This window comes from Homarus americanus, unplaced genomic scaffold, assembly GCF_018991925.1.
Source record: "Homarus americanus isolate GMGI-L3 unplaced genomic scaffold, GMGI_Hamer_2.0 scaffold50564, whole genome shotgun sequence".
Classification (NCBI taxonomy): Eukaryota; Metazoa; Arthropoda; class Malacostraca; order Decapoda; family Nephropidae; genus Homarus; species Homarus americanus.
In genome coordinates this window covers 3,394,996-3,467,084 of record NW_024715014.1, presented here as the reverse complement: position 1 = coordinate 3,467,084, position 72,089 = coordinate 3,394,996, and the positions used below count along the sequence as shown (strand labels likewise).

The 72,089-nt window shown below is 39.7% G+C and overlaps 1 protein-coding gene across 7 annotated transcripts; it reads right to left on the bottom strand.

Moving 5' to 3' along the window:
* Positions 1-34,153: 34,153 nt before the first annotated feature.
* LOC121853190 (protein tramtrack, beta isoform-like) lies at positions 34,154-70,661 on the bottom strand. 7 transcript variants are annotated; one of them, XM_042347209.1, is made up of 6 exons: positions 70,605-70,622; positions 47,460-47,496; positions 42,862-43,088; positions 42,431-42,625; positions 39,663-40,332; positions 34,154-34,655 (listed from the first exon to the last, which is right to left on the bottom strand). In XM_042347209.1, the coding sequence occupies exons 3-6, from the start codon at positions 43,042-43,044 to the stop codon at positions 34,243-34,245; spliced, it is 1,461 nt and encodes a 486-aa protein (XP_042203143.1). In that variant the 5' UTR covers positions 43,045-43,088; positions 47,460-47,496; positions 70,605-70,622; the 3' UTR covers positions 34,154-34,242. The 7 variants fall into 7 exon arrangements, with proteins under 7 accessions (XP_042203143.1, XP_042203128.1, XP_042203135.1 ...); XM_042347194.1 differs by lacking the exon at positions 70,605-70,622 and adding an exon at positions 52,032-52,115; XM_042347201.1 differs by lacking the exon at positions 70,605-70,622 and adding an exon at positions 51,723-51,851.
* Between the last annotated feature and the right edge of the window lie 1,428 nt (positions 70,662-72,089).

Genomic DNA, 72,089 nt, shown 5'->3' with positions numbered 1-72,089 from the left:
AACACCAGAGAGTTGGTCCACCACCATTATAACACCAGCACAAGGGAGTTGGTCCATCATTATTATAACACCAGGAGTTGGTCCATCACTATTATAACAACAGGGAGTTAGTCCACCACTATTATAACACCATGGAGTTGGTCCATCATTATTATAACACCCAGGAGAGTTGGTCCACCACCATTATAACACCAGCACAAGGGAGTTGGTCCATCACTATTATAACACCAGGGAGTTGGTCCATCACTATTATAACACCAGGAGTTGGTCCATCACTATTATAACACCAGGGGTTGGTCCACCACTATTATAACACCAGGAGAGTTGGTCCATCACTATTATAACACCAGGAGAGTTGGTCCACCACTATTATAACACCAGGGAGAATTGGTCCACCACCATTATAACACCAGGAGTTGGTCCACCACTATTATAACAACAGGAGTTGGTCCATCACTATTATAACACCATGGAGTTGGTCCACCACTATTATAACACCACGGAGTTGGTCCATCATTATTATAACACCAGGAGTTGGTCCATCACTATTATAACACCATGGAGTTGGTCCATCACTATTATAACAACAAGGAGTTGGTCCATCACTATTATAACAGCAGGGAGTTGGTCCATCACTATTATAACACCAGGAGTTGTCCACCACTATTATAACACAGGAGTTGGTCCATCATTATTATAACACCAGGGAGTGGTCCATCACTATTATAACACGAGTTGGTCCATCACTTATACCAGAGTTCCACAATTATAACCAGGGGTCACCACTATATAACACCAGTCACATAACACCGGTCTATAACACCAGGGAGTTGGTCACCACTTATAACACAGGAGTTGGTCCACCACTATTATAACACCAGGGAGTTGGTCCATCACTATTATAACACCATGGAGTTGGTCCACCACTTCACTATTATAACACCAGGGAGTTGGTCCACATATTATAACACAGGAGTTGGTCCACACTATAACAGGGAGTTGGTCCACACTATTATAACACCAGGTTGGTCCACCATTATAACACCAGGGAGTTGGTCCATCACTATTATAACACCAGGAGGTCCATCACTATTATAACACCAGGGAGTTGGTCCATCACTATTATAACACCAGGAGTTGGTCCATCACTATTATAACACCAGGGAGTTGGTCCATCACTATTATAACACAGGAAACAGGAGTTGGTCCATCACTATTATAACACCAGGGAGTTGGTCCATCACTATTATAACACCAGGAGTTGGTCCACCACTATTAAAACACCAAGGAGTTGGTCCACCACTATTATAACCCAGGGAGTTGGTCCACCACTTATAACACCAGGAGAGTTGGTCCACCACTATAACACCAGGGAGAGTTGGTCCACCACTATTATAACATCAGGAGAGTTGGTCCACCACTATTATAACACCAGGACAGTTGGTCCACCACTATTATAACACCAGGGACAGTTGGTCCACCACTATTATAACACCAGGAGTTGGTCCACCACTATTATAACCCAGGGAGAGTTAGTCCACCACTATTATAACACGAGGAGAGTTAGTCCACCGCTATTATAACTCCAGGGTAGGTCCACCACTATTATAACACAGAGAGTTGGTCCACCGCTATTATAACACCAGGAGAGTTGGTCCACCATTGTAACACCAGGGAGTTAGTCCACCGCTATTATAACACCAGGAGAGTTGGTCCACCACTATTATAACACCCAGGGAGTTGGTCCACCACTATTATAACACCAGGGGTGTTGTCCACCACTATTATAACAGGAGAGTTGGTCCACCACTATTATAACACCAGGAGAGTTAGTCCACCGCTATTATAACACCAGGGAGAGTTGGTCCATCACTATAACACCAGGAGTTGGTCCACCACTATTATAACACCAGGAGTTGGTTCACTGCTATTATAACACCAGGAGAGTTGGTCCATCATTTATAACACCAGGAGTTGGTCCACCACTATTATAACACCAGGAGAGTTGGTCCACCGCTATTATAACACCAGGAGAGTTGGTCCATCACTATTATAACACCAGGAGTTGGTCCACCACTATATCACCAGGGAGAGCTGGTCCACCGCTATTATAACACCGAGAGTTGGTCCACCACTATTATAACACCAGGAGAGTTGGTCCATCACTATTATAACACCAGGGAGTTGGTCCACCACCATTATAACACCAGGAGAGTTGGTCCACCGCTATTATAACACCAGGAGTTGGTCCATCACTATTATAACACCAGGAGAGTTGGTCCACCACTATTATAACACGAGGGAGAGTTGGTCCACCACTATTATAACACGAGGGAGAGTTGGTCCACCACTATAATACCAGGAGAGTTGGTCCACCACTATTATAACACGAGGGAGAGTTGGTCCACCGCTATTATAACACGAGGAGAGTTGGTCCATCACTATTATAACACCAGGAGTTGTCCACCACTATTATAACACCAGAGAGTTGGTCCCACTATTATAACACGAGGAGAGTTGTCCACCGCTATTATAACACGAGGGAGATGGTCCACCACTATATAACAGAGAGTTGGTCCACCACTATTATAACACGAGGAGAGTTGTCCACCACTATAATAACACCAGGGAGAGTTGGTCCACCACTATTATAACACGAGGGAGATTGGTCCACCAATTATAACACGAGGAGAGCTGTCCACCACTATAACACTAGGAGAGTTGTCCACCACTATTATAACACCAGGAGGAGTTGGTCCACCACTATTATAACAACGGAGAGTTGGTCCACCACTATTATAACACCAGGGAGAGTTGGTCACCACTATCATCAGAGGAGAGTTGGTCCACCACTATTATAACACCAGGGAGAGTTGGTCCACCACTATTATAACAACACCGAGGAGAGTTGGTCCACCACTATAATAACACCAGGAGGAGAGTTGGTCCACCACTATTATAACACCAGGGAGAGTTGGTCCACCACTATTATAACACCAGGAGAGTTGGTCCACCACTATTATAACACGAGGGAGAGTTGGTCCACCACTATAATAACACCAGGAGAGTTGGTCCACCACTATTATAACACGAGGGAGAGTTGGTCCACCACTATTATAACACGAGGGAGAGTTGGTCCACCACTATTATAACACTAGGGAGAATTGGTCCACCGCTATTATAACACGAGGGAGAGTTGGTCCACCACTATTATAACACAGGAGAGTTGGTCCACCACTATAACACCAGGTGTCCACCACTATTATAACTCCAGGGAGAGATTCCACCACTATTATAACACCAGGGAGAGTTAGTCCACCACTATTATAACACCAGGGAGAGTTGGTCCACCACTATTATAACACCAGGAGTTGGTCCACCACCCATTATAACCCAGGAGAGTTAGTCCACCACTATTATAACAACAGGGAGTTGGTCCACCACTATTATAACCCAGGGAGAGTTAGTCCACCACTATTATAACACCAGGAGAGTTAGTCCACCACTATTATAACACCAGGGAGAGTTAGTCCACCAATTATTATAACACCAGGAGAGTTAGTCCACCACTATTATAACACCAGGAGAGTTAGTCCACCACTATTATAACTCCAGGAGAGTTAGTCCACCACTATTATAACACCAGGGAGTTGGTCCACCACTATTATAACTCCAGGTATAGTCCACCACTATTATAACACCAGGAGAGTTGGTCCACCACTATTATAACTCCAGGGAGAGTTATCCACCACTATTATAACACCAGGAGTTGGTCCACCACTATTATAACCCAGGGAGAACACCACTATTATAACACCAGGGATTAGTCCACCACTGTTATAACACCAGGGAGAGTTAGTCCACCGCTATCAAAGCTTAATGGACCATGAAACACTGTAACCCTCCACACCTCCCCAGTCAAAACCAGATCATCCTCACTCAAATCAACTTCAACGCACACGTTGTTAACGTTGGTTGCAGAGAATACATCCAACATTTAACTAGACCTATAACTGACCAACCAACCAACCAATCCACCTCTCTCTCACACCACACACACACACACACACACACACACCGCATCCAGCCCATAGTGCACGAACTGATCGCTATAAGAACAGCCCAGTCCCAACCATTGTAAAATTATCAATAACATGTAATAAATCAGTGTATTCACTCCAGTAAACACTGCTCCCTACACTGCTATGTTGAAATGAACTGTAGTTTGAGCTGATCCCCATCTAAGTTATTATATGTCTTATTTGTGTACTTATGTCACTTGTATATTATTTGTAATTGTAACCCATTCCCCAAATATGTAACTGTATATTTTCAGCCTCTGGCTGCCAAGCTCTTTCAATAAACCGGTAATTTATTATTATTATTATTATTATTATTACACATCTACGCTGAACAAAAATCAACAGGAATTTGAGACTTGATAAACTACACAATTTTTGACACAAAACTCCCTAAATTCCATTACTAGGTTATAAAATACAGTACACCTTTAAACTGACGCACAGTATACCCTGAACTAGAACCATCACAAGTAGATTTCCTGAAAATCAACTGAACCCAAGTTTTTTTTTGTACGCCTAACTGTTAAAATTGTTGTGAACTTGAGTGGTACGTGAAGTTTATGGACATCTTAATGCACACAAGTATTCACCACCAAATCCACTGCACAGTAAAAAGTAATAGTATGTGAAAATTTAGTTTTATTGTAGGAGCTACTGTACTTGTATAACCACCAGCCCCTCACCCCTGAACCAAAAATGTAACGAGTCTAATCAGTATCTCCCAATGCTGACCTACCGTGAAAATAATTACGTACAGTACAGCAATAACACCCACAGAAATCTGCACCAAGTATGAAAACAGGGAGGCAAAATGTCAACATGGCTTGAGAGTACAGTACTGTACTCATCAGGACTAAACTTTCACAGCTGAAATCAATCAGCTCTTGGGGCAGTAAGTAGCGTGATGGACTTTATATCAGACAGTGGCCAGGGAACCACTTACAGAAGCCCAACACTAAGGCAATGGCTGTAGCATGAGCTCACTTTTGCTTTTGGCCACATCAGCTAAAATCACCTACCAAATTCAAACTCAAGTACAATACTGCACTACCTCTCTGGCGTCATAGGAAATAATGTGTTATATTCAATCAGAAAATTATGTAAAATGCAAGTCTTTACTGGAAAATCACACTAGTATGGATTTCAGTTCCAACGACCTCATCATTTCAAATCTCGACCTGAACCTACTATACTGGGGATCATTAGAAGCTCAAACAAGGATCTGGTTAAGGCGGACCAAAGGACATTTTCATCACACACAATGGTAGAACTCACATTACACTGAGAAATTAAAATCCAAGATTACTGAATAGAACATTTTTGTCACTGACTTACTGTGACTAAGTAAGTACAATCTAATATGAGGTATTACCAAATATGTCTACATGCCTGACAGACTAATAGGGGCTGTGTATATGCCTAACTTCTTAGTACTATATCAAGCCTTCAATGAACATTGTCAACACCACTTGAAACACCTTCATTTTCCCAAAATGTTAAGCACCCAGTACCCATTGACAGCTGCGTGGATTGGGGTGTTCAGACACAAACTACTGCACTCACCCTCAGCACAGGAGTTATGCTGCACTGTGCTCACTCATCCACCACATACCATGGGTAAAATATGTAAGTACTGTACTGTACTTGTAATCTACAACTATTTGTCTTTTTGTTTAAACAAATAGTTTTCTTAATCACATGTGACCCCTCCACACTCTAACCTTCAAACCTACATAATTTTTCCTCAACTTAAGAGGAAGCCCAACAAATTTCTGAATGAGACTCTTTACAAGAGCTCTCAGCTATTGTGAACACCAACATTTTGGAAGCAGCAGGAGACCAAGCAAACCAACAACAATCTTACTAAACTGTGATTATGAATTCTTTCAATGCAGAGCAAGATACAGGGGGTCCCTGGGTTACAACCGAGTTCTGTTCCTGAGGATGTTCTTAATTCAGAAATGTAAGTAAGTCGGAACACATACCCTATGTGCACTATATCATAGCCTGAGTCCTTTTATACATCTCGAATCACTTAATTTAAGAGAAGAGAAAAAAATTGAATGACAAAATACAGTAAAGGAAAGTAAAAATTTAATGACAAAATACAATAAAGGAAAGTAAAAATTTAAGTTTAACACATTGAAACCTTGAAATGCCTGTTCCACCCATATCACTAACAATCTTTCCATTTCAATTAACAATCCAAATTTTTTTTTTATCACAGTTGAGTGCATTGATGTAGAGCCCTTTACATGGTCAAAAATTGTGTTTTTGTCTCGAAATTGTTCCGATCATTGACAGACTGAAGCCCATCGCTTTACCGGTGTCTGAGGGTGTTTCGCCTATTTCAGAATGTTTAATTACATCAACTTTTACTTCCATTGTAATTGTTTTCCTTTTCTTGGATGCACTACCACTTGAGTCAGGCATCACCAGAACATGCAATACGCTGTTCGAGAATTTTTTATAAAGTTTAGGCGTTTTATCACTTGATTCACCTGTTTTAATTGCATTAATTCTTTAGCACCGTGAAAAATTTCCCACTATCCAGTAAACCAATTTAAACAATCCTTTACAAACCCAGAGCAACACAAATAAGGGACAGATAAACAGACACAGTATGTTAAGTGAAAGCCACAGAAGACAGTACACTACATTACTCTCCCTAACTGACGAGAATCACTCCTAACAATCTTGGGGAACGGCGTGGCTTTCCTCATCTCTTTCCACAACTTCACACCAAAACAAATGGAATGAGTCTATATGAAGCCTCTGGGAAGATTTCAAATGTTTTTAACTTTCAACATCTAGCAATGGGCCAAAATTCCCATTCATAACCCTGTCATAGCACTTTCACCTCTGTACACTGGAAATGGACACACACACACACACACACACATCCTTGACCACCGAAGGGTCAAGACGTACCTGGCGCTCCTCTCCAGGGCAGCCAGGTCAACTGTTATGTTGGCCCATACCAACTCCCTCCCCTGAACCCTCCTCCCCACCAGAATATCAACAAGTTCACGTAAAAGTTACTATTTCATTTAGGAAAAATGGAACCAGTGTTAAACACAGGTGAACAGTGGTGAACAGTGCTTAAGTCAGTGAGAACAACTCAACAGTAACAGTGGTACCCAAGTTGACCCTTCACACAATGAGGTCCCAGGTACCCAGTGATAACGGCCGTGAGACCCAACTACCAGCGTGTGTTAATCCGTCTACAATAGGAAGGCCTGGAACCACACCTCACTCATAACACCATCTGTGAGGAATTACTACACCACGTGAGGCCCTAACACCATATGTGAAGGAATTACTACACCACGTGAGGCCCATAACACCATCTGTGAGGGTTACTACACCAGTGAGGCCCCTCATAACACCATCTGTGAGAATTACTACCACGTGAGGCCCTCATAACACCATCTGTGAAATTACTACACCACATGTGAGGCCCTCATAGCACCATCTGTAGAGGAATTACTACCACGCTGAGGCCCCTCATAACACCATCTGTGAGGGAACTACACCACGTGAGGTCCCTCCTAACACCATCTGGAGGGAGTTACTACACTACGGTTTGCTGTTCAACACCTACATTAATCTGTATGTGTATGTTCCTTTACCTTTCTAATGAAGGCTTTGTTAAACCACCAATGTATGTAATAAGTATTTACGTATATTTTCAGCCCTCCGGGCTGCAGAACTTTTCAATCGTCAATTATTATTATTATTATTATTATTTACACACACACCCAACGACAACAACACCTTTAACTTTCAGTAACTCCACCCTGAATATGTTCACTGTAAATACCAGTAACTCCACCCACAAATATCAGTAACTTCACCCCTGTAGATATCAGTAACTCCACCCACTGTAGATATCAGTAACTTCCCACTGTAGATATCAGTAACTCCAATGAAATACCATATCACCCGTCATCGTACTTCACCCACGTAAATATAGTAACTCCTCTCATCCGTAAATACCCTTTTAGTATGTAACCTACCCACTGTAAATATCAGTAACTCCACACCCATTAAATATCAAACTCCCACTGTAAATATCAGTAACTCACCACTGTAAATATCAGTAACTCCACCCACTGTAAATATCATACTCCACCCACTGTAAATATCAGTAACTCCAACCATTGTAAATAGTAACTCCACCCACTGTAATTATCAGTAACTACCCACTGTAAATATCAGTAACTTCACCCTGTAAATATCAGTAACTCCACCCACTGTATGAATCAGTAACTTCACCCACTGTAAATACTAGTAACTCCACCCACTGTAGATATCAGTACCTCAACCCTGTAAACATCAGTAACTTCACCCATAAACATCATAACTCCACCCACTGTAGATAAGAGTAACTCCACCCACTGTAAATATCAGTGCCAACCACTGTAAATATCAGTAACTCCACCCACTGTAAATATCAGTAACTCCACCCTGTAGATACCAGTAACTCTACCCACTGTAAATACCAGTAACTCCACCAACATAAATATCAGTAACACTACCCACTATAGATATCAGTATCTCCACCACTGTAAAATAGCGTACCACCACCCTGTAAATATCAGTAACTCCACACTGTAGATATCAGTTACTCCACCCACTAAATATCAGTAACTCCCCACTGTAAATAAAAGTAACCACCCACTGTAAATAACTCACTCCACCCACTGTAAATAACTAACTCCACCCACTGTAAATATCAGTAACTCCACCCACTGTAAATATCAGTAAATCCACCCACTGTAAATATCAGTAAATCCACTCACTGTAAATAACAGTAACTCCACCCATTGTAAATATCAGTAACTCCACCCTGTATCAGTAAATCCGCCACTGTAAATATCAGTAACTCCACCCTGTAAATATCAGTAACTCCACCCACTGTAAATATCAGTAACTCCACCCACTGTAAATATCAGTAACTTAACCCACTGTAAATATCAGTAACTCAACCCACTGTAAATATCAGTAACTCCACCCACTGTAAATATCAGTAACTCCACCCACGTAAATATCAGTAACTCCACCTGTAAATATCAGTAACTCCACCCCTGTAAATATCAGTAACTCCACCCACTGTAAATATCAGTAACTCCACCCATTGTAAATATCAGTACTCCACCCACTGTAAATATCAGTAAATCCGCCCACTGTAAATATCAGTAACTCCACCCACTGTAAATATCAGTAACTTCAACACTGTAAATATCAGTAACTCCACCCACCGTAAATATCAGTAACTCCACCCACTGTAAATATCAGTAATTCCACCCACTGTAGATATCAGTAACTCCACCCACTGTAAATATCAGTAACTCCACCCACTGTAGATATCAGTAACTCCACCCACTGTAAATATCAGTAACTCCACCCACTGTAGATATCAGTAACTCCACCCATAAATACCAGTAACACCACCATTGTAAATATCAGTAACTCACTGTAAATATCAGTAACTCTGCAAATATCAGTAATACCCTGTAGATATCAGTAACTCACCCACTGAATATCAGTAACTCCACCCACTGTAGATATCAGTAACTCCACCCTGTAAATATCAGTAACACACCCACTGTAAATATCAGTAACTCACCCACTGTAAATATCAGTAACACCACCATTGTAAATATCAGTAACTCCACCCATAACAGATATCAGTAACTCCACCCATAAATACCAGTAACACCACCCATTGTAAATATCAGTAATTCCACCCACTGAAATCAGTAACTCCACCCTGTAAATACCAGTAACACCACCCGCAAAATATAAGTAACTCCACCCTGTAAATATCAGTAACAACCCTGTAAATATCAGTAACTCAACAACAACAAATATCAATCTCCACCTGTAAATATCAGTAACTCCACCTGTAAATATCAGTAACTCCACCCACTGTAAATATCAGTAACTCCACCTGTAAATATCAAGTCCACCACTGTAAATATCAATACTCCACCCTGTAAATATCAGTAACTCCACCCACTGTAAATATCAGTAACTCCACCCACTGTAAATATCAGTAACTTCACCCACTGTAGATATCAGTAACTTCCCACCAGATATCAGTAACTCCACCTGTGAATATCAGTAACTCCACCCACTGTAGATATCAGTAACTCACCTGTAGATATCAGTAACTCCACCCACTGTAGATATCAGTCTCCACCCTCTAGATATCAGTAACTCCCCCCTCTAGATATCAGTACTCCACCTACTGAATATCAGTAACTCCCACTGTAAATATCAGTAACTCCACCCTGTAGATATCAGTAACTCACACCCACTGTAGATATCAGTAACTCCAACCACTGTAGATGCCAGTAACTCCACCCACTGTAAATATCGGTAACTCCACCCACTGTAGATATCATAACTCCCACCTATAAATATCAGTAACTCACCTACTATAAATATCAGTAACTCCACCTACTATAAATATCAGTAACTCACACCCACTGTAGATATCAGTAACTCCACCCACTGTAGATATCAGTAACTCCCACTGTAGATATCAGTAACTCCACCCACTGTAGATATCAGTAACTCCACCCACTGTATATATCAGTAACTTCCCACCCACTGTAGATATCAGTAACTCCACCCACTGTAGATATCAGTAACTCAATTCACTGTAGATATCAGTAACTCAATTCTACTGTAGATATCAGTAACCCACCCACTGCAGATATCAGTAACTCACACCCACTGTAGATACAGTAACTCAACCACTGTAGATACCAGTAACTCCACCCACTGTAAATATCGGTAACTCACACCCACTGTAGATATCAGTAACTCCACCCACTGTAGATATCAGTAACTCCACCCACTGTAGATATCAGTAACTCACACCCACTGTAGATATCAGTAACTCCACCCTCTGTAGATATCAGTCTCCACCCACTGTAGATATCAGTAACTCCACCCACTGTAGATATCAGTAACTCCACCCACTGTAGATATCAGTAACTCACACCCACTGTAATATATCAGTAACTCACACCCACTGTAGATATCAGTAACTGCAACCACTACAGGTATTGGTATAGTTTAAATCAATGCAAATGCAGTATGTCATGAAAATAAATGTTATGATAATTTTTGTTCTATTAAAGTTGCGCTCTTTGGTGTTATGGCAAAGGCTGCTCACCTGATCGCTCCCAAGATTGACAGAAATTACAGTACAGTATTGGTGGGAATCAGCCGATCAAAATATTGCATTAAAATCGCACCCTCTGCTGATAAAGAGTCAACAAGAGAAGTCAATTAGAACTACAGTGTTAACATCACCGGGATTAAAATTTCATGCAAGACACACACACACACACGGGCTGCTCACCGGTAACTTCTATATTACAGTAGTGTGAATCAGCCAATCAGCATTTAGCACACTGAAGGATAACTGCTCGAGTACAAGAAGTTTCTAAGAAAGAGCTGCTTTACGGTGTTTGAGATTTTTTTTGCCTTTACACGTTAAGATTAGCACCCGAGTTTATTTAACATGAGGATTAACCACCCTAATGCTAACCTAACCTAACCCCTCCCCAACAGTACAAGTGCTCAATCATCAGTTGGAATAAGCTGAAGTGCCTTACCTTCGTGAAATACTTCTTAACCTGAAGAAAAGTCTCCCAGATGTGACTACAGTACTGCATTATACGGCAAAAGGTGTATTGATCTTAGCATATGCACACAAGCCATTCACACACATCATCTGTACCATTCACACACATCAATTGTAGCCAGGATACTGAAATTGCTGATAATTGTTGGTGGAATTGATTTTTCAAGGTGATTACAGTATATAGTAGACAAAAAAGATGACTGCGCTCGCGTGCACACGTATGTACATTTCCGTTCCCTTTCACTGTTTTGCCACCTTGTTCTTGGTCTACCTCTCCTACTGCAATACTCAATAATACAGTTATCTTATTTTCCCAAGTACAGTAAGTGGGGGCACTACTCTTATAACAGTAACTTATCTGACTTCCATTTCACTGTGTAAAGCTCTGGTTCATCATAATAAAAGCATACAGGTACAGTACCACACTTCAGTTCTCAACTCTTACATGAATATGAAGATAAAACATTAGTACAGTACAGTAATGGTCAATATATTTTTAGTTCATGGAGGATGACTGCCAGTCAGAGGAAATGAATTGCCAGCAACATTTTGTAAGGTGCAATCTGTTTTTGTGATGACCTTGAAAATAATACAATACAGTACTTTTCATCAAAATTTAAGTGCCACACAGTACATTACAGCATTGCACTGTACTGTATATCGCCATCACTGTTTAACCTTTACAGTCATTTTCTACACCAGCGTGGGTTAGCCGTGATTACCCGATGGCATGGTGTCCAGACTGCCATCAAGCATATTTAATGGTTAGAAGCCTTTCTCACCAAGAGAAGGTGTTCTAATTTTAAGTACCGTACGTGTAAACATATTGTCTGGACATAACATGCAGAAACTAGTCAACAAAACTGCATCTAGACAAACACAAATCTCCCCAAAGCATATGGTGTGTAAAATTATTGTGAAGCAAAACAGATGAGTTTCCAGAACCATCTATTGTACTGTACTGTAATGTAGTTCCTTAAGTGACCATGAGAGGGCAACACCACCCTAGAGTAGTACTGTACAACTCATCTTATGTTGTAAGACATGTTGAGGCACCACACAAGGCTTTTGACCAGAAGCACATGGTTCTCAGCTTAGTTCTGGTAACATAATACATCAACGTTGGTGCACAGTACACTACTGTACATAGACCTATTAATAATCTCCCATCCTAAATTAAAATTTCAGTGATGAGTATGGATGCTTTTGGCCTCCAACAACCACAAGCAGAGTAAATGTTACCACACAGAACCTAACAACCAGTACAGTACAATAGCATTCATCTCAATAGTACGGAAATCTTATCACCGTATTTGGCAATTTTGCCCACCTGGTAACACTGCATGCTTACCAGCTGAAGTTTATCGGAAATTCACCTTTATTTTGTGACTATATGATGATAAGTATAATATAGTGGAGTACTATACAGTACTACAAATCTAGTGACTCTTGGTCAAAGCCCAGCAACATTCCCAACATTGTTACACCTACACTATGAAACTACACCGAGTTAACTTTAGTTTTTGTACTTTTCTTAAAATTTTATACCATTTTATATTTAATTCATTTGGGGAAAAACTGAAAGCCCCATTATCACCAGCAGCACACCCAACAAACTCTTGCTACCAGGTAAGGATCAACATAAAATGCAGCCATCCCAAAATGGTTAAAACCCTAGCTAGAAGAAAGGGGGGAAGACTTCAAAACAATACAGTTATCACAAGACATACAACCTTATGGGCCACATCAAGATGCATCTATGCGATCAAATATCACCGATGAATCACCAACACCTTAGACGCTACACTATCAATGAAAACAAAGGTCCTAACAATGAGGTAGCAGAGGAACAGACAAACAAATGGAAACCAACTCTGTATATATCCATCCAACTTCACTGGTAAACAGGTAATTAGTTGAGGCAGTTGTGACACCACCGCCTGTTATGTAGTCACCACAGTCAGCCAATCTCCCAACTGTGACCAACATTACTGTGTACAGTACAGTACAGCCCCACACTCAACATTCTCAACCATCAAGACACAATATACTTTCTCACCAAGACAATCATCAACTTAGGTCTATGTAAAGGCACAGAGTAATCTCAAATTATCACAAACTGGACTGACAGCACCATTAATCATCTCCAAATTTTGGTTCAGGAGGTACAAAGAGACAAGAATGCCCAACAACTGATCACAGCTACAGTTGGTAAGATGCCCAGATATGCCACACAGGTGAGCAAACTGGAAGAAAAACTCCGTCAGTCGGTAATTCAGTCTGGAAAAGTGTTCGAGATTCATTCAATGCTGCCGAAAGAATCCTCATCTCACCCAGAACACTGTACTGTACTCAACACTGTATAAGGGCACCATGACCCACTGTATAATGTCACACTCAACACTATAAGTCACCATGACTCACTATATACAGTAGTCACACTGAACACACTATCATGCCACAACTGTGTAATTCTAATCTGAAGCAATTCAATTAAGGCAATGTCTGGAGTTGGCAGCCTCCCACACAAACATTATAGCACACAGCCGGATGCCAAGACATACCTAGAGAGGGGTCCATTTTGGGTCAGCAGCCAGTAACTGTTGTGAGTCAGCACACATCACTAACAAGTCTTTCACTAACCTTCCAACTACAATACTACTACTTGTCCCTCATTCATCTACTGAACACTTACATATTTAAATACATACTGTACTCATAACTGTATTACTGTACTGTAATGAAATTATTCCTGACTTGCCCTCAGTCCATTCAGCACAAAGCCTGCTCCCCCTCCCCTCCCCACCAATTCTGAAGTTTTTTTCTCTCTGTATTCACTCACAGTCCATTTGAAAGTAATTGCTTGCCTCTCCCATATATGATGTAAAACCCACTGAAGTATTCCTGGGTTAGCCTTCCTCTCAAAATTCCATAAAATGATGTAGTACAGCACATCACTGTACAGTACATATTATCATACGACCTACTGATAACACGAATTTCAAAATTGTACATTAAAACAACAGCAAACACTAACACCAGTGTACCATTATTTCATTTTAAGGCCGAGTATAAACTATAATACAGTATGGTAGTACAGTATATAAACTGTCTTGTATAGTTTTTTCTCAATTAGGCTAACATGACTTCACTCACTGCTGTGATTGGCACTGTTAGGGGTGTTAAACTTTGTATACCTCCCTCTGGAGTACATCCCTTGTAGCAGTCACTCACAATATTTGTGAAGATGAACACACTGTGCCACTGTTTTGTTCAATCATGCTTTTCAAAACTGTTAAGGTTTATATTATGTCAAATGAGGCGAGGGAGGGTTCAGAGATAAATGCCATCTGAATTTACAACCACTGCATTTTAATAGACACAGGGTATTGCAACAAATCATTAAGAAAGGAATATTTTAATCTGCACACATACACACAAAAAAGAGGAAACTGTGTGTGACCAAGATGAAGGCATGGGAGGGAAAAATTTTCACGGGTGACAATACTGGCCAACATCACCCCAAAGGCATTAGTGTACACATCATTGTTTTTAATGCACGTGTTTTATATGTCAGACATTTTTCAAGATTTTTACAAGTAAGTTCCATGAACAGGACTACTGTACATTACTATACTTGTGAAGTGATGGAAGAATATGACATGTTAAGATAAGCCTTGAACTTGAAGGTAACATGATATAGTACAGTTCACGTAACACCTTATGCAGCTCACCACTGATAACATGAGCATAACCAACTCTACCCTTATAATCTTAAGTGGTTTCAATTATATAACAAGATGAGATATTCTGAACCTTGACCGAGGAGGCTGTAACCTACATTCAGTATATGATAACCCCTCAAGCAATGATTCACTTAACAAAACTTCTAATAAAACAGACTAATACAGTACAGTATCAGCAAACCAATGGAATACATATGTGAAAAAGTGGGACCCATGGACCTGATGGCCAATTGGGGGCAGGGGAAGTACCCAAGGAGGCACTGCACTCAACTGCCCTCACTTCCTCAATTGTCAAGTTAAGGTATCCATTGACAGCTGGCTGGCCTCAGGACAACCCTCAACTCTTAAAACAAAGCGAGCACTGTATCCAGTCACTATATTGTATACTTTCAACCTGTTATAAATATATAGAGTACAGTATATATAAATATACTGCCATTTCATTTCATATGAACAACTACATTCGTATTTAGACATTTTGAGCAGACGTGAGAAACACTCAACTGGTCAAATAAGTAACAAACTATATTAACCTTGACTTTTCCTTTACCAGACAGGGTATTGAACTGTGTCACCCACTTGTTACAACAGGGTAAAAAAACAGAGGGGATAGCTTTGACACGAGTTACAAGGAAGACATACACCAAGTACTGTACAATAACCATTTACCTCTACCTGACCACTTCACACACTCACACCTTACTGATTGTTTGTCATACAACCACCATTCCAACCTCTCCACAACAACAGAAAAAATATAAACTATCTATACTTTACCAATGGACCTAAACCACACTAAGGATGCCATGATCAGCAAGAGGAGAGGAAGCTATACTAATAAAAAGTACAGCATTCCCTTCAAATTCGCGGGGGTTAGGTTCTCAAAATCCGCGAGTAACATTTGCTGACCACGGGCGGGTACATTTTTATTTGTGTACAAAGAAATGTATATTCCCTTTGTGTTTGCCCTTAGGACAATTATTTCATTTACCTGTATTGTATATATGTGTATGAGTGTGTACACACACATACTGTATATACAATACAGGTAAAGGAAATTACTCTCTTAGAACGAATGGCTCCCTGTCCCAGCCGCAAAAATGCCAGCAACTTTCAAACTACCCTTTAGACATTCTTGGGTACATCCAGGGTGTCATCCGTGAATTAAAAATCCGCAAATTTAAAGGGCATGCTGTAATGTATGTGTATAATAGCCATTCTCTCTACATCTGTTAACTCGTCACTTTATATATTTGCTGTGCACACAAACAATGCATCTAGCTGTCACTTACACAGAATACCACACCAGTAGCCAATGTAAGCACTGCACAATATGCTTCACCCTGTCAAAATATTATGGTTTTACTATGCTGTACCTAACCCAACTTGTTCCCGCATCTACCAGTGTCTTCTCCACACCTAATCTCCTTCAAATGACCAATTTTCCTCAACAGTTCTTCATCTCGGTTTTCTACTTACTGTAATGATGCCAGAAATATCATTTGTATCCCCTCTCACTTTTATTTATGTATTACTGTACTCCTCACTCATCACTACACCAATTCATACACTTGTTCAAAATATTCATCTCAACATGTAATCTACAGTACACCCCTCTCATCTACCCAACCAATTACAATACTTTTTTTTATGATTCACAGGAAATGAAACAGTACCTGCTTGGAATTTCCTAATCTCTGGTATTTTCTGTTGTGTGTGAGTCATGATACTGTACTGGTCCAGCAAGGAGTAGGGATTAGCTCAGAAAATAACTGATACCAGGGCTTTATGAATATTTTTTAAAATACTTCAACATTACCTTCCTTTTCATGTAAAGTACCTTTGTTGAGTACAGTACAGTATGTACAGGTACTGTATTCCATAAATGTACAGTGCTGTATGTATTATTTTGCTATCAAATTACTCTTGAACTGCTACACAGAATTCCAACTCTTATCCTCTACCAACTCTTTCACCCAAATTTATGTTCTGATTCTACATTATCAAACACTACTACATGTACTGTACAGTACCTAATTTCATTCTCAAACAACATTTTCTCTAGGAAAAATCAACTTGATCATCCTTTAAATTTCCGTGTAGACCACTATCTGCTTGCTTAATGTTCTAAGTACAGTACAGTAGTGCCAACTTCCCTTTACTGTCTCCATACAAAGACCATTACCCCAGACTAACTCAAACCAATACCAGTTTTACAGCAGACAAATTTTACACTTTCATACAAACTTTTCAGTCAGCTGTGGTAGTTTCTACACACTGCACAATACACAACTGTAAACAGAATTCACTCTTTGACAACTGCTGCTCTCACAAAGCGTTGTCTACAAAACCATTTATTTATGCCTCACTGTTAAGTAATGGGACATTATATGCACACAATGCCTAACTTCCACACCTTAATCAGATAAACAAAAAATAGTCGAACAACAGCTTCTCTATTAACACAAGGGTAAGGTGTTATTGCCTGCTTTATTGCCTATGCAACACTGACCCCAACAGTAAATCTGATGATGTTATAGCAATATAAAATTTATCAACACCTTGAAATAAACCAAATTATTATACTGTATTAATCTTCATGTTACTGTACCTTTAATTATAAAAAATGATGGATATAAACCAAACAGGTAACTGAAGAAGTGAATACCTGTACCTGTCCTGGCATTACGTACAAGACTTGTATTTTCAATATTTTTTCCCTCAGTAAATGTGTGGTCTATTATATTTCTACTCCTATAACTTTAATTAGCATGTTACTTTGGAATGTCATATACTTATTGTTAATTCAAAATTAGTACAGTACCTGGTAGAGAACTTTAACATGCATTGCAAGAATAAAAAGCTCTGTTGAGTTTTTTGCTAAACGAGAAAATTCTGCCACCAAAATTAAGGTGCTATGAGGGTGGAGGAGGGGAGAGGGGGGGGGGGGACCAACACAGAATGCAGTTGTACTTTTTTCCTGCAACCTAAGAGGTGCCGAGCTAATTGCTTTGGCTTAAGCATGACACTTGACCTTGATTGCAAATGATGTACAGTAGAATATTTTGTCTTCTCAACTCTTCTGACTTTATATCCACCTTTAACTATGCCTAACCCACCTCCTCCAACATCCACCTCACCTACCTTGCCCTTTTCTCATTTTCCCTATTCATAATTCTAGCAATGTTTTCTGTCTCTGACACCATTTCTTCCAAGCTCAACACTCTCAAATGTGTTCCCTAATTATTTGTCAGAATCAACCATTCCCCGTATGCCTACAACAGCTATTACAAAACCTAAGTAAGCATACATAAATCCAGATAAATGCCCCTCCTCCCAAAAAAGAGGGGGAAAATAGCTGCACAACTTAAGAATACTTGTACAGGATTATATTACTATAAGAATGCTGTGTTATTTGTTATTTGGAAAACTCTAAAATGTACTGTATACCCATAAATTTGCATACTGTTCTTTACTAACACTTAAAAGTACGTACATAGCAAGCCATTATCATCCCTACACTTATTTGACACATTTAACTTTAATTCCAGGTAAATCATCTTCCTTTTTATATTATTCAACATCTCACCTTTTCTCTTTCTACCTCTCTAAGTACTATACAGCCCTTCTTTCTCACCCCCCTTCATCCTCCCCCATCCCCCCTCATTCACCCCCCCCAATTCATGTTTGTTCTCTCTCCTTGTCCTGTTTACTTTATTTTATCCATTACAATATTAGCAAAAAAATCTGTACAAATTTTCTCCACATTCCACTAACCGCTTGAGTATGATGCAAACCTCCGAATACAGAGCCTATGAGTAAGACAACTTAATCCCTTCAGCATGAATTAACTCATGGACTAAGATAACCAGACCCCTCTAAGTACTGAACTATGGCTGAACTCTTGAATACAATACCAATCCTGAGTACAATGTTAAGTCACTGAGTAAGAAACCTTTACTCCTAATATAATGACAATCCCTTGAATATATAACACCATACTCAGTTAAAATCCAGTAGTAGCAAATTCAATGCTTTAAACAATTCTACTTATATAATATACGTTTCTATACCTTCTCAACATAGTAATCTACTCATTTATTCTTAATCCATAAACTGATCATCTTGTGTGGGTTATGTGGCCATTCTCAAGGAGATTTTGCGTTACCCTTCGAATTCTTTTAAAAAGCCCAAAAGACATGTAGATTTTCAGAGCAATCCAGTGCACCTTGAGTGAATGTGAGTATGTGTTAGTATTTTTTTTACACCCTACTTCCCCCTATAGCCTGACAGGAAGAGCAACCACACCTTAATCTCCCTGGTCTAAGAGCTTTAGCGATAAAATATTACAACGAAGAGTACATTTCTAAGAGATCATCATATGCAATTACAGAGTATTGCCGATTACACCACGATAATTTCTATACTCTTACAAAGTTAAAATCCTCAGTGAGCACCAAAGGCGGCACACCACTGTTAAAACTTCCCACCACATCCACTTAAAGTCTCCCCTCATAACAAACCTCGGCAATATTATCACAACACACCCACTCCTGACAGTTTCCTGGACCATTTTCATGACATTAAATGTCACATAACCAACCTGCCTCTCAATAATGGTCCAACAAAAAACCTGAAATCTGATTATTGACGGACATAGACTAAACTGACAGTTCCTCTTCATCAAATTTAGATATCCTGTGATCACCGATTCTTGGGATCATAACTGGCCGAAATCAATAATGAAATGAACCAGTAAGCGATCTGGAAAATTCTACGAGTAATCATACACAGCAAGAGTATAAATCTAGGATTTCACACTTCTTATATTCACAATATGAGAATTTTGGGAGAGCTAAATAAAAAAAATAAAAAAATTGTATACAGTCAACCCTCGCTTTACGCGGTCCCACTTTACGCATTTCCACGTTTACACGGTACCCTGCCGAAACCGGAATGCTCACTTTCCGCGGTGTGTGTACCCTTTTACGCGGAGAGCGGCGCAAGCAGGGTGCGCACAAGGTCGCCCAGTCATCAAAACATTACCGAGTTCTTCACCCGCCACCCACCACAGCCGGCCCAAGTCAGTGATAATGATAGTGAGGATATGGACTTATATGGACTTTGAGGGGTTTGACAAAGAGGCCCTACAAGCCTCTGTGGTGGATAGTGATACAATTGATACAAGTGATACAGGTGAGGATCAATAATCTGCCCTCTGCCTCAAAACCAACCCCCCATCCCCGTGTGCCCAGCCATCTTTTCTACTAATGTAAGTGTTAAAAAACCTAATATTATTGATATTTCTCTTAATTATTAATTGTGTGTGCATACCATCATAAAATTAAGTAGTTATATTTACTACAACGTAGGTATTTTGTCTGAAAAAGTGGAGTTTGGGGGTCGGCCCGGTCTCTATTTCAATTAATCCCATATGTTATGTTGTTCACTTTACGCGTTTCTCACTTTACGCGGGCCGCCGTGGGTTGAATTAACCTTAGCTTTCGTCTTTATTCAAGACATCTTCAGTTGCCTCTGAAGATGTCTTGAATAAAGACGAAAGCTAAGGTACTCCGTTGTTTCCATTTTCCCGTGTGATTTTATCAAGATATATATAAATATAAATATAAATATATATATATATAAATATATATATATATAAATATATATATAAATATATATAAATATATATACAGTATATATATAAATATATATATATATACACATAAATATATAAATATATAAATATATATAAATATATATAAAAATATAAAAATATATAAAAATATATAAATACAAATATAAATATATAAATATAAATATAAATATATATATATGTGGTGTGTGTGTGTGTGTGTGTGTGTGTGTGTGTGTGTGTGTGTGTGTGTGTGTGTGTGTGTATGACTGTGTGTGTGTGGTGTGGTGTGTGTATGTGTGTGATGTATGTGTGTGGTGTGTGTGTGTGTGTGTGTGTGTGTGTGTGTGTGTGTGTGTGTGTGGTGTGTGTGTGTGTATGTATATATATATATATATATATGTATATATATATATATATATATATATATATATATATATATTGTCTTACCATTGACAACACAACATACAGTATATAAAGTATATTGTTTCTCACTTTTGATCTTTGTTTTTTCATTTTTGCATTTTTTATGGTTCTTTATTATTATAATTAGTACTAGTAGTACACCACTGATTTTCTGGCAACAGATGATCCGGCGCCTCTTTTAATCCGGAGAAAATTTCCACGACCTCCAGATTAGTTTACTGAGCTGCCCACAGATGGCGTTGTGTTAACCTCGCTCAATTTGTTTGTTTACTCAGCAGTTGCTGGTGGCAGCTCCTTGATTTTGTGTAATTCTTAGCTTATTTTGCACATATTTAACCCCAACTATGGCTTCAAAGGCAAGTACAAGTGTCAGTGGTGGTGTAAAGCGTAAACACTAGTCCATATCGATACAAGATAAGGTGGAACTCTTGAGAAAACTTGACCGTGGTGTTTCGGTGCAACAGGTGTGTGATCAGTATGGTATTGGTTCGTCAACTGTGTATCATATAAAGAAGCAAAGAGAAAAAGTAACGAGATTCTATGCAGAAAGTGATTCCAAGAAGCAAAAGTGCATTAGAAAAACATTGAAAGACAGTAAGAGTACTGCACATGATAAGAGTGATGAGTTTCTAGCAGCCATGGTGCTTTAAAGATACCAGGAGGTGTATACCTAGTGGACCAAAGGGGTATTGCTTAATTACTATATGACCTCTGTTAATCCAGCAAAACGGATGGTCCAGCAAGGATCAGGAACCAAAGGTGCCGGAAAATCGGTGGTGTACCTGTACAGTATTGTTATTATTATCATTATTATTTTATAATTTTATTAAAATTTTTATTTACTATGAATTATTATTAGTGTTATTGTTATTATTATAATTGTAATTTTATTTTATTTTCAATTTTGTTTTTATTACAAATTTTATTTACTATGAATTATTATTATTATTACATTTTCGCCCCCTAGGCCCTGATGTAGATCAGTGACCTGTGCCCGGGTGGGCTAATCCCCATACTATAAAAAAAAATAATAAAATAAAAAATTCAACCATAGTAGCAATATTAAAACCATGGAATGTTATTTCCAGAATACAGAAAATTCCCTTCCATTGCCATTTATTATACGGGTACTCGCTTTCTCACACTCGACACCACCCAGCCTAGCGCTCCACATGTAAACACACAATGACATAACCTCACCCATGAATAACACTAAGAAACAACCATTACTAGAGATTAAAACACATCTTGCGGGACTATGTCGTGGACACCACCCTCCCCTCTCAACCATTAACAGTACAGTACAGGTACTCCTCAACTTACGACAACCCGGACATACAACTGTGGTCGTATAAAATATTTTTCAAATTACATATTTTCGAGTCCTGACGTTAGTGATTGCGCTGTGCACTGACAAAATTTTCCTTTGTAATTCCCTTTAAAATGGCTGGCAAGCGTAAAAGTGAGAGTTCTCGTGGTGCTGAGAAGAAAAAGAGACACCCATTTTAGAATTTCTATGTACAGTATTATTTTCGCCTTTTCGACTTACGACCAATTCCACTTACGACCTGGTCGTCGGGACGGAACCCTGTCGTAAGTCGAAGAGAGACTGTACTTCTACCTTACCCTACATCCACTGTTCACCTTGCAACACTACCCTACACTTACTTAACAATCCTTCAACATTCAAACAAGACTGGGAGTGGCTGACTGTTGTTCCTGGATACCTGAAGTCACATCCAGGAATGGCAAGAGCTAAAACAGCCAAAAGATCTTCCACCACGTGTTCCTGCAGTACATGTGATTTCGGTTCTGTGCTTTGAAGTCAAGAACTAGATTCTCATTGAAGGTGTGTCCCAGACCCTTGCTATAACTCTCAAGCTGAAATGGCTTCCTACACTGATAAATACTTTGTGGAAAATATTTACTGTAAACCCAATATCAATATTCCTGACAAGAGGTTGTACAGTATGTATACACCATATTCAATTTTGATCTGTGAGTGGAAACAATTTCATCATAGCAGACATACAAGAAGGGGGGTAACACTATATTCTAGGTTGTGTAGCAAAACTCCCATGTGATCTCAATTCTAGTGTAGGAGTATGTGTCCTCTATTGTACTGTCGGCACTACACCAATGAATAATGTATACAAAAAAAGACAAAATGAGTAACGCAGTAAGGAGAAATGTAATGGAAGGATGGGGGAATGAATGATACCATTTCACCGAGACAAACATTATTGCAAAAGAGTCTACAGTACAAGATTTTACATTACATCCTCCTCAAGACAAATAATATTGTCCAAAGAAACAAACTTGTCTGCCTAATAACCTTCTCAGATCTTTACGAGTGGCATGTATCCCATCTGTATTCTACTCATTTGTGAAGACTGCTCAGTATACATAATGAACTAGAGAACAGTAGTACCAAGTGTTGTAAATCATTTCTGCTCAAGGATTCACTTTGTATACTGCATGAATACACAGAGTACAGGAGGATTGTGTCTGAATGAGTCTTTGTGAAGCACAGCACAGTATCTATACTTGTCTCAATTCTTTCCTGACACCTTCTATACTGTACAGTACTCATCTTACACCACTACTTGATGTACAGGACAACACAAATGGTTCTATACCAGAGAGGCTGCTCCAAGAGGCACCCAGTATTAGTCATTAATAAACTACTTAAAACTAAGCTTGTGTAGGTTTCCAGTGAAATAAGCAACTGAAATTACATAAGAAAAGAGGATGTGTAGCTGTTTAAGCTTGAGACAAACATCCTAAGACTTCTCCCACCAAGATGTGACATTTCAATTCACATCCTGACAAGGACAAACTGGGGACAGCAGAAAAAACTTTTGATAAAAGCATGACAGCCTAAAATGGCAACCAAAGCCAGCAAGAACCAGTAACGAATATGGTGTAATACTTATTGTTTTAAGACCAGTCTCTAACATATATAGTTTCTCATTTTTTTATTATTATTATTATTATTATTATCATAATAACAGTGTAATTAGTATTATTACTTTCATCATTAATTTTATTTTCAATTTTGTAATTTTTACTATAAATTTTATTTACTATGAATTATTATTACATTTTCGCCCCCCAGGCCCTGATGTGGTTCAGTGACCTGTGCCCAGGTGAGCTAATCCCTGTGTTAAAATAAATAGATTAAGATGAATCTCTTTAATGTAATAAGACCTTTGAAACTTAATGGTTTCTTTTGTCCACATGCTAAACACAAACTAACCACTTATTAATTGATCTCTATTGTTTCCCATAACAGCTTCTCAAATTTGTCACAATCTTTAGATGACAGAATATAGTATGTCAGCATAATGTAATAATGATTATTATGTACAGGTACACTATTATCTTTAAAAAAAATAAATAAAAAAATCTTCTCTTTGATCCCAACAGGTAACACATATTTAACTAACACCAACTTCACTGTGGATTTGCACCACTTTCAGAAATGTAATTACAGTACGTATAGACACAAAAGGTGAGGAAACCGCCAACCTGCAGAATTTTTTTCTGGCAATACTGTACTGGCCAGAACAGAAGGCACGCCACGCACATAACAGCACCTTACCCAAATCATTACGCTACCTGTACAGATAACGTTCACCATTATTTAACCTTATTCAATATGTCAACGTAAACAAACTGCACTCGCTTTTAAAACCTGACACATATGGTACCCTCTAAGTACTAGAACAACAAATCTCAATCATAAATACAGTATACAGAATATTTCCATTCCTGTACTGTACCTAATTCCCAGTATACTGTAGTCTCTAATGTTAAATACTATGGCATTGCTCCATTCATATGCCATACAATTTCACAAGTCACCTGCCCTCTCTTCATCTCAAACAACTGCCTCTTCTACCCTTAACTGATAAATGTAAGTCATCCTTCCCAAACATTGTCATATCTGAGCTCCATACTCTCACTAACCCCCCCCCTCCCTTTGAATGCTTGTTATGTTCAGCTTCAAATCAAAGCAAGTATATTAAAATTAAAAACAAAAAAAATGACTCTCCCTCCATTCTAATCGACTCCTCCTCTATTGCTTGTAACAGATGGTGTCCTACTAACAGCCCCCAAAAAACTCTTATTAAAATAGTCCCAAAACCTCTTACTCAATTCATTACTGTTTTTGCCCATCATCATCATCAGCAGCAGTAAATGTCACACAAATAATTGAAAACACACACCATGCTCTTGAGTCCTCCACGCACCCAGCCGACTCCTGAATGTCAGTCCCATCCCCCCACCCACTATCGCCTCCTCTCATTTCTGGTCATGTCCTTTACCTCTATCCTTCTGTTTTCACCTCCATCCCTCTACCTAGTTTGTCCTCCCCTACCACTCCTGTCATTCACCTCCCTTCCCCTCAAGAAACCTAATCCACCTCAGCACTCCATATCAACTTGCTGTCTCAACATTCTTATTTCTGTGCTATTTCTTGTTCTTTGTTGCAATTTTTTCACCCGCCTAATGCTCTCATAAAGTGTCGCTTCTAACCTGCTTGCTTGCTTCTGCCTTCTTCCTCTTGCAGCCCAAGTCCATGCTCCACAACCATATACAGTGGTCCCTCGGCTAACGAATGGTTCGATTAACGAATTAGCTCCCATAAGGATTTTCAGTTCGATTAACGAACAAAACTTTGATTAACGAAATCCTTCGGACAAACACTTTTTGTTGGGCGCATCAGCTGATGGGCTCGTCTGCCAATACAGTAATTGGCTCTATGTTTACATTCGTTTCCAGTGGAGTAAATATCAAGAAAGTTGGTTTCTTGAATATTTCTGCATTATTTATATTAAAATTATTGGTCATTCTGAAATTTAGTAACATATTGATAATATAGACAGTACAGGGACCAGTTTTTGTGTGCCCACCAGCTCATTGAATCACCCAACAACGCTTCTCAGTTTAACTTTGTTTACAGTGGAGTGAACATCGAGTTTGTTGGTCTCGAATATTTTTGCATTTTTACATTAAAATTATTGGTCATTCTGAAATTTAGTTAACATATTGATAATATACAGTGCAGAAATTATTATGAAACACGAAGAAGGCATTAGAACCAATGCACTCAGTAAAGAATATGGCATGTCATCATCAACTGCCTCAACAATCAGCTGTTTGATATGTAAACAAAGCTGCTGGTAATACGACATACACACCTCAACGTAAGTTAAAATACAGTACATGTATAATATTGTTTTTTATTTATTATTGTACAGTACTGAATTTAGTTTATACTTAATGTTTTGTTAATTCTATTACCGGTACAGGGGTCCCTCGGTTAACGAACAAAACTTCGATTAACGAAATCCTTACGAACATCACTTTTGTTGTGAGCATCAGCTGATGGGCTAGTCTGCCAATTCAGTAATCTGTTCTATGTTTGCATTCGTTTCCAGTGGAGTAAATATCAAGAAAGTTGTGCTCTTTAATATTTTTTGCATTTTTTTATTAAAATTATTAGCCATTTTAACATTTATTTAATATATTGGTAATACATGCAGTACAGGGAACTGCTTTTTTGTGTGCCCATCAGACGCTTGACTCAGCCACAAGGCGTCAATTGGGCTTTGCTGATAGTGGAGTGACCATTTATTTTGTTGTGCGTCTTGAATATTTTTTGCATTTTTACATTGAAATTATTGGTCATTCTGATATTTAGTTAACATATTGATAATATATAGTGCAGTACAGTGTTGATTTAAATAAAATAATCTTGAATTACACCCAGTGAACTTAAAATTTTATTGGTGAAATGACGGCATCAAGCATTGGTCCCCTGAAAGGCGATTTCTCCTCCACCCCCACTTCCTTCTCTTCTCCCTTCTCCTCCACCCCCACTTCTAATTCCCATCATCATCATCAACCTGGAACCTTCTACATACAATACACACCTGAAGTGTACTTTACTGAATTTTTTTTTTTATACTTTGTATGTACTTTTCGGTGAGCTGGAACCAATTACCCAATATCCCATTGAAACAATGGATTCAGTTAACGAACGACCCTCTGGAACAAATTGTGTTCGTTAACCGAGGGACCACTGTACAGTACTATATACTAGTACAGTACAGTATAGTACAATATACCAGCTTTTCCATTCCAGGAAGCTATACACAAAATTTGAAACTTATTTACAGGCATTTACAGCTTTCCTTCGGAATTAGTCAATTGACTAGCTGCCCATTTGCACCTCCCAAACAATTAATTTCTTTCTTTCACCTCTCTTAATATCTTGTCTATACTGAAGAACAGAAGCAGCAACATAACACATCCTTGACGTTGTCCTACTTTCACTAGGAACAAGTTTCTCTCTCCGACACACACCTCCCTCTCCTCACTAAAACTCCGCCATACAACAATTTCTTATTTATCCACCCATCCATAAGGCCCATCCGCTCCAATACCATACGCACCACTTTTCTACTGACTATCAAAGGCTTTTCCCTAAACCACCAATGAATTTGATCCCTCTCCTCCAAAAACAGTTTGATACGTTCCCCTCAACACAAACACCTTTTTTTTTCCTCCACCCACTTTGATCTTTCCTGTACTGTACACACTTACTTCTACTCTACTTTCTTCTCTTATAATGACACTACTGTCCCCAACACTCCCTCAGGTATACCTAACACACTTACTCTACTATGATTCTTGTATTTATTCATATTATCCTCCATACTGGGTGACTTTCCTTTGGCGTGTATAACCTACAGTACTCTGAAACCTATGTCATCATCACTTAACGTTTTCCACACTGATTCCAAACACACGCACTCCATCCGCTCCCATCCACACTGACTCCATCTGCTCCCTTCCACACTGACTCCATCCACACTTTAGTCCATCCGCTCCTAAGGGGGTTGAACTATTTTTTATTTTTGCCGATAGCTTATCCCACCTCGGCCAGTATATATCATTTTCTCTCCTTTTTCCGAGTAATCTTTTCAATCTTCACTAATGGGATAACTGAACCTCGTCTCTGATAACACACAACATCCTAGTCTCACCCCAACCCCCACCCTCCTCTCTCCACAGTAAATCCCTTCCCCCATTCTCAACTACAATTCCCATGTGTTTCCTTATCTGCTATACATTCCTCAATCCCTCCAACACAGCATCTTGTAATTCCTCAATCCCTCCAACACAGCATCTTGTACTTCCTCAATCCCTCCAACACAGCATCTTGTACTTCCTCATTCCCTCCAACACAGCATCTTGTACTTCCTCAATCCTCCAACACAGCATCTTGTACTTCTCAATCCCTCCAACACAGCATCTTGTACAACAACACAGCATCTTGTACTCTCCTCATCCCTCCAACACAGCATCTTGTAATCTCCAACACAGCATCTTGTACTTCCTCATTCCTCCAACAGCATCTTGTACTTCCTCAATCCCTCCAACACAGCATCTTGTACTTCCTCAATCCCTCCAACACAGCATCTTGTACTTCCCCAATCCCTCCAACACAGCATCTTGTACTTCCTCAATCCCTCCAACACAGCATCTTGTACTTCCTCAATCCCTCCAACACAGCATCTTGTACTTCCTCATTCCCTCCAACACAGCATCTTGTACTTCCTCATTCCCTCCAACACAGCATCTTGTACTTCCTCATTCCCTCCAACACAGCAAATTATTCTTGTTAATACCTTGTGATTACCTCAATGCTTAAAAGCCACCTACTCAAACTTTGCTTTCGCACAACCATTCTTCTCACTTTCCTTTTTAATATTTGCCTGTGGTGACTCGTCATTTCTTTCATGACGCCCTACTCTGGGGATACAGTATCATGTTTCTTCAATTTTATTATAATTTCTTAGGCAAACTGACACCACACCTAACCCAACCTGGGGGAAACTGACACCTCATCTCACCTAACCTAACCGAGCCTGGGCCAACTGACACCTAACCTAACCTATAATATCAATACTGTACTGTATGCCATTTATTCATCTTAACTACCGAACCATGACAGAAGTGCCACCAGGCCCACCCTACCACTCTGTACCTCTTTAACCCTTCCTATTTTCCGTTATCCCTCCTGAATGTGCCACACCCCTGGTAGTCAGTCATGACACAAGTGGTCTCCCTCTACCCCAACGTACAGTCATACACCTATTTTCCGGCCTCAAGGAATCCTCAAGCACTGTAGCCCAGTCAAAAAATGTCGGGGAACAGAGCATAGTTACAGCCCCCTACCCACAAATAAGTCATAATAAAAGTCGGATAACACAGCATAGTTACCCCCCTAATAACTTGCATCTATGTGACCCAGAGGTATTGGCACAGGGACAACAGCCACCTTTTCTTTGTCTCACATGAATCTCACGGCAGGGTCACTTTTCTCACTATGGGCCACAAGAGACGAGAAAAACATCTGTCAGAACAGTCAAGTCTCGTCTGTAATATATACTGTACTGTACTTGATCAACAGTTAATTTATTTTGCCACACTTTTTGAACTGTGCCTTTATAATCTCAACACTATCACAAGTCAGCTGAATTTTCCTCACCACTGATGGTATCACACCAAATAATACATCAAAACAATTATAAAGTTTCTTAGCCAACCATCTGAATATTGTACAGTACAGTACCAGCATTCCTTAATACTGTACTATTTTTCTTGTTCAAGTCTTTGGCCTTTTCACTTATCATCCATCATGGTACAGTTGTGGAAATGTGTTCCTACACCTCCTGTGGTAACCTGTCTCCAAACGGTCAACCCATATGACCTAGTGCAAACATTTCCACCAATCACGCCCACCGTTACAAGACCAATGCCCATTCATTCATAAATAGTGATATTACTACTGCAACGGTGCCATTTGGAGGCACGATTTACCACGGAGTGTAGAAACACATTTCCACAACTATACAATCACCTTACTTTCACTGTTTTTGCTTGTAACATTCCTACAACACTTCATCAACTGCCTTTATCTCTTGTCATATACAAAGCTTTCTGCATACTGTACAAATGTCGTAGAAGCTATTATCATAAAACTTAAACAAATTGTCTGTTTCTCAAAATTTTCATTGGTTTTTCCTGGAATGTACTCACAGCAAATCTGAGTCCTTTAGTTTCAGAATTTCAAATTTGTTAAATATTAATCATTACTGTACATGCTCCTTACTATTCTGTCCACTTGTTGAAGCATGTGGTGACAAATAACCACTTCTTACTTGCCACAGTAAAAGGATGTTTCACAAATCACCACTTGTTCACACAACTTATACAACATTGGAGCATTTGCTTCAAAATGGTTTGTTGGACTTAGTGGATGTTAAAATATCAGAAAATAGATGGGACTAATCAATCTATATGTATTCCCTCTAGTGACATCATCAACTACCGGTGCAAATGTCAGACACCTTACAGTGAAGTGCAGTACAGTATGTGCTTTAATTCTATCGTGATGGGAAAGGGGGGGGGGGGAATATAAACTGATTATCTCGGATTTGAAACCCACAGGCACATTATAAAAGTATCTTTGCTCTAGTTTTTGTTCGGGCTAATTTTATATGGTTAATTGCACAATAAAATTAACTTTGCTTCATATCAATACAACTACATTACTCTCAGGAAACGGTGCAGACAATTATGATTTATACCAGAGCAGGAGATATTCCCTTGACAGAGGCGGGGCTCTCAACTTGTATTATGACACTTGTTATTCTTGTTTGCAATTACTGTATACAGTATATATTATCACTGCTTTTTTGCCGAGTCTTGTTTTTAAATTGGGTTTACATCTATCAGAAATATAAGGTAAATAAGTATGCAGAACACAAACAGCCTCCAATGAATACTTCCCTGACTTGACTCCAGCAGTTTTTTACACTACATCTAAACATTGTAATTCCCAAACCTCTGCTAGTAGTACATCATTCTTCACCATGAATCTAAATTTTAAATCACCTTTTCCTCCATTTCTATCTAAGTTTACCCATTCTGTGAACGGCACTTACCTTTAATTTCCTTCTATTGTACATCCTATCAAACTTCAACACTCCCTACTCCCCAGCACAAAAGGTCCTACATTACACCATACAGTATTACCTACCAGCAGACACATTCCAGGATCAAGTATCAACTATGTTCCCGCCCCAGACACCCACACTCCTCTCTCCATATTGTACTACCCTGCCTATGGTAAAACACCCAGGGAAATATTACACAACACAAACTCACTCTCAACCCCACCTCGGAGCTCTATGTGAAGTCCACCCCCTAATCACCACCCATAAAGATGCCTAACTGTTCTTATACATACAGCACCAAGAAGTTTTCGTCTTCCTCTATAAATCCTCATCTCCTAAAGAACCTACCAATCCACCATATGAAATGTCTCCTTCAGTCTATGAGGTTAAATTTTCAATGTCTGGTAATTCTTTTGGGAACAATTCCACTACTAAACACACACACATCCCCTACTTATCCTAAATCCAACATATTCTTCACCTCTTAACCCATTACTGTATACCATACACTTTTCCTCATACAATATACTGTACTAAGCAGACTGACTTCACTTCCATTATTGCATTCCTTTTCACTAGCTTGCTATTCCAGCCATACAAATGTACTAAAATGAGTTGCCTTCATTCAGTCTTCAAGTAACTCTCCATGTTTTCTATACCATTTGATATTCTCATCTGGTAGTATTGAGAATAAAGTGCAACAATCAGCGGGAAAGGGTTAACACTTCCGCCCTAACACCATCCACTCCCCGATGCCTTCCCCTAATTCTTATCTTTGTAGAAAATATTCATCTCCTTCCTTGGTATTTCATCCTACACATCAGTTTTCCCTCTTTCTTTCTCCATCACCAGACACATCTCTTCAGTTACTGTACCTACATTTCTTCCCTCTTCTCCTTCTCTTTTGTTTCCACAAATGTTCTTCCCTCTGTATTTTTCTACATCTATAATTATTTTCCCTCCTCTTTTTACTTCTCTCTCCACCTCCTTGACTAACCCTTTACTCCAATATTTCTTCCTTGCCACTGCCTCCTTTACCGTCATGCTCTTTTTTGTTCATTACTCATTTTCTTCTACAGTGGATGGAACTCCTCTGCTTTACCCCAAGTCCTGGTACTGACGTCAGCGGAGCTTGTATACAGTACATGACAATATAGCCTTTTACTGTGCCGTCTAACTCACACTTCTAATCGTACGGAAGGTTACTCTCTGCTTACCACATCCTGCTATCATTCCTCGTCACCATTAACATCATTTACGTCTAACTACTACAGCACTACCTATTCTATATGAATTTTCACTTCATTTCTTCTCCTACACTACTGTATACATATGAATTGTATGATTTGTGTTAAAAATACATTAGCAAGGAAAGAGTATCTTTTACAGGAGTTAATCAACTGATGTCTCTGTCAGTAATCTCCAACTCACACTGGCATTCCTATCACCTTTTATCATGTTAATAATTTTCTCAAGGCTTTGAATACCTGTATAGGTATGTTAATTCATGGAACCAGGTTATTTTTTTTCTATCTCTCCCTTTGTTGTCTCTCTGATTACTGGGACACAGGTGCCTACTGTATAGTTGTGTTTTTCCCAGACTTACATTCCATGCCCTACTGCTTACTCACTCATTCTGACAGAAAAACTTGTTAAGATTCCAAAATTATATTAAAACAATCATATACAGTATCCTGTATCATGGTTTTAATACAGTATACTAGCGTTATTATTGTCAATGAAGTGTTTGTTCTACAATGCATCCTGCTGTTCTTATACACAATGATGGTGGTGCAAACAGGGTGAACCATGAACACATTGGTGGTGGTTGGGGGGGTCTTATGTGGAAAATATGACAACTTTTTAGTAGTTACCCCTTCAATCGATACACCATGACCTAGAGTAGTGTTAAGTTTACCTTAAAGACGACTATAGCTACATAGTTTTTTAACAAGTTAATGTCAATGTACGAAGAGTAAGACAAGTAACTGTGAGGTCAGGTGACGACTACTGTAATAAGTATTTCTCTACCTGCTTCATCTAGGTACTGTACTAAACTGTACTGTACATCCTATCTACACTAATGTTGTAGATGAAGACTTACTTCTTTTTCTGTTCTACATTACTTTACTCCATGTTTTGTATTTATTTGCTAAACATCCTTATGGAGGCTAGAAGCAACTTCCCCAGACAGTAGGCCTCTCGCTCATTAGTAATGGATGGACCATGACCGATTCAATATGCACAGCATCTGCTCGTGTGTGGTGCCCCACACAGGAGGAAACTGACACCATTACATTTCTGGAGACAAGGATGACCCTCCCCTGCACAGTAACAATGATATAAGTGAAGATAGTGACTTTCCTTAAGATCTAACTAGTGACTCTTAGAGGAATCATAGATGAGGATGAAGAATAATCTGGCAGTGGGGTCTAGGACAACTGGCCGCCGCCATCTGGCCGCAGCCCAACTGGCCGCGGGAAACTCGCCGCGGCCGACTGGCCGCCATATGGAACTTTTTGTTGACAAAATTGATGAAAGTGTGATAAAAAAAAAGAGGATTAAAATTTCTTTATGAAGTACTTTATTGGAATAAAATAATAAAAGATACATATGCAAAAATCTATGAAAAGTTATGTTGTTAGTAAAATTATTGTTGGTTTTCTAGATTAGTAGGATTAGCAGGATATGCTCTGACCTCCTTTCTTTTCCTTCGCACAAGTTTGCGTAGAGCACCGTGAGTGGGCAGGACTCCTTGACATGCTTGTGTCAGATTTCCTACACATTCGTTGATAACTTGATTAGTTTGTTCCACCGTTTCAGCAGCCCGAGATTTTAACTTCGTAATAGTTTCTTGCTTTACCACTTGAGCTGCGTCAGCTGCGTGTGAATGAACACTGATAAATTTGACAATTTCTCCATCCTTTACATGAACTCTTGCTTTGCACTGCCGCCTCTTTTCACATCTCCAAAATTCTGTGACTTGATCAGCACCGACTTTGTCAAAAATATAGATATATCCATCGCTTGTAAACTTTCCTTTCCCTCGCTGTGACAGATTCGCTGAGAATTAAAAAAATGTTCTTTATTTTAGAGCAGCAGATTTTGAAGGATTAAGACCTCAGCTGTCAGCTGAGGTCTGGGAAGGGATTACAAATTGCCATAGGACAGGTCTAATCGCAGGTAGTGGATTAACCCAGGATGAGGTCATAGATGGGGGAACAGACAGGGTTGGGTTATGACCATTCTCAGATTATTAATAGAAATATGATTGAGGAATATAATAGTTTTGTTGCGAGTCTCAGAAACATCCAGAATGATTATATATATATATGCAGGAATAACCACCAGGAAAAGGAAAATACGAAGTGTCAAGCGCTTTCGTATATTACATCTTCAGGACTGAATACAGAATACAAGAATCAGTTCTATTATCTTTTTCTCTTATTTTATTTTTTAGTACATAGTTTTACTGTTTTTTTGTATGTTGAATTCAGAATTGACTTGTTTTTAATCATTCGCGAATCAATCGTTCGCTGGTGGGGGTTTAAGGAGCTGCCTTGAGAGCGCAAAATTAGGCGTTTGCAGTTTACCCCCAGTCCGCGGCGGCCAGTCGGCCGCGGCGAGTTTCCCGCGGCCAGTTGGGCTGCGGCCAGATGGCGGCGGCCAGTTGTCCCATTCCCAGCTTCCAGAAGCCATCACAGTGATTTTTTGTTTATTTTATGCCCTCAACTTTGATGGCATACTGTAGATCAGTTTATATTATTATTTTTATACATACAGGGTATATATTTTTTCAATATTCCTCCAGTCTAGTGGGCAATGACCAGGAGTTACTATCACCAATCAGTCAGTTGACACCTGTGGTGTGACGTTCAACCTGTCCATACGGTATAGTCATCTGAGCTTACTCAAATTCACAGTACAGCCCCCCCCCCCCCAAGTTTGCAGATTTTTATTCCGTGGTCCTCTATTATTCGCGGATGACACCCTGGATGTACCCAAGAATGTCTGCGGGTAGTTTTAAAGTTGCCAGCATTTTCGAGGCTGAGACAAGGAGCCTTTCGATCTAGAGCCAGTAATTTCCTTTACCTGTACGTATTGTAAATATATATGTATGTGTGTGTGTGTGTGTGTGTGTGCACAACACATACAAATAAGTAATAATGGGAAATACTCTCACAAATAATAAAAAAAACAAATTTATTAAAAATGCGAGTCTACCCTTAAGTCCATGCTTTATTAATAAAGCACAGACTTGTGGGTAGACTCACATTTTTAATAAACTGTTTTTTATTATTTGTGAGAGTATTTCCCATTATTATTTATTTGTATGTGTTGTGCACACACACACACACAATACCAGCACCATCCCATCTATTGTTAAAATAATAAACAACTCCTGATTTATGTACTGTACAGCCCTGTAAATGTATTCAACGCATATCATTATGTCTAAATCAAATGAAAGTTTGTATATTTTCAGCCACCGGCTGCAACTCTATTAATAAACCGTTTATTATTATTATTGCAGGTAAAATAAATTATTGTCCTAAGGGCAAACACAAAGGGAATATACATTTCTTTGTACACAAGTAAAAATGTAACCCCCCCCCCCCAGGTCTGCAAAAGTTATTCACAAATTTGGCGATTCGCTGCCATTTTGAGAACCCAACCCCCGCGAACTTGGGGGACCCCCTTGTACGGAAATTAACCAAAACAGATTCTAGCTCAAGGAACAGGTTTCTACGGAATGTAAAATTCACAATCACAGAAATGTGCATTGGAAAATTTAATTATTTGGGGGGAAAACTTAATTACTGTACATACTGTACTTGCTACAGATACTGTACAGCACCCTGTTTGGTTTGTCCTAGCATATACCGGGTATGTTATACTGCACAGGCCCATTTGTCCATACTTGCACCCTTGTTTTGAATTTGCCAAAGCATTGGGCTTGATTTCTTAGTGTCACATGACACTTATCAAGTATAACATGTAATTCAAAATTAAACCTACCTAAAGTTTCCCACATCATTATGCTCAGGAAGTTTGGTTGGTTCAAATAATTTTTAATAAACAACTGCCATTTAAAATCAGATCGTATAGATCTTGAGATATTTTTGTCTTCATGTTTGAGTAAGAAAATGGTGTTAGTGTCAATACTGTACTGCCACAGCTTACAACAACTAACAGCAATAAGTTATGAATGAAGCCAACCGATGCTCTTAACCTTTACAATTACAGGTACTTGTGACTTTACGACTCGGCCTTTCATCGCCATACACACTCCGAGTGGTTAATTTGAATTCCTCCATTGGTTAACAAATTAATGATTGGACATGACATATAGAACAAGGAGAGACAGAAGGACACAGGAATGACTAAATACAATCCTTACATTTCAGAGAACATGGGGAAAAATCTCTTCCCCAAAACTGTGTATAATTCTTAGCTTTATATAGTATACTGTACTCTGTTTACTCTTAAAATAATAACTTCACAACAAGTTTCATCCCCTTTAGTTATACTGTACAGATTATTGCTGATTATTATAAGACTTCATGCTTTTAATAGGAAACGACTGTCTCTTATTCCCCCCTCCCTTGTACGATGGCCATTACAGTACTAAAGGACCTTAGTGCTATATCATAACAGCAAGTCTAGGTACACCAGTAGACATTATTGGCTGTGACCAATTCATTAATTAGATATTTTTTTCTATCACAACCAAGTCCCCCCTAAAAAGGAACCTTTAGAAATGTCACCACTTGAGACAGAAAACACTCATGACATCACACTGGCCTGTGCACACCTCACCGTCAACTGGGATGACCATGCTACCCAAAGGAAGGAGGAACCCAAGTCATGCAGTTGAGTACAAGAATTAATCCTTCATCTATAAACAACTCCCCCAGCCAAGCAACACACACACCTAATAGTGGGAGTTGACACTAAGTACTCCAAGTGATATGTGACATGCACCACAGTATTGGAGTTCACTCTAACCCTCACCCCAACAATAGTACACCAGAATGTGCACAGTACTGTACACTGCTCCACCCACTTACTAAGGGAACACCTCAACTTCCTCTGAATCTGGTAATGTTAGGTTGGACTAATACACTACCAACACCACAATAAAATTAATTCCCCTGTGGTCAGAGGACCCAGTGAACCAATACACCCATGTCAAGGAGAAAAAACTCCCTTTTCTACTTGTTCACAAGAGGATGAGAGGATCAGCGGATAAAGACAACCACAAAAGTCATTAAAAAATATCAACCATCTAAGTAATTGACTAAATAATCAATAGCATCCTTTAAGTCGATGTATTGGTCTACCTGACTGCTAGAATACTCCTTTCTACAAGGCCTGAAACTAAGACCTTGTTTACAAAGGCCGAGGCCTTCACTTTATACCATCAAAATTAACACCCCATACCCTATTCAAGAAAGCAATTCATACAATTGCCTCTTTGAGAAAAGGAATCAAAGCTGATGACTTTAGGATTTTTGTCCTTTGAATGAAACATTTGCCATTCATACATGAAGCTAACCACAAATGTCCCAACAAGTACAGGTATTCTCTAGTTGACTGCTGGACCCACACCCTTTATGTTCTAATATCACTTTCCAAATGGTTTGAATTGACAGCTCTTTCAGAAGGCAACAGACTGGAAAAAGTCCCTCTCATATGCTTCCAAATCATGATACATTCAGAACTTTCAATGGCAAATGGGCATCAGGTCAGATACAGAACCCTGACCTAGTTAAGGACCAGAACAACTGACTCAAGTACTGTAATCCATTACAAGCACAGGTATTCTACAAACATCAAAGCAGTTAGAGCAACAAATGTCAGGAAGCTAACAATTTGTGGTTGTCTCCAGCATGTTACAAACCTCATGTATAACCCCAGTACCTGTACAGTATAGGGACTACACCAATAATAAAAAGACAAGTAAAGAAAGATGTGAATTGACCAATCAACGGTGAGAGGGTAGGTCAACAACCTCCATTGGTTTAGTTTAAAAAGACAGTACTCTATCTACTGTACAGTATTATAAATTAACTTCATTTTGAAATACAGTACCAAGTGTTTGCAGAAGTGAGGAAACCATGTGTTCTGAGGCCACATGTCTACAGATATACAATTCCTATGGGCAGACCATGCCTGGAAAAAATACTGTTGTACCACAGAGTTACCGCACTATAAAATTGGGTAACAATCCCAAGCAGATATTGTACAGTATCTGGTGTGTAGGCTCCACACAACCATACAACAGGTCAATTAAATACCAGGTATTTGCAAATCTAAACTCTTGCAACATGAGAGCAACAAAGACAAAATTGCCTCAAACTGGATTGTCTGCCAACTCATACAACTTGCAAAATAATGAAAACAACGATAAAACCCTTTCAATTAACACAAAACAAAGTAAACTGTCACTGAACCACCTTACAACACATGTATTTAAAGTACTATAAGGGCAGACACAACTTTAATCTCTAAGTTCCATCACAGGACAGGTACAAGAGTCAGTGAACCTTCCAGGTGTGGAGTCATGTGTGGAACTGGAGGATTGAGCCTACAATTCAAGGTCATTGCTCACCTCAAATGGTGACATGGTTCTCAAGATTCCTTGTAGGGATTGAGTTGTGACTCAAAAGCCTAATTTTTTACTGAATTACTGTAATCCCACTCGCTATTGGCTACAGAAGCACCCTAACCCACAGACTTGTTGCTGTGATAAACGAGTCACTTGGGGGATGGCACTGGGACTTAAATCACTTGTATTTCTCGAGTTATTTTCAAAATCATATCTTCTCAGATAAGCATGCTATGTTAGCACCAATGTTCAGTAAATTAATAAATACAGTAAGAACCATCATCAGAGATAGCATCTCATACATCTTTAACTTGATTAAAAATAAGTCTCTTTTATGTTTTCACATCACTACCAAATTTTTTTAACTACGGTATTGAGCTAAAAAAAATTAATAAAAAACTGAGACTACCTGTACCAACATTACCCCGGATGATGGTAACACAGAAATCTGTACTCACCTGATGGCCCCGGGAAGGTCTCCAGCTGCGAGGATCCTGCTGCTGCTGCGGCTGCTGCTGCATATGGCACAAAGTTTTGTACTGCTGCTGAGAGGTGTTGTGGCAGTCCATGCAGGTCTGGAGCCGTGGTATTAGACAAATCATGGTCTACAGAGTCATCTTCATGTGGCTCCTCAACCTCATGGTCACTACTGCCCTCCCCCCCACCACCACCACTGCTGCCTCTACCTGGTCCATCCTCCTCAGATAAATTTAACTCCGTCTTGGGTACTAGCCTGGGGGATGGTGAACCTCCACTGCCAGAGTTGCAGGCACCCATAGTCAAGTTGATAACTCTAGACTTATCATCATCAAGTGAGGCAGTGGAGGTAACAGGTTGCACTTGTGAAATAGAATTATCTCGTTGTGGTGGTGGAGTGGGTATATGGGGCCCTCCAAGTGGTGAATGGAGGGGTTTACGTCGCTTTGCTGGTGGTGAGTGCAAAAGGTGTGGTGGCTTGTGGCTTGGTGGCTCCAGGGGAACGAGAGGATTGACGGGGGCCAGGACTGACCCGCCCACCCCAGAGAAGGCAAGACTTAGTGCAGGGGACCCAGGACCCCCTCCACGGCGCTCCCCTCTGTCCAGGCCCTCTTCTGGCTCCTTCTCAGGACTACTGGTAAGGCTCCCAAACTGAGGACAGAAAAAAGAAGTCGGTCATTTTCTTGTTCATGAACAATGGTATAAAATTTTGTGCACAGCCGCATCAGTATCACAAGATACTGTAATTATTCTTGCACAAAATACACTTCCAACAATCAAATTACAAAATTTAACAGACTAATTCTAACAACCCTTATCCCTCACCCGACCCAAAAGTATGTGACAATGAACTAGTCCATATATCTTAATTCCCAAACACAGACATGAAGACATTTAGGCACACAAATTTCAATGCCTATACAACTTTTCATTATGTATTTTCTTTCCTGTAATGGTGGATGCTTTTAATCATATTTCCTTTCATATCCTGGTACAGTAGTATGATAAATCTGTCAACAGCTGCCATTTCTACCTCTAACTTACATTGCTCACAATATTCTCAATACTGGGAACTTTTATTTTTCACTAATTCACATTTACATACTGTGCATCCCAAAATACTGCATGCATTCATCAGTTTCCAGCATTTAACCTCACCACACTCAATTGTTGTACAGTATGAGACTTGAAAGGAATGAGGGAAAGTATATTAACCTCGTGCGAGTCATGAGGAAGCATTCTACACCATGCTCACTAAATGGTGGGATAACTATGACAGTTTTCTAGTCCTCCATCATGTTTATCTCTCATAAGGTTTTATCCACATGGTTTTATTAGTACAGTATATAACTTTCTTCAGTAACTAATCAATTATTACAAACAATGACTCTTCCCCTCATCTTTCACTTAGTGCAGTATACAAGTCAGACTCATCCTGCTTATAGTTCTTCCTGATCACTTCAAACTTTACAAATATTTATAAGTCCTAATTAAACTGATCCCATACTGCCTAGTGTATGCCCCCTCCCAAGCCTCATGAACAACTTACTGACAAATATCTCCATAGCATTATCCCATGATTATTTCACAAGTTCTAAATTTTCAGTACACAGCCTGGCATTTTGTGATTTACTGATATACTGCAACACCCCCTACTCGCTGCTAATTCAATGTTTTTTTTTCAGTTAATTGTGCACACACGACCTAACTACTTGCCTTGCAACCGCAAGGCGTGCCTCACTGTTTTCCGCTACTTTAATATACTTTTTTCTAAACATTTTAGACTAAGAAACAAAAGAGCTGTGCTGGTGATAATGGTGCAATTATGAAGCAATTGCAACACTTATGCAAGAGGTGAAATCACTCATAAAATATGCAAATAGACACGAAAGACTTTACAGAAATCAGGTATGCTCAGGTCAAGAACGAACAGGAAAGGGTTATAACAGTAAAGCTCAACTCGCAAACAAATAGACCTACAAACAGGGTTCATGAAAGTAACTTTCATAATTAAGAGACTGCCCATATTTGTTGCCAATGATATCTACACAATTAACTATGATCTAGTTTGTCTAAGTTCCCTGAGGCAGTGAGTAGATCATGATTGGTAATGTATTCAGTGAGCTTCATAAAAATCCCACAAAAATCTGACGGCATAAAAATTTTCAACACAATCTTCCAGGTTGGCTTGGATATTTAGCAAGCATAGTTATTGTAAACCATTTTGAATAAGATGGAATAACTAAGTTATTCCAACTTTTACCGAGGAAAGAACTTGATCAAAGGCAAAAATTACATGAACGGTCCACTTTATGCCCATAATATTAACCATACCACCTTCAAAAAGTATTGAGTACAGTATTTAAATCTAAAATTCTCATCTAACAGCACATCACTCCTGCATTCTGAACTTTATTCAATACTTTGAAAAATTATTCGTAAGTGCCTCTTACAAATGTTTCTTGATTTCCTTAGTATTTATGTATGAAACACTTCATATCTGAACTTAGTACAGTAAATGATTTACTGTTAAAGGATGGCAAGCATTTTACTTTTTGTTTCAGTCATTCTATTAATAAATTTTTTGCACGTGTCTAGACAAGATCAAACAAAATACATGTGACTATTGAATGTTCCTGGTAAAGAAGACCTGGGAACCTATCCAGAAATTATAAATAACAGAAAAGATCATCCCTCAAATAATTAGGAACACTAAAACCCTCAAATAATTATGAAAAGCTTTGCTTACCTGTTCAATATCACTAGATCTCTTGTCTTGAGCAAGTCCTTTAATTCTGAGGGCCTCAGCTGTTTTGAGAAGGAGCCCCAATCTTTCTTGAGATACGTTAACTTCTCCATGGTATATGAAGCTCAATAGGGATTTTAACTCTAAAAAACTTGTATCACGCAACACTATGACTGGATGCTGATGGGCAGGTAAATCCTGGGGAAACAACATAAAACAAAATTAGTGTTAAAATTTGCACTGTTAAAAAATGATGTTCAACTATCTTGCAATCATGAACTATCCAAAAAAAAACTGCTGTGAAAATATTATATGAACCTGAAGTAAGAAAATAAACTTTAAAAACAGTACAATACTGAACAATATTACACTAACTTGAAGTTAAAAGAAAATATTATAAATCAATTGCAAGACTATGACAGTGAGAGACTCACCCGGAACAAGTCTCTGAAGTATGGGCTGCATGCTGATAGGAGAACCCTGTGTGCTTTCAACGATTTTCCCTCTGCTGTGAGTGTAACGTCTACAAATTCTTCTCTATCTAGTAGAGCTTCAAATGATGATACAATATTGGCCTGGAAGTTGTTCCACCGTAGGCAGAACTGCTGTTCAGCCATAATCCTTCCGTCCCACGGCTCCCGCGCACCTGGACCACCAAGCCCTGAAGACAGAGTCACATACTCTGTTAGGATCTACCTTGCTTATGAAACATGACATGCAATAAAAAAATCCTTACATAAATTGTCAATACTCTAATTTTATCACCCATATATATATATATATATATATATATATATATATATATATATATATATATATATATATATATGAAGTGAAAACCTTAGGACCAAGCAGTATGCAGTTAACTAATATTTACATACAGGAGTGAACTTTTGCACATCAGAGGTACAGTACAGTATTCATCAATAATAAGTATAAAGATACAGAACAAATAAATGCAAGAATATGTAATAAAATATAACCAATCATGGTAAGTGTTTTACTATGAGGTGTGAGGTTATGGGTATGTGTGTATCACCATTACGCAATGTATGACATCTTTTCAAATTCTGGTTTACTGGTAACTGTCTCGAATTGTCAACAGAGATCACAAATAGGAACCCCTTCACTTGGCAATCCCCTTGTTTGTTTCACTGTCAGCACAGAATTTCAATGACTTGTTACACTGCCTCTTCATTTTGCAGTTTCCAACTTCATGCTGTTCAGTACTGTATGTTGAAACACCCTTGTCAAGTTTTTGTAACAGTTCAACTTTTTGCATGTTATTAATACCTTCTTACTATCATTTGGTATCTTCAAGGAAGTCATCATTTGGGTCGAATTTCCTAATTTAAAAAATTCCCAGTCTCTCTCAGCAAACAATATGATGCAATAGGCCTTCAGACAATGACAGTATGAGTAGCAGGAGCACACACATAGATCACCTAAACTCCCATAATCACACTCAGATATTGACAGGTTCTATAAATTAAATCTAAAACACTGCAGATTCTTGAGGAAGCAGAATTTAAATATGTTCTCCAAGAACAAGACCATGCTGAATGATACTGTCTCTCCAAATTAACTATTCTTATAAACAAACAGCACAAAATAATTAAAACTGTTTGTACAAGATACAAATTAACCAAGTTCTTTGGTGTACCGGTACTTGGTTTTATTTGTTCACCTCATAAGCCTACAAAGCACTGTACTGTATATTCCTGCTAGGTCACAGGGAGGCCAGACAGGGTTTGGCCATTTTTAATACTCGGCATCAAACAGGTTACCACATCCCTTACAATGCTCAGTCATTATGGGTTTTTTCCACCATCAGCCACAGTACCCAACAGTGTACAGTACAGTACCCACTCTACTGATGGGTATTCAAGGGTTGAGGTACAAGAAGGAAGTCAGGCTGCACTCCAACCACAAATACAATCATGGATCATTTGATTTTGAGATGAATGTTAAATCACTGAGCCCTGGAGCTGCAGCAGTTGTTAACACTGTAATACAGTATTGTACGGTACTGTATATAGGTGAACAATACTTCCAAAATTTTTATTGGAACAAGATAAAAAAATAAAGCAGTACAGATTTTAAAAAGCTAGAGCAAAAGACAATCTTTTAACTGGGAAATGCAAAAAACTTAAGATGGAGGTGAACCAGATGATGTTGCAACCATGGTTGAACTCAAAAGAATGTACAGTAGTTGTTGAGGCAGCTGCAGCAGGGATTTGAGCAAGCATCAAGTCAACAGATAAAAGAGAAGTAATTAAGGTGAACTGATCACACAAGAAAACCTGGTAAAAACTAGAAAACATACAAGTACAGTCGATAATTTCCCGTAAAAAGAGGACCAGAATCTAGCGCGAGTAAAGCCCAAGCAGTTGTAACACTAAAGAATCCCAGTCGCAGAAAAAGGAGAACAATTAACTTATTTTTCACATCCATTCCAAGTACAGTATGTATGTCCATCCATCCCTGGAAACAAAGAGCATCAAACAGGAATACGTGAACCAACATTATACCTACAGATGGTAGGGCAGCTGATCTTTCATATTTATTTAATGTCATAAATATTTTCAGTGACTTCTGTTCCGCTATGAATATCCTCAGCATCAGCTAATGAAAACACGAGCATAAGTAACAGATGGGGGAAACATAGAAAAGGGTCCAGTTCATTGCCAATTCATTTTCCCAGGAAACACCTCATGAACTATACTGTACCAATAATTCAGACCAACAATAATTACCCAACAAAAATCTTCAGATAAAAAAAGGAAAATGTGTGGAGCAAAACAACCCTAATCCTTATCTTGAATCAATGTTTAGTTTAAAAATCAACTGCAGCAAAAAGCACAAGACATTTTGCCTGGTGGCCATGGTGCTATGTACCGTACTAAAAAGACAACTGCTGGCTGCAAACCATCTTAATATTCAACTGTAAAAAGTTAATACTGTACAGTATACAAACAACTCGAATACTTTTTACAGTAAACACAAAGATGCAATGGGAAAAAGTTTTGGCTAGCCACCAGAATGTGACACGTGAACTGGTCAGCTGCCTTACAGGGTGCTCACCCAATTTTTTCCACTTCAATTTACTTTTGCTGATTACAGTACAGGTATTATTTTAATTTGTATAAAATTCCCATATAAGATAAATCTACATCATAAAGCTGCCGAGACCCAAGATTTTGACCAGTAACTGCACTTGAACCACTCTATCCACCCAGTTAATTAGTGGTGACCCAGATGTAACTTATTGAGGCCTATGTTGTCATGTAGACTTACCCAAAGTGAGCCTTCACATGGCTATCTTTAAATAGTTTTTACACAACACCTACACCAATTTTTTCCTACTTTCTATCCATTTCACAGTAAGTACCAATAATAACACCCTACAGACAAATTGACCATAATCTCTTGTACAGTAATCATAATACACACAGCTCAGTATAAAAGCTATACACCTCTTAAATCTTAAGCATAAGAATGCAAGTACAGTCCAGTCGCTTAAAAATCTAATTGCCTGCATAAGACCCAAGATTAGGTCTGAGTAACGCACACATGGCATAAAAATGCATAAAAAAAAAACAATCTTAATATGTACAATTACTGTAATGATCTCAAGTATCCATAAAAGCCATTTTTTGAATGCAATACTGTACTTGTACTGTGCATAAAAATTCCCAGCACTCACTGCACTGACAACCACTTGTTCTTTTATAACAGTACTGTAGTAGGAGCATAAAAAAAAGCACAATTGACAGTTCATATTGAAGATTAAACTGCTCTCATGCCTCCTTCATGTGGGCCAGGAAGAACATCTATAAATTTATTCCTATTAGATACTGTACTCCACATGTCCAAAATGGTGAATAATTACTATACAGTACTGTACTGTATATACCTCATCAAGACACCCAAGTAAGTGATACAGCTCTCAAGACAAATATAACACAATTATGGAATTTCTTTTTCTTCACAATAATCTCTGAAAACAAGAACTGCGAAGTCTAAACCACCAGTGCTGGTGTCTGATACAACCTTGGTGCTGCACTTTGATGCGATCACATACACTCCCAACTTAGTAAATAGTTTCACTATACACAACAAACTGTATTTCAATGTGTGCAATAACACAGAAATCAAATAAGAAAACAGTACTAAAGGTACAAAGGATGTACTGTCCCAACACCATGAATCCCCAGGAAGTTAAATTCCATTTAAGAATGCACGCCAATATAAATGAGGTTAAACTTTAAAATTACAGTACAGGGTATTTTATTTACCCCAATGAATTATTTTTTTTACTTTCAATTACTATATTTCGTCATTCTATTTCTTCTTTTCTCTTAAATTAAGTGATTTCAGTTGTATATAAGGACTTAGGCTATGATCTAGTGGGATTTTAATCATTGTTCTGTAAGTATGGTATGCACATAGCACGTGTTCAGACTAATGTACATTTCTGACTTATGAACGCCCTCAGGAACAAAACCCATTCTTAACCCGGGACCCCCTGTATACTGTACTGTTCTGTGCTAGTGTCTTTAATACCTGAAGTGGCCAAAGAATTTCTCAAAGTATCACATAATGGGATAAAGTAATACTACTGCTACCTACAGCAATTACCTGTTTGTCACAATTTCTTTCATTCACTTAAAAAACTCAATACTGTAGCATACAGTACTGTACTGTAAATTGTTTTTCTGTACTTAAATTATAAACTATTTTGGTCAAACTAATGACAAACACTGAAGTTGACAAAATTCTCGCACTGCCTGCTTCACTGCACCAGCTACTTTGATAGATATCAATTAAAGCCTTGGTCATGCAACCTCTTTAACTGCTTTACCAATACAGATTCTTTTTTGTTCAATTACTATTCTGTACTGTACATCCCTTTAATAACCATACCCCAAACATTCTCCAACAGCCATGCTATGTTGTATTCTTACCCCACAAGATGATTACAGAAGTACGTAAACATCAATTACATAAAAATTTAAAATATATACTGCACCTTTAAGTACAGCACCCTGTGTCCTGCATTTTCACCTCTGTGGATAAGAACCAAAACACTCGTTATTCCAACAGATTGGACACACGGTAAATTATTCTTTACTCAAAACATCCTGCAGCATTAATCAGTAAGATAATCAACTTAAAGAAATCACATATCTGGACATACAGCATTATTCTCTCGTTGTACAAGTGTACCTAGCTGTACTGTACTAAGTTACAAATACCATAATGAAAAGCATCTGACAGTGAATATACCAGTACAGTACTGTACGTACTACAAAATGCAACAGTTGAAAAAATTAACAATAAACGAAATTCAGGGATGTTAGCTGTTTGAATACCGGAAGTATAGTTTACTGGATTACTGTCAGTAAAACACGACTTCATAAAAAAAGGCATAAAATAAAGCACAAGGTAATCCAGTACGTACTAGCCAAATAAAAATGGTGCAGTACTGCAAAAAATGATTCATAATCAGTAAATATGACTGATCAAAGCTCATAACTCTATACAGGTACCTATAAACCATCTTGCACATGCAAGAAGTTTTTAAGTTTCCGTGACCATGACAAGTCATATTACAGCACCAAAAATTTACATTTCATCAAAGCAGTAAGCAGGCAGTTGACTACAAACCATCACAGCTCCAATGTTTAACACAGAAGGTATGATGTAGCTTTCAGTTAAATCACTCGGCACAATAGTCTCTAACATCAGTTTGTGACTAAGATCGTACACATCTTACAAGTTACCAATAAATTGTGACAAGCAATCACTATGGCTACACTATGAAACTCACAGTAATGTAGTGCTATAGTAAGACAAGAGAGAACATACCCTATACTGTATGTCAATATTAATTAATGTACAATACTCTTAACAAGAGATAAAAATAATTATCATACATGGATATTATTGGGAAAAAGTCCCATATTATTGGGAAAAAGTCCCAAACTCCCTTTCAAACTTTCCTGTAGCAGTTAATATTAAAATCGGATCAACTGAAAATATTGAATACCCAACAAAAATTTTAGAAGAAATCCTGCCTTACACATGTGGGGCGAAAAAAGGTGACAACTTATAAAACCTTCACACAAGACAGCAGCTCTTAGTAATTCTGCTAGCCCGCACCGTTCATTTCACAGATTTATGAACAGGTTAAGTACTTAAAACTTCTGGAAGGACTTGTAAAATGCATGTCTCCAGCAAATACGTAAAGGTACATACCTCTGTCCTAAGCATATTACAAATGTAGCAAACATTTACAATCTTTTGAGGTGAGAGGCCCCATTGTTTGCATGGGCACATTTTGGGTACTGTACTGGTCTAAGTTTTCTACTTAGTATTTTTCCAATGAAGAATTAAACTTCATCTCCTTCAACACCTAATTCCCTCCTCACATCAGACAAGTTATGCAGCTTCTGTAGTTATAAATTAAAGTACCTTCTACAAATCTGCAATTACTGTACCTGGTTACATACACATTATTAAGACTTCGAACTGTCTAATGAAATTGTTCTACAAGGATTACCTGTGCCACAGAAGACTACTACTCCCTCTGAGAAACCCTAAATCAATATATGGATTCACATTGATATAAACCCCGGTAGTTCACTTGTCACGAGACAGTCACCTGTGCAAACTCCAAGGAGAATGCGATTAGCACTGCAACAAATATTTACATGGAATTCCCGGTACTAGATAAAATATTAATTTTACTACTTCGCCATTAACATCCATAAAGCACACAACAAAAACAAGAGTTCGTGCATACAATTCTTTAAATAATTTACTTCCATGATTGATGTTGGCCCACCATAAATTGTTTATTTAACAAACTCTAATACTGTGTCTGGATAACTCAGCAAAACACGGGTATTAATGATGGCCGTATAGCACAGCAGTGGCATCACTACAGGACAGCAGTTCCCAACCTCAGGTCGCGACCCAAATCAGGGTCACAGGGTGTCCTCAGTTGGGTCGCGAGGAGCCCTCAGACAATTTTAAAAATATAGTACTTATCATAGTCAAAAAAATTTTTGCTTAACATTCAAGCTATATAATATATTATATGCCTAAGGGTCACGACACCGTATTGTTTGGGAAATTTAGGGTCGCAGCCAAAAAAGGTTGGGAACCGCTGCGTACAGGTACTAAAGTGTTTCACAAGAAAACACAAATTCAAAAATTTTAAGTACAGTACACCATTATAGTGTAAGGTTAACAATTTTACATGAATGTTAAGGTACTGGTGAAATATATTAGTTACAGTACACTATACTGTAGGGTTGAAGTGTTTGACACGTGTTCATCAGTCTGGTACTGTACTCAACACGAATGAATATCTTTACATCATGTTTCTAAGCTCCTGGCAAATCTCTTAAATATCTTTATGAGCAGTATTAAGGAGTACTTATTGTAAATGTTATTGATATATAAAGGTCTCAAAACTTTAATACGGTTTCATATTTAAAAAAATGAATAAAAAAATTACCATTTGGCCTTGTAGTAACTTTTCCATACACATTAGTACTGTAAATGGTAATTTATAACATGGCCAATTACTGTATACATATCCTAAAAGAACAACTAAATGAAAATAGTTTACTTTTTAAATTAAACTTTAAACTTTGCTATACTAAACTAAACAATTAAAGCTGGCATAGAAAAATATTCTTGTTTTGTGAGATATAATTACAGTAGGTTCAACTGCTGGTTTTACAACAACTGGATGATATTGCAGCAGCCAAGATGGATACATCATATGACACTTTATGCATTGTATCAATTTATATTGTCCTAATTAGGTACTGTAATACTGTACAATTCTTTTTAAAACAAAACTCTTGTTACATAACAGTATGTAAACTATTACCAAGTACAGTACAGTACACTTTGCACTTCACAAAGCAGTTCAGTCATAGAGGTTTTAGTGCACAAAATTTTCTTGCCATGACCTAAATTTACCAATACTGTACAGTACCACGATACACATTTCAAAAACCATTAAAAACCTGGTCGAACTCGTCTGTAACCTCATATTAGTTATTAATAAAGTTTGCTAGCACTTATGGATTTGTGACACAAATACTGTTCCTTCAACTGGGTAGCTTTAAAACAGCAATGGTGCCATTTTGCAATTCCTCTTTCACCAAAAACAACAGAACTGAAAAATTTTGTAACTCTAGTTCATGAAATTGAAAACTGGTTGTGACATTTCATTCTTGATTTTTTTTTTAAATAAGACAGGTTTAGGTTGTGTTATAGGGTGAGCACTGCAGAATGGTACATGTGCCACTATTAAACAAACATTATTCTAATATGGCTCAACACCTACAGTGTGGAATCTGGTAGCGAGAACATTTCACATTTCTTGAACGAACACTGACCACCACATTCACATTATTCCAAACGTTCTACACTCCCCCAGATCGTCAAAATATATTAATTTCAATTTATGAGTATTATGTCACCTCTGGTTCCACTGTCTCAACAAAAATTCAGTGCTCAATAAACATGTCTGTTGGTACACCGCTCAACACATTCTGCAATCATGCAATGTGTACATCAACTATCATGTAGCCTCTGCCAAACTGAAACATGTGAAACTAAACTAACCTACAAACGTTAGTCAATCACATGACCTGACTGGGTCCCTGGGAGGCCACAAAAAAACTACCCCAAACAAGTGTCAAAACTCACTAATTACACATAAAGTGAGTAACTCCCCACCCTGTTGTACTGGTCCAGGCCGCAGTACCCGTGTTGGCCACTAACTGTGTCAACAGAGAAACAAAGAAACCCAACCACAGTACTGTAGGTCTACCAAAGTTACTAAGTTATAACTTTTTGGTGGATATATTGTATCATCACGAGAGATTTATGATAAAATTGTGATAAACATTAGTGTACCGTAGTGGAGGAGTGTGTTGGCGAGTAGTGGGTGGGAGGGTGTGATTGGGTGGGTGGGAGGGTGTGATTGGGTGGGTGGCAGCACACGTATAGTAGGCCTACAACGCCTCCCTCAAGCATACTTCATTACACTACACCTACAAAGTTATCACCACCACTACGCGCTTGTCATCCTCGGAGTCGTCACTGCGATGATTCACCCTCGGCCACGGGAGCCAAAATGACCGGGGTAAACCTCTCATCACCACAAATACCAAAATAAGTCACCAATCATTGCATAACACTTTCCTTAAACTTCAAGTGTATTAAACACAATGTTTCCCCGGGTCCATCTGCACCAGAATCTTACCGACGGCAGCGAAGGGCACGGTGCCCATAGCAGATGCCCAGCGTGGCACTCGTCGCGGGGGTCGGCGCCGCCCTTTTGACATGCAAGACGCGCAGCCCAGCCCGCCACCGCTCCTTCAAACGCCCAAGATGGCGGACAGACAACCCAAAACATTCTCCATTCCACTTTCAAACGCTCATTTTAAACCCGTACAACGTTTCTAATGTCACAATTCACTGATCATGCGATGCTATATACTTTCTCATTGACGATTCAACATATTATAATGATCAACATGACGAATAACAGGAAAAATCGCACGAAACTTACGCAAGCTTCGTGCTCCTCTGCGCCGTGCTCTTGGCAGCTTGTCTCCTCCAGCCTCTAGGACTGAGCCGATGGTTCTACCGTGCAGTGCGCCACCCTAACCCACCATTATTATTTCATCCAGTTTCTAAACATTTCCAACTGTAATAATGGCTAGTTTATTTTCTATTTTATTATTATTTTTCATACAAATTATGTTATAAGGGAGTAATGATAAATTATTTGTGGGCGAGACGCGTCATGCTATATACGTCGTTGTAGCATGGAAGGCGTAATGCGGGCATGAGAAGTCGTAGGTCTCAACTTGCGTGTGCACATGAATAATTAATTAGCACCCTATATATTCTTGCTCACAACCCTATATCATTAGACTTGTAATTATTATTTTTATTACGGGAGCGTGATTTCTATAGACGAAGGCATCAATGAAAGCAGCTTATACGGACCTTGAATATAAATTAGGTGCTTAAAAAAGCGCAGACGTTCTTCAACCGGCAAAAGCTTGTCCATCGAGAAGTTGAACCTCACTTCTTGCACTCAGCTCCTCCCACCATATGATCACAACCACCCTTGTATTTTCAATTACCCTTAGGCCTAAGCACTTCAAAATCGATGCTACCTACAAATTGTGCTGATAACCCTCAAGGATAGCAAGAATTGTGTGTATTTCTAGAATAAAAAAAATAAATTAGAAAAACACGAGTCAGACAGCCAGGATAGCTAGTTTTTGCAAGATCTTCCCCGTTAGCTTGGCCTAGTGGGTGTTGCCATATAGCCGGCACTCCTTAACGTTTTATGCAATATCTCAATTGCTGGTCTTTCCTGAATATATACAAGAATTTTGTTTAATACACGCACATGTGGAGATGTTTATGAAGCGATAATAAAGAAAAAAAATCCGAAAACCTGACGCTAACGACGGATAAAAAAAGAGACGTGCTTTCGTTGGGCTCTGCATGATATGGCAGACATACACCCTGGCCTAGAAGCCTTCATACAGGGTGGCGCACAAGTAACGCGGTGAAAGCATCTACGTATTTTTATTTTAAACTCATTTAAATACAAAATTGTATTATGTCAATTGATTCATATATATTTTTGTGATGAGATAAGACAAATATACAAGAGGAATAAGTGGAGACGTACGTATAATCACAAAATATTGGTGTTGCAACGTGATGTGAACGCCCAAAACTGTATCCACGGGGAGGTTTTGTTGGTGCGAGGAGCCGGGTTGGCCGCGCTAGGTTCCACAAAAACTGCTACCTCCAGGAGAATGCAAGGCAGGGCGCAGGGCTGGGCGTGAGGCTATGCCGCCGATACTCCACAACAAGCCCCCCTCATGCCGCACCCACCTTTCTTGCTCCTCGCCACCCCTCCTGTACTCGTGGGCGAGGGTGGAACTGCTGAAATAAAATATTATTCCTCCTCGACAGAGCATGTGGCAGGGCTCTTACTAGGGGTGTTGTTACTCTTACCGTTGATATAATTATCGTAACCACGTTTCCTCTACGGTCGGAGGATTACTAGGGGTAAATGGTGTCTTGAATATCACCCTCCACTACAACGGTCGCTGTGCAATCACTTTACCATACAGACTTCTTGTTTCATAGTCACACACACTACCTCTCCTATCGCCCATTATATAATTAAGAGTGGTCTATATTCTTAAGATAGTGACGTTATCATCTAGTCCTAAGCACGGCCACTCTACTATCCATCCAGACACGAATCCTCTCATAATTTCTCAATAAAGATGTTTATAACCTACAAAACGTTGTGAATTAACCTGCACTGCTTCCATTATCTCACTAAAACTTATTAACATTCAAATTGCTTGTAAATTTTGTGTCAAGATTAACATCTCCAGTGAGCTGGCTCAAGTATTTTAAATAATAGCATCTTGAAAATTGTGGGCGATAAGCGTGCAGGTCGCCTCGCCCGGGAGAGCTGCTTGAGTTCACACATTTCACATTATTATTGATTACTTAAATATCCTTTATGTAATTCACGGGTGCTTCCTCTATATGCCGGCGGGCCATATTCCATATTTTTTTATTCAATATATATATATATATATATATATATATATATATATATATATATATATATATATATATATATATATATATATATATATATATATATATATATATATATATATATATATATATAAAATCAACAACCTCACCGCCAGGAATTAAAGTAAGACTGTACTATACTTTGTTAAATATGTTCACTTAGCACCAGCTGGAAGACAAAATAAAGGTAGAGTATACTTCTAACTGCAGCAACGTATCTAGCCGAGGCCGAGTCCCAGTGTAATGTTTACGCTATTTTTGTCCGTTCTCTTTGACTTTTAGGTTGACACGTAGTTAAGTCTTATCCTTACATCATCAACGGCAAGAAATATTTATTATATGAACCTTTGAGTCTCATAACCCATATTTACATTACCGCCTTCACACCCCTCCGTCTCAGAACCTCTGAGAACCAGGATTATGGTTCTACGCCTTCACTCTGACTGGCCTCCCGTGTTAGTGAAAATGAACCCGTCACATGGCCATGGTCCGGCGCTTGTCAAAATACATTCACAACACCGAGCCTCTGAGGTAATTCCAGAGAGTGGATGAATCCGTAAACATACAGTATAATATAAGGTTATCTACTGCACAAGCAAATTTAGATAGAATATGAGTCTTGTTTTATTTCCCATTAACATTTACTCGCAGTTATACACAACCATTAATTTCAGTTACTTTTTTTAATTCACAAAAATTGCTCTAATTATATTTTTATAAGTACCAATTAATAGCTATTAATTTCACGGATTTTTTATGTTTATAGAAATGGGTGATAATTTTTTAACGTTCACTGAAGCACCAAAAATATTGATCTAAATGTATTATTTACTTACATAAACTAATAGCCATTAATTTCGATAATTTTTAATCATTCTGATAAACAGGTGATACATTTTTAAGCTTGAGTGAAGTTCAATAGTTCACCTTAGATACGAAATTGTTAATCTTGAACGGACTAGTATTTTAGACAGTAAATGATGACCATTATTTTTGACGAATTCTCAAGTATTTTCGTAAATGGACGATATTCTCTTTTGATTTAGAGATGCCTAAGATTTATTGATTCACACAAGATGAAAAAAAAAATAATAATCTTAGTGTGTTTACGAGAGCGGCGAATTATTGTGGTTTTATCCAGAACTATACACAAGGAAGACATTTTGGGCGGGTGATCACATCCTCACCCACCTTGCCAAGTCATATTGTATCCATAACTCTCATCCTCCCCCCCTACTCTCTCTCTCTCTCTCCCCAATCACCTCCTCCCTCGTTCCCCATCACCTCCTCCCTCCCTCCCTCTCTCCCCATCACTTCCTCCCCCCCTCTCCCCTTCCCTCCCTCTCTCCCCATCACTTCCTCCCCCATCTCCCCTTCCCACCCTCGTTCCCCATCACCCCCCTCCCTCCTTGCCAGACCCCCCTCTCAGCCGCCACCTCCCACGCCCTCCCCCACCTCCGACCCCCAAGAGCGCAAGCATTACCAAGCACAATGTGACCGATGAGTCTCAAGCATGGACAGGGAGGGAGGGAGTAAGGGATGGAGAGAAGCAGGTAGGAAGGGAGGGAAACAGGGAGAAGAAATGAGGGAGAGAGGGAGGAAAACAGTGCAGGGGAGGGAGAGAGAGAGAAGCAGTGAGGGAGAGAAGCAGCGAGGGAGAGAAGCAGCGAGGGAGGGAGGGAAAGAAGCAGTGAGAGAGTGAGAGGCAATGAGAGAGAGAGAGAGAAGCAGTGAGGGAGTGAGAGAGGCAATGAGAGAGAGAGAGAGAAGCAGTGGGGGAGTGAGAGAGGGAGGGAGAGGCAGGTTCAACGTCCGCTAGGGCAGGCTGGGGCGAGTGAGTGCGTGCGATATTGTTTGTGTATCAACCTGCCCCCCACACACCCCCTGTGACGAGCCTGTAGTGGTGGGGGTGGGCAAAGGGATAGGCAGGAGGTGGACGAATGGGCAAGGGGTGTGTGCAAGAGGTGGGTAAGGGGGTGGGCGAGTGGGGAAAAGATGAACGTGTGGGCTAGGTTGGGCAAGGGTGTGGGCGTGTGGGCAAGAGGTGGGCGTATGGGCATTAATATCGTCCTCGGCAAGTCTGGCCGCAACACTCAGCGATATTTTAAGAGTAGTTTTTGTATAGGAAAAAGACGTAGGAGGAGGAAGGGGGTGTGTTGCGTACTGCGAGCTAATATGGCCCCGTGCTTGAGAGAGGGACGCGTTCAACTGCCGTGCTTGAGAGAGGGACGCGTTCAACTGCCGTGCTTGAGAGAGGGACCCGTTCAACTGCCGTGCTTGAGAGAGGGACGCGTTCAACTGCCGTGCTTGAGAGAGGGACCCGTTCAACTGCCGTGCTTGAGAGAGGGACGAGTCAACTGTCGTGCTTGAGAGAGGACGCGTTCAACTGCCGTGCTTGAGAGAGGACGCGTTCAACTGTCGTGCTTGAGAGAGAGGACGCGTTCAACTGCCGTGCTTGAGAGAGGGACGGTCAACTGTCGTGCTTGAGAGAGGGACGCGTTCAGACTGTCGTGCTTGAGAGGGACGCGTTCAACTGCCGTGTCAACTGCGCGCGGCCGTTGAGAGGACGCGTTCAACTGTCGTGCTTGAGAGAGGACGCGTTCAACTGCCGTGCTTGAGAGGGACGCGTTCAACTGTCGTGCTTGAGAGAGGGACGCGTTCAACTGCTCTTGAGAGAGGAACGCGTTCAACTGTCGTGCTTGAGAGAGGGACGCGTTCACCTGTCATGCTTGAGAGAGGAACGCGTTTAACTGCCGTGCTTGAGAGAGGGACGCGTTCATCTGTCGTGCTGAGAGAGGACGCGTTCAACTGTCGTGCGTGAGAGAGGGACGTTCGTCGTACGCGTTCAACTGTCGTGCTGAGAGAGGGATGCGTTCAACTGTCGTGCTTGAGAGAGGGAGGCGTTCAACTGTCGTGCTTGAGAGGGACACGTTCAACTGTCGTGCTTGAGAGAGGGATGCGTTCAACTGTCGTGCTTGAGAGAGGGACGCGTTCAACTGTCGTGCTTGAGAGAGACACGTTCAACTGTCGAGAGGGATGCGTTCAACTGTCGTGCTTGAGAGAGGAGAGACGTTCAACTGTCGTGCTTGAGAGAGGGACGACGCGTTCAACTGTCGTGCTTGAGAGAGGGCCGCGTTCACCTGCCGTGTTTGTGAGAGGGCCGCGTTCAACTGTCGTGCTTGAGAGGGAAGCGTTCAACTGTCGTGCTTGAGAGAAGGACGCGTTCAACTGTCGTGCTTGATAGAGGGACGCGTTCAACTGTCGTTCTTGAGAGAGGGCCGCGTTCACCTGCCGTGTTTGTGAGAGGGAAGCGTTCAACTGTCGTGCTTGAGAGAGGGCCCCGTTCAACTGCCGTGCATATTCACTTACTGACCTAACTAACCGCTAAATACCCCTGAAGTCAAACAATACCCGCTAACCGACTTAAACTAACCGCTAGCTGCTCTAGAAGTCACATGCCAACAGCTAAATGTTTTCAAAGTGAGATAACATCCACTACACGCCGGGAGCAGAGGGTGGGTGAGGCGTAGTACAGAAGCAGAGTTGAATTATCCAAGGGCTCTGGGACCACCTGAAGATTAGCCCCCCCCCATTCCCCCACCTTAATTTCCTTGATTATTAAATACTTTAGCGCTACCTGGAGGGGTGGGGGGGGGGTTAGGTTAGGTTAGGTTAGCGTTAGGAGGGTTAGGGTGGTTAATTTTAGAGGAGGTTAGATTAGCGTTGGGTTAGATTAAGTTTGGTTAAGTTTGCGTTAGGTTAGCTTTAAGTTAGCGATAGGTAACATTAGAGTGGTTAATATTAAGGTTAGGTTAAGTTAGGTTAGGTTAGGTTAGGTTAGGTTAGATTAGGTCAGGTTAGGTAAGGTTGGCGTTAAGGAGGTTAATCTTCAGGTGATCCGAAGCTTGAATGCATTTGGTTCCATCATCTCGATATTAACATAAATATATCCAAATTAACCTAAAATATCTTTAAAATAAAATAAATACATAAAAATATTTAACATAAGAAAATTTGAGATTTTAAATTGATGAGGGAAATATTTTATGACATACAGTACACTGTATATACGTTTAATTACAACTTGTTAAGAGAAAAAATAATTAACATACAAGTTATTTAAGAGTTTAAGGAGAATATAATGATTTTAAGAGAAATTAAGGTAAATATAAATAAACTTACGATTATTTGAGATTTTAAGATGGTTGAGAGATTTAATGAGTATTTAAGAGGCCATTGACACAACCACTAGTTAAGGTGAAGAAAATATATTGAGTTATAGGTCTTTGATATTACATGGAGTGGGAAGTTGACTTAACGAGAGGGGCTTGTCGTCCCCCACACACCCCCTTCCTCTCCTCCCTCTTCTTTCTTCTCCTTCTCCTCCCCCTTCTCTTCCTTCTCATCGAAATCCTTACCTCCCCCACCCCTCTCAACCCCTCCCCCACCCCTCTCAACCTCCCTCCCCACCCTCTCAACCTCCTCCCCACCCCTCTCAGCCTCCTCTCAACCCCTCCCTCCCCACCCTCTCAGCCCCTCCCTCTCAACCCCTCCCTCCCCTACCCCTCTCAGCCCCTCCCTCCCCCCCTCCTCTTAGCCCTCCTCCTCCTCCCCTTCCTAATGTAACACCTCTCTCAGCCCCCCTTACCTAACCCTCCATAACCCCTTCTCCACCCCATCCTACCCCTGCCCCCCACACCCTCCCCTCCCCTGCTCTTACTCCTCCTCCCCCACCCCACCCTCCCCACCCCACCTCCCCCACCTTCCTCTCCCCCCCCCCGCCCCTCCCCCACCCCGCCCCTCATCTGGGAGCAGTGGGGCTGGGAGGACGTGTTTATGAGTCCAGGGTCACTGAACTCCTCCTCCTGCCTTGTCTGTACGTGGGCGTGGGTCGGTGTACGTGCGTGGGTCGGGTGGGCCTCTCCTACCTGGTGTACGTGGGCGTGGGTACCTGGTGTACGTGGCGTGGGTCTCTCTACCTGGTGTTACGTGGGCGTGGGTCTCTCCCTACCTGGTATACGTGGGCGTGGGTCTCTCCCTACCTGGTATACGTGGGCGTGGGTCTCTCCCTACCTGGTATACGTGGGTGTGGGTCTCTCCCTACCTGGTGTACGTGGGCGTGGGTCTCTCTCTACCTGGTGTACGTGGGCGTGGGTCTCTCTCTACCTGATGTGCGTGGGCGTGGGCCTCAAGGTGGTGTACATGGGCGTGGATGTGTGACTGATGTTAATAAATGTTGTTGGATCTATGTACGTGTAGGTCAAGACCTGTGTGTGTGTGTGTGTGTGTGTGTGTGTGTGTGTAACTGTACTCAGAGGTGCAAGTGGGTGTACGTGGGTTTGATTGTACTTTAACAAACTCCGGTGATTAATTAGGCGATTGTACGGTCATGGCTGTGTACGTTCGTGTACGTATATTAGAGTAAACATAAATTTTACGTAAACTGTATACGTGCGCGAACGAATATGTACGTACATGTGTACCTACGAATACAAAGGCGTGTATGTGAGTGTGACTGGGTGCTTGAGTGACTGTCAGTGCGTGTATGTCTGAGTGACAGTCTTACGACGCGTAGGTAACTCACATAAGTAACAATAGTGCGTTGGTAACTCACATAAATAACAACAATGCGTTGGTAACTCACACAACTATAACACTACAACGAGAGGCTACCCGACAGCCTACAACCAGATGGAAATATCACTCTAATTTTCCCAGCCAAGACGCCGCAAGATGATGATTGATGGAGAGATAAGACGAGACAAGTGAGAAGGAACCTTGGTGTTGTCTCTCGAGATGGTTGGCAGTAGTGAATGTATCAAGAATGTGACGAGACAGTAAAGGGTGAAGTGTTCACTTAAAAAATGTCAACAACTCAATGTAAACAAACTTTTAATAGCGTTATATTAAGTTACTATTTATTATTATTATTATTATATATATATATATATATATATATATATATATATATATATATATATATATATATATATATATATATATATATATATATATATATATATACACACAGTACATGAATTGTCTATGTATATGGTGAAGCACTGTGAACTTGTAAGATGTTTTTACTGATTAAATATCTATCTATTTAGCGGTAAGAGATGAGCGGTATTGCTCTTTGCTGCTACAATGAGCTAGCTGTTTCTTCTCTTATAAGCTGGGGGAAGGGTAGTGACTTAATCATTTAAACGAGGGCCTGTTTTTGTCTATACACCTGACGGTTAACGAATCTCTTAGTAAGAATAAGAGGAAGTTGTTGGAATGTAGTTGCGTTAGCAGAAAAGAAAGTTAGCAAAATACGCTTAGGGAAAGTTAGCGACCTGGTAATCAGGTTCAGAAACATCGTTATATAAACATGAGAAGGTTAACGAACTCGTTAATATTCATGGAGGTGAATGAATTCGATATATAAATATATATATATATATATATATATATATATATATATATATATATATATATATATATATATATATATATATATATATATATATACTAGAGAGAGCAAGAGAGCAAGGTTATCGATTTATTAAACAAACTTGGGAAGGTTAACGAAGGTCCTCTTGTAACAGGAGGTTAGCGCTTTAGTTATATTAACACATGAAGGAGTTAGCGACTTCGTACACTGAAGATGCCGTAAACGTGTGATGACTAAATTATACCAACACGAGACCTCTAGTGATTCGTTAACAAGGGGTAAAAATATTAACCCTCTCGCATTATAAAGTGAAATTAAACGATGTCGTAGCCTAAACATATGACCCACTGGCAGCGCTACTAATCTGGTTCATGAGCGGGAAATAATTAGCCCTTTACTGACAACCTAGAATTGAAGAGATTAACGACTTGGTTAACGCGACTGAAAGGGCTGCAGTGGATTTAATAAACGTACCTTGTGGCGACGCGGTCATGCAGAGAGTGCGTAATGGCTTCGTTTTCTGCGTGGGAGATCCAGTTAACTAGTGTGTTGAACGAGTTGAAATGCATTACCAGCCCCTTCGTTATGTACACATTAAACGATAGGGATTTCGCTGAAACAGTTCGTTAAACCTTCTCAAATAAATTAAAGGAATCTTTGTACAGGATAAATAGATGCATATAGTGTGTAATGTAGAAAGGTTGGCTATGTATACGGGCTGGATAAGCGATTTTATGTACAGTACACGCTAGGAGTAATGATGTGAACAGCCGCATGGAACCTCTGGCACTGAGAGAAATTTTTCACTGCGATAGAAGTACTTTACCACATAATGTGATATTTAAAGTAATATTTTATTTTTTAGTTTTAAACTAATATAACTTCGTATTGTATTTATATCGTAGTTTTAACTTATAAGTGTACATGTATAGATGAAGGTTAGGTTAGGTTAGGTTTGGGAGGGGAGGTCATGTTGGGTTTGGCAGGTTAATACAAGTTGGAAGAAAAGGAAGAAGATAAGAAAGAAGCATTGGTAAACAGGAGCGGTGGTGAAGGACATTAAACCTTGTTGGACAAGGTGAACAGTGCTTGTAAGTTCAGCACAAGCACAGTAGTGCGTGTAAAACTGCATGATGCTTGTAGTAGCGAACACGAGCGCCGGAGCACACTAGACTTGTTGCAGAAAAAACAGACTAGGTGTATAAGAGACACAAGCAGTAGCAGGAGACACAAGCAGTAGCAGGAGACACAAGCAGCAGGAGACACAAGCAGTAGCAGGAGACACAAGCAGCAGGAGACACAAGCAGCAGGAGGAAGAGACACAAGCAGCAGCAGCAGCAGCAGCAGCAGCAGCAGCAGCAGCAGGAGACACAAGCAGCAGCAGCAGCAGCAGCAGCAGCAGCAGCAGCAGCAGCAGCAGGAAGAGACACAGGCAGCAGCAGGAGGTATAATAATAATAATAAATAGCCCAGCAGCAGAAGTAATACAGTACCCGGAGGCGGCAAAAGAGAGCATCGGCTATAAAAGTACCCATTTAAGCAACTGGGTAGGGGGCACGATACAACCAGACGGGGAGAGTACATACCCTCCCCCCTCCTTCCCCCGACACACACACACAGATAGTAGAACACAGGTGGTGACGGTGCTTGTTAGGACACACACACACACACACACACACACACACACACACACACACACACAAGCGTCTACGTTTTGCACACATGGTAACACTGACTAAAGGGGAGAAAAAGTGCAGGGGGAGGAGGGCAGGGGGGGAGAAGGGGAGGTGGGAGGGGAAGGAGAAGTCAGGGAGGGAGGGTTCAGGGGTTTGTCTGCATACGCGAGTGCCCTGGGTACGTACGGGTTTGCCCAACTCCACCCTAAACTCCTGCAGGTTCTGGCTGGCTGGAGCGAAGGGTTGTGGGGCGGGCTTGGTTTAGGCTGGCTGGATGGGTGGGTTTAGGAGCGCCATGACACGGGTTGGTCAACTTTGTCTGCTTGCATGCACTTTGATCGAGCGAGGTGAAGACAGTGCTAAGCGACGAGCAGGACGGACAGGTAGAGTGGGAAGGGGAAGGATGGGAAAAGGGATAAATGGGGAGTAACAGAGAAAGATGAGAGGAAAGTGAGTGAGGGAAAGACGAATTCGATGAGAGAGAGAGAGATAATTGGGTAAGATACTGACAGCGAGAAAGACATGGGAAAGTGAATACGGTAAAGAGGAAAAAACACGATAGTCTGACAGTGACAGAGAGAGTTTGGGGGCAAAATATACACAGGCAAAAGAAAAACACGCAGAGAGAGAGAGAGAGAGGGGGGCAGGGGAGGGGAAGTTAACTACACTAGCCACCGTCTACACAGGTTCCTACTATGGCGCAACCCATACGAGATAATATTTATAAGAATCAAACCTCCGTCTAGTAATTAACTTTCATCGTATTCCAGAAGCGACTCCTACCGACACCCAGGGCGGAGGAGGGCGGGAGATGGAGGGAGAGGGTGGGCGGAGTAGGGCGGGCAGAGGGTAGTACTCCACACCACCACTAGAGGCGCTCCCTCCCTCCTACCCCAGGCCAGTTGACAATTAAGGAATTAAAACACATTAACAAACGGGTTCTACAGCTTGCATTCTTCCCTACAACACTGTACAGAGGTCATCTCGAGGTTGATTTTGCTTGGGTGTTTTTTTTTATACAGTCTGTAGTGAGAGAAGAGAGAGGAACGAGTTGTTTATGAGGTCAAAGATCTTGATGTAAGAAGGACAATTCAGTCAGGTCCTCTCGGGAATAAATCAACGTTCAATGTGATGTTAAATTAAATCTGAATTAATAGAATCACGTTTTGACAGCATTATTTCTCTACATGTTGGAACTAAAACTGAGGCTTCCAATAGGCAGTTATATCAAGTTTTTAAACACTAGGCGTGTCTCAAGAATATTATAATACACCCATACACACAGTACAATAATCTTCTGTAAAAATTATCTTTACAATTAATATGAAAAAATAAATGTGCTTAAATAAAAAATTAAAGCATCTTAGTAATTAACATATCAGAGTAACAAATAGTCAAATTCTCAATGGTTCCTGTCAAAAATTTCCAGCAGGCTGTTGACGCGATATTGGCGGCCAAAATGGCTTTGATATATAGTACAAATTATATAATAGCAAAAATCTTTCATATAGAAGAAATATACTGTAGTGCTAATGTGTAGTCGTTAAGTGGCCTATATACACAGCTCTTAAGTAAGTGTTTAAAGTGCGCTTAAGTACACCATGATGGTTCACTTAAATGCCTCTAAAGTGCATTGTCGTAAGTACTAGTTATATACACGCACACACACACACGCACGCGCGTTACATAAACTTGTTGAAGGAAGAAAGAGACGCAAGGAAGGAATGAAAGAAAGAAGGAAAGAAGGAAGGAAAGTAAGGAATAATTCAGAATAAATATAACATGAAAAACCACTATTACTCAGATGAGAGAGAGAGAGAGAGAGAGAGAGAGAGAGAGAGAGAGAGAGAGAGAGAGAGAGACGTATTACTGAAAGTGAGGCAAGTATTCACCCCATTTTACATAAACCCATTATTTACCATCGTTTTAACCCATTAATACGTGTGCAACCCATTTCCACATCAATATTATTACCCATTTAAGAACCATTTCCTTTGATCTTCACTACGTTTCCTTCGCTACCACACATTTCCAAGGTATTTCCTCTTTCTTATGACCCAAACACCATTTCCAATACCGTTTTATCATCTCTCCCTCTCTCCAACTTACCACTCCTCCCCTTCCCCTTCCTCCTCCTCACTCCCCCTTCCTCCTCCTCACTCCCCCTTCCTCCTCCTCACTCCCCCTTCCTCCTCCTCACTCCCCCTTCCTCCCCTTCAATCCTACTTCATAACCCTTCCCCTCACCTTCTCCCCCCACCACCAACTATAGCTGCAGACAGTCATTAAAGAGAGAGAGAGAGAGAGAGAGAGAGAGATATGCAACCAAATAAAGTTGTTTCACTTCTCTATGACAGAAAGAAAAAATACATCCTTAGCTCACTTATCCTTGAGAAGAGAGCTCACTCCTATACCCTAGAATACATTAAAAGCAAAGTAAGAATTTAGAGCTAGTTTACACATCCAAAATAGAGCTAGCTCATTTATCCACGTTGGGGGGTGACATTCTGGTCGGTGGCATCTCTAGAATAAACGTGATTTTGAAGACTCCTGGAACTATACACACACACAGACGCACGCACGCACACACACACACACACACACACACACACACACACACACACACACACACACACACACACACACAGACACACACACACACATACACACACACACACACACACACACATACAAACAAACACACACAAAACTCACACACACATGATAGCACGCACACACACACACACACACACACACACACACACACACACACACACACACACACACATACACACACACATACACACACACACACACACACACACACTCGTCTACTCATTCTGTATTCATAGAAGTGGATAGATGTGCAGTGCAACTTATGAGAGAGTAATGGTGTGTGGGTGTAGTGAGAGGGAAGGAAGGAAGGAAGGAAGGAAGGAAGGAAGGAAGGAAGGAAGGAAGGAAGGAAGGAAGGATGGAAGGAAGGAAGGAAAAGAAGCATGAGTAGGAGAGAGAGAGAGATGCAATAGACTGCAGGCTACAACATACGTGTGTGTGTGTGTGTGTGTGTGTAGTATACCGCCTCGCTCCGTAACTAATAATACTTTAAATATAACCAGTTGTGCTTTACTACGTATTCTCGATTATGTTCCTTCCCCCCTCACACCGCACGCCCACTCCTCTCTCGTGCGTGGGCGTGTGTGTACTGACTGGGAGGCATGTGGGGGAGAGGGGAGGAAGGATAAACTTGAGAGGAGGAAGAGGAATGTTGGGAGAGGATGGGACACACACACACACACACACACACACACACACACACACACACACACACACACACACACACACACAGACACACACACACACACACACACACACAGACACACACACACACACACACACACACACAGACACACACACACACACACACACACACAGACAGGTGACGTATGCTGGAAATCAGTTGTTCTTGCGCGGTCTTTTTTGTGCTCGATCTGTTAACCAACTGAATATTTGTTGACATGCGTTTGAATGCGCAGGTGCGTCGTTATATATACACACATCATACGTGCTGGAATGTGTGTGTGTGTGTGTGTGTGTGTGTGTGTGTGTGTGTGTGTGTGTGCTCTATTATTTCCTCTTTGGGACATCATACAGTAGTCCATTGGAACAGTGGTCTATTGGAACAGTGGTCTATTGGTACAGTGGTCTATTGGGTACAGTAGTCCATTGGAACAGTGGTCTATCGGTACAGTGATCCATCGGTCCAATGGTCCATTGGTACAGTGGTCCACCGATACAGTGGTCCATCGGTACACTGGGACATCGATGTATAAATCCGTATGCAGTATTAAAATGCGTACTGGCAAGGCTGTGTTTACGGGAGTGTTAAATCACGCGGGAATATAATGCGATTTGCAGCTGTGTCTTGTGTCTAGCACATCCGTGTGTGTGTGTGTGTGTGTGTGTGGACGTAGGTGTATGGTGGCAGCAGAGAGGGCAGTGCGTGTAGCAGACAACAAAAACCCGGGCCAGTCTGGCAGTCACATACCTAACTTTCATAACACTAAGAAGAGGTGGTGGTGATAGTCAACACGGCCCACCACGAGCCTAAACAAATTATTACCCAAAACAACTCACATCTAGCTAATTAACTTATCTAAGAATCAATACCGAGAGAGAATGATAATTCTAGATGCTAAATAAATTAAGGAATTGTATGTTGTTGGAACAGCTGCTGCGTCGTAGGTAACAAAAAAAAAGTAAGGAACAGGGTGAGGACGTACTGCCTGGGTTGGTCTTGGCAGGAGAAAGCCGCCATGTTTGAGGGGCTACAACAGGACATCGTCAACACATTATTCTCAGTTACTTGTTGCTCATTATTACCACCCGGAGGATGTTAAGGCCGCTATTCTAAAAATTCTACTTGTGTTTATTCTCTCCTCCCTCCTCCTCCTATTCCTTTTCATTCTTTGTTTATTTTTTATTTATCTTCTTGTTTACACGACCTTCCTGCAAACAAAGACAAAATGGATCTTCAGTTTTGTGTGTGGGGGACAAACAGTTGAGCAGCATCGGTTTAATGTAACCTCCGGGAACTGAATGTAACAAAACGAGTTTGGAGTGTGTGTGTGTGTGTGTGTGTGTGTGTGTGTGTGTGTGTGTGTGTGTGTGTGTGAGTGTATGTGTGTGTGTGTGTGTGTGTGTAGGACCTGCGTGCACCTAGTAGTGAAATTCCCATCTCCGCCTGAGGGACCCCCAGCCATCATGACCCCGCCTGGCTGTGTCTCCCGCCGTTCAAGAATGCTGTAAAATTATGATTCACAAATTTGGCTGTGCGTGTTTTGGTTCTTCAATAAAGTATAAAAAAAATGATAAAAAATATATACCATTGAGGATTTATTCACTGTTGGTCCGTAAAACACATGGTAACAACATATCTTTTATGAAGGAGAAATGCGAAATGATATTGAAGCGATACACCCAGACGTTTAAGTATGCTGCAATATTATTTATTCCTTCAACACAGCAGAATAAACAAGATAAAACATAAATTATCAAAGAATTATTAGTCGTTAGTCCATACAACATCTGGATAACAAAATTTATTCTACACTTGAATGACAGAAACTCCAGAATATTCTCACAATCACGAATGTTGCATAATAAAATTCCCTCATAATTTGAACTGTTAATGGCCCAGTGTAATTAATAATATAGTTATGGGTTTAATGACTTTAGTTGTTGAAACGTAGTAATAACATAACATCATTCAACAGCAGAAAGAACAAGAACAAATATTAAGAAGAATTTATTTATCCTCGATCTGTTCACCTCCTGGGAGATAAAAATATTCCACAATGGAGAGATAAGAGAGGTCAGAATACACTCAACGTTAACAAATTACAAAAAACATTTATCCCTTCAACAAATTAAAACAATAAAACAAAAATACATCCAATCAAGGATTTATTCATCGTCGATAAAACACCTTGACAAACAAAAATTTAGTTTATGATAAATGAAACGTCTGGATATAAATCTAGCCGTTCAAGAATGGTGAATAATTACAATATATCCTTAAAAGCAACAGAAAAAACAGAAAACAAATATGCAAACATTTAAGAGTCATTCATGATTTGTCCAAAAAACTCCCGGGAAAACAAAATTTATTCCACACCGAAGACAGAGACCGAGAGAAAGACACAGAGAGACAGAGAGACAGAGAGAGAGAGAGAGACACCTATGCTACAGCCCCGGCAGGTGTCACAAACTCCAGGTGTTCTTAGACTCGATAATGGCGTAACACATCACCTGTAACGCTGATTATTATTCCTAAGGCAAAACTCATTTAAAACTCAAATGAAAAGAGCAAGTTTATGGCTAAAATACGCGAGATAAATATTCCTTCAGGTATTACATGAGTTTATACGGCAGAATATACGCAAAAAATATATCCCTTCAAGTCTCCCACCTTCAAATATACAAAAGAATATATTACACTTTTGGATATACACAAAAATATATCTCTTCAAGTCTTAAGTTTCATATACTGTATACACGTGAATGTAATTAAACTCTACGAATATACACAGAAATATATCCCTTCAAGTCTTACAGCTTCAAATATATACGAATATATTAAACCTTCAGATATACATTCAAAAATATTCCTCTCCATCTCAGAGCTCCGGGACGACGTGCTTATAGGTGTGCTTGACGTTGTTGTTTGGGGGAGAGGAGTTTAAATCCTGCTATACACATACAGTATTATTATTATTATTATTATTATTATTATTATTATTATTATTATTCATTATTATTAATATGATACTTATTATTATTATTTTACGTTGAAGAAATCAACAGTATGTGCAGTATATATCAGATGTTGACCTCAGTTCACCATGAATGAATCACACGTAACAATAAAACCTTATCCTCACATCTCAAACCACAACGTCCAGTATATATTTATTTATTTGTAATATGGAAAAAACATAAAATTTTCTTTTAAAAACACGATCCATTGTTCAGGTACAGCTTTAGTTGTTTAGCACAGCGTCTGCTAACACTATACTGTACAGCCTCACTTGTTTATTGCAGCATCTGTTAAGAGTTTTATGGTTGTCGTGAAGGGCGGCCTCGACAGCTGTGCCCTATATATAAATAACAATTTATGAGACGACACATTTGCGTGTTGGTGTAAACAGGTGTTGTTATTGTGTACATCCGTAAACAAGGACATGCTTACAAGGAACTTATCTATTTTGTAAATGGACACAGGTTTATATTACACACTGAATTTACGTGTTATGAAGGTATATAATTAATAATTCAAAATACGATATATATATATATATATATATATATATATATATATATATATATATATATATATATATATATATATATATATATATATATATATATATATATATGTATATATATATATATATATAAGCTTACAGCTTTGTAAAGGAATTACGAATTGAATCAACTCAATAAACACATTCATTTTAACGTAAATATTGAGGTTAATGAAGCTATGTTAGATACAGTCGTGTTTTAACACACCAAAATCGTATTTTTATTAAGATAAGTCAGGGTATTCAACTTTAATCAACGATGGATTGTTTACTCACGTATATAAATCTGTATCTATCAAGCGACGTTAGTTAATATCAAGCAAACACAATAGGTAACCTTAATAGTGTATACAGTAGAGACAAACCCAATTCTAAGAAAAAATACAATGATTCAAGTCTAAATATATATACTCTACGAAAGCCAATTATGTTTATGACTTATCATCTAACACAATACGACAATCATCTTCAAGTAAACAGACATTTATGAAGCCATATGTTATAGTTTTAATGAAAGCCGACACTCTGCCTCAAACAAGGTTCATCTGGTGTAGGCTTCCGTCGCCCGGTAGTTCAGGTTTTTGCCACCAAGACGTCGCCTCTCAACAACTGATAAAAGTCTCTCTTTAAAGTCAAGTTTTTATATTAGAAAATTGACGTCGAATATCTGAATATAATTTCCAGTGAACTTTAGACATCCATTAATTTATTCAGTTATTCATCTATTATTGTTATTATTGTTTCATAAGCCGTTGGTGTGATAGTACAGTAGGAGATAATAAAAATTTGAATTGAATACTGTTATAGTTTTGTTCATTTGTGGTCTAGTGAGAACACGAGAACTGTATAATATTGTTTCATGATATTATTGGTGTTCATTTAGCCTCCCTGGATGTTTTAGGGGTTTACTGGGGTTCATTTAGGTTATAAAAGAGCTCATTTGGGTAACATGAACCTTGACCAATGAGTGACAGTACATAAACCTTGACCAATGAGTGTACAGTACATGAACCTTGACCAATGAGTGTACAGTACATGAACCTTTAAGAATCTTGACCAGTGAGTAGACAGTACATGAACCTTGACCAATGAGAGTACAGTACATAAACCTTGACCAATGAGTGTACAGTACATGAACCTTGACCAATGAGTGTACAGTACATGAACCTTGACCAATGAGAGTACAGTACATAAACCTTGACCAATGAGTGTACAGTACATGAACCTTGACCAATGAGTGTACAGTACATGAACCTTGACCAATGAGTGTACAGTACATGAACCTTGACCAATGAGTGTACAGTACATGAACCTTGACCAATGAGTGTACAGTACATGAACCTTGACCAATGAGTGTACAGTACATGAACCTTGACCAATGAGTGTACAGTACATGAACCTTGACCAATGAGTGTACAGTACATGAACCTTGACCAATGAGAGTACAGTACATGAACCTTGCCCAGTGGATGTACACATTTCGTCTCATCATTATTGAACAGGTAAACACAGACAATACCTGGCGTTGATTTCATGGGTTCCTCCCCGTCAGAGCTCAGCCACTCAGCTGCTTCGGTGCGTCAGAGTTCGTCGTCTGGAAGAAAAAAACGTATATTATAGTGAAGGTTTGTTATAGTCCCCCCAAATGAAGCACCAGGGTTGTTTTAGTCCGGTAAATACAACAAAAATTAAATCATTGTTGTTGTTATAAAGTACAGAGTGTCTCACAAGTGTAAAATATGTCATGCCACCAAGAGAGAGGATTTTGTTTTAACTTTTATAAATACAATGTCTATTTTCCCGTGTCCAAACTTCTGAGACACTCTGTAGGTATATATAAAGGTGTTTCAACAACTCGGATCGTTAACCAGACCTGATACATCAACAAGGGTGGACAATGTTGCTGTTGTAATCCGAACACACCTGATACATCAATAGGGTGGACAATGTTGCTGCTGCAATACGAACATTCACACGACCTATACCCAAATGTGCAAGGAAGTGTCACAGCAGTCTAAAATCATAAAGAAAATAGACATTGTGTTTATAAACGTTGAACACACACGTCTCTTATGGAAGTTTAACATTTTTCTAAGACAACCTGAGTCAGACCCCACACAGCCCAGCCTGCCAGAACGTGTCCACCACCCACCTACCTCGAGCTGGTTCTTAAATAAACAAACAGAGGAATAAACCTTACCAGTGTAATATTTGTTGAGTAATTAAAGTTAGAAATTCTTGGAAATTAAAGTTTGGGTTCTTGATTATCAGTAGGATATCTGTTTCAGGGTTCATATTTATAACCACTTTTAAAAACTGTTTAGAATCTGAGTCCCAAACATGAATTCGAACCATCAAGTGGGAAAAAACGAATCATATACCCAATTATATATATTCATTCATTCAAATGATGAATCAGTAACACCTGATCTATTCATTAGAATCCCAAAGTCTGAATATTGAGTTAAACCCCAAGCTCGGAATATTTAGTTGAACCCACACTTTCCAAAATGAATTATAACACCGGTAAATAAACTGTTTCAACTTCGATCCCAAACACATATTCGAACCCTAAGTTCCGAATACGTACTCGAACCCTCGTGCCGAATACAGATTAGAAACCCCGGCCAGTTGGCAAGTCGACTTATAACCTCAGCTCCAAATACGCGTTCGAACACCCCTTGAGCTCGAATTAATGTTTCGATTCTTAGTGTCTGGCCAGTGACCGTCTTTACGAGACAGGGAGAGAAGAGGGAGGGAGTGGAGGAGTGACCCAGGTTGAGAGATCCATGGTGACAGCTGGTTTAGGGAGGCTAGGGAAGGGAGAGAGAGAAGGGGGCTGAGAGAAAGAGAGAGAAGTGAATGAGGGCTAGGAAACGCAGATTGAGAAGGGCTAGAAGAGGGAGATGGGGGCTAGAAAGGGAAGCAAGGGGACTAAGAGAGGAAGACGGGGGCTAGGAGAAGAAGAAGGGGGCTAGGAGAGGAAGAATGGGGATGAGAGAAG

Bases quoted from the DNA above. Each gene is read 5' to 3' on its own strand.
- LOC121853190 (XM_042347174.1), bottom strand. From the start codon at position 51,804: ATGTCAAAAGGGCGGCGCCGACCCCCGCGACGAGTGCCACGCTGGGCA. The intron at 43,089-51,722 runs GTAAGATTCTGG...CTCTGTCTTCAG, and splicing joins CGTGCCCTTCGCTGCCGTCG to GGCTTGGTGGTCCAGGTGCG. The intron at 40,333-42,430 runs GTAAGCAAAGCT...TTCTGTCCTCAG, and splicing joins GATCTAGTGATATTGAACAG to TTTGGGAGCCTTACCAGTAG.